This window comes from Schistocerca piceifrons, chromosome 1 (assembly GCF_021461385.2).
Source record: "Schistocerca piceifrons isolate TAMUIC-IGC-003096 chromosome 1, iqSchPice1.1, whole genome shotgun sequence".
Taxonomy (NCBI): domain Eukaryota; kingdom Metazoa; phylum Arthropoda; class Insecta; order Orthoptera; family Acrididae; genus Schistocerca; species Schistocerca piceifrons.
In genome coordinates, this window is record NC_060138.1 from 962,003,537 (window position 1) to 962,075,625 (window position 72,089).

A 72,089-nucleotide genomic window follows, 5' to 3' on the forward strand; every position below is an offset into this window, starting at 1 on the left:
ATTAAAACAATCTTTTACAATGTCAGAGGCTACTTCCAATTCCGTAGTAATACCCGGGGACGTGTTTTGCGACGTCAGGTTTATTCTAAGGGCAAATAAAGTACAGATACCAGTGGCGGATAAGAATAAAGTTCGCAGTGAGGGTGGGCTGCATAGCTAAGGGATTAGCTTACACGTTAGGCCGATTTGAGGTGTGGTGAGGGAAGACATGACAGAGGAAAGGCTGACTTATTCCACAATCGGCGTTGCCAACACACCTTGCAACGCTTAGCTTTACCGCACACTTATTATACAGCAACTGCTAATTTGTTGGTGTTGGCAATATAATACTAAAAACAGAACAATCGATTCTAAGTGTTCCAAACCGAACCGATAAGTATCGAAATCAAACTATAGGGACCCAGCCGCCACCTATTGTGTTACACATTCATTTTGCTTGTAGAAACTGCATATCATCACGACTTCTCCATAGTTGACTCCAAATCTCGTTAGCAACAGCAGCTGGCGTAGTTTAAATTTTGTCACAACGGTACATGTTAACATACCAGGTGATAATTTTTATGTTGCACCACAACTATAAATATGAATTTCTCGGGGGGGAGGGGGATTTCCCATTTCCTGAGAGGTGGGGGGACTCCCCCCCCCCCCGCCCGGGCCACCCCTGAATCCATCACTGCTCTGCACAAATGGTCCATAAGGAAACTTAAACTCAACGATATGAAGCCGACTCTCACACATCGACATCACATAGAAATGGCATAACAAACACAAAAAAACGCAGTTGAAAATGGGAGTCATTTCCCGAAACGCTTCGGGTGAAAAATAAAATAAAGAAAATCGTGACTGGTAGCAGATGAGTTATTTATAAACAATCCTATTGTTTTCACAGTCGCAGCCCTTCAGAACCATTTATAATGGATCAAATCAGATTAAAGAATTCTGCTACCTAGGCGGTAAAATAACCCATGGTGGACGTAGCAAGTAGGACATGAAAAGCAGAAAGCACTGGCAAAAAGAGATTTTCTGGCCAAGAGAAGTACACTAGTATCAAACATATGCCTCAGTTTGAGGAGGAAATTTCTGAGAATTTGGAGTACAGCATTGTGTGGTAGTGCCACATGGAGAGTGGTAAAACCGGAAAAGCAGAGAATCAAAGCGTTTGGAGTGATAAAGTAAGGAATGAGGAGGTGTTCCGGAGAATCGGCGAGGAAAGGAATATATGGAAAACACTGACAGGAAGAGGGTACGTGGTGGTGGGACATCTATTAAGACATTAGGGAATAACTTTCATAGTGCTAGAGGGAACGGTAGAGGGTAAAAACCTTAGGGGAAAACAGAGACTGGAATACATTCAGCAAATAATTGAGGACGTAGGTTGAAGTGCTACCCTGGCGTGAAGAGGTTGGCGCAGGAGAGGAAATCGTGGCGGGTCGCATCAAACCAGTCAGAAGACTAATGACTCAAAGAAAAAAATGCTACTAGCGTTTTTCGCATCAGCTCCAGTTGAAGCATTTTTTTTTTCATTTCAGTTCATGTTTGCATTCCAAACAGTGTATACACTTTTCTAGATCGAGGGCACTTTGTGATTAGTAAGTTTATCAAAGAACTAACTGAAAGTTGTGTATTCAATTAAATTCTCAGAAATATTGCGTCGTTATTCCAAGTGCGAAAGACAGCTGTTGCTTCGCTTCGAATGGATTCAGAACTATCTCACAAAACGTTCTTAAAAATCTTTCACAGCACTGCGGTTTTCCGCTATTCTTTCCGTTTCCGTTATCTTACAGCATATTTTTTAAAACACTCCGTAATGTCGAATAAACTAAAAGATAATGCTTGAAACTGTGTTGTGTAATTCTCTTATCTTTTTCTACGGTCTTCTGTATGAATGTTTCATTCCTGTCAATTTACTTCTTTTACTAAGTTTGGTTTTTTAGAATACCTACCTGAAAGTTTAATTGAATAGTGTGAAATATGCTGCAAATTGTATTGTTCAGGGAAATTAAGTGAAAATCCTGACACTTCTTGGAACTGGGGATTTATGGGTGACGAGGAGGGGTGAGAGTAACAGATAGTTTTTAACTGTTCCAAGATACATAATAAAATTTTCATACCTCGCCCCGTCCCTTCTACCGCCTACCCCAAACATCTTGAATTGCAGTGGAGAACGACGTATCTCATCTGTTCGCAGAGAAGCTCAGTATCCCAGCAATATACGGAAGCAATGCATGTATTTGTGCTGCTCGATGGTGCTAAGTCACGGCACTTTTTCAATTTTCGTATCGACTAGGCTCACGTGACATCTTAAATTCCTCTTCAGTCTTCGTTGTTTGCTGTTTCTCCTGTACTCGTTCATCTTAATTTCGTTCGCCATAATCGATGTTTTAGGAAAGCTTGCAACTGTGTCATTCATGATTTAAATAATGAAAAACTGTACCAGTTACTTATTTTTTCATGCTTAGCATGACGCGTTTCGAGTATTTATTCTCATTTTCAAGTGAATTTTTTGACTCAAATATTTTTGACGATTTTGCATGTGTTATTTTCTGCCTCTCTTGCGTTGTAAATTTCTTTTTGAGGTTTACTGCAATAGTACAATCGGTCAAAACGAATCTTGGAGTGTTTTTACACGCTAGTGTTAGAAATTTTATTTGTCTGCTTACATATAGTGTGCCTCCTCTGTTATACAGAGGGTCACATACACGCAAATCATCACTTACACTGTTTGTTTTTGTAATAAAAACATGATACAAAGATATGACGACACTATGGTTTCACAAAGAGTTTTTAATCAGTCAAAGGTGTTAAGTGTTTTTGGATTACATCATATATATAAAGTTGTCAGTTATAAAATTTATTTTTACCACTATTAACTCTTGAATTATTGATTAAATTTTTGTTATATTACAAAATGAACATATTTTTGAGAATTACTACATTTTTAAGAAAATTACTAGATTTTTATGAAAATTACTACACTTATCATATTCAGGAAACACATCTGGAAAAGTTAACTGCTTCACTATCTAGTTTGTCATTGTGAAACTTCTTCTTCTTGGTTTTTGTGGCGTACAAAAATATCAAGCTGCTCTATTAAATTCATTATGTGTGATTCTTGGATGTGATGGAGTATTGTAAGATCTTCTTCTATGTTTTCGAGTGAGTGTCCAGCGTTTATTGTACGTGCAGCTATTGCTGATTTTGTAGATTCGTTATGTGTGTGTCACACAGATGTACATAAGGAAGCTGCGTATAAAACGATGGTTCACAGAGCAAACAAAATGCCGATGAACAAAGAGGACAGGGAAAAAGAATTAGACATCATTAAGCAAATTGCAGTGGTCAGTGACTTCCCCAGCTCAGCGATAGACAATGCGCAGAAACAAATAACAAAAAAGGAGGTATCTATAATACAATCACCTGTGAATGGCCAGCACACCTTACGTATTTCTAGAATAATAGCAAACGTAGTTAGGTCACATAAAGTGAAGGTACTTCTCTCCACAAATAAGAAACTGCAACAGAAATTAGTCCACACATTAAACAATGGAGAAAAGGTAAATTCTCAGACTGAGGAGTGTACAAAATCGCATGAAAAACTTGCTCAAGCAACTACATAGGACAAATTGGCAGGAAATTTTCAACTCAGATACACTGATTACATCAACTGTCAAACAAATAACCAGTTTACAAAATCAGCGATAGCAATACACAAAAAAAAAAAGAATGGACGTCCATACGAAAACATAGAAGTGAGTCTTAAGATTTTCCACCGCATCCAAAAATCACGTATAATGGATGTAATAGTGGAACTTGAAATTTTTGTACAACACAAAAACCAGTGGCCTAGCCACGGTGGTAACTCCGGTTCCCGTCAGATCACCGAAGTTATGCGCTGTTGGGTTTGGCTTGCACTTGGGTGGGTGCGCGCCCAGTCTGCCGAGCGTTGTTGGCAAGCGGCGTGCACTCAGCCCTTGTGAGGCAAATTGAAGAGCTACTTGATTGAGAAGTAGCAACTCTGGTCAGGAAAAACTGGAAACGACCGGGAGAGCCGTGTGCTGACCATACGCCTCTCCTAATCTGTATCCAGCAACGCCTAAAGGCTGAGGATGACGTGGCGGTCGGTCAGTGCCCATAAAACTGTAGTAAGTCCCACGAATATCTACATTTTGCCATATAAAAAGATGTAATCAACAATTGAAGAGTCAATAATGGCAAAAATAAATTTTATAACTGACAACCATCGCCTTTGACTGATAAGAAACTCTTTGTGAAACCATAGTGTCATATTATCTTTGTAGCACGTTTTGATTACAAAAACATACAGTGCAAGTGATTATTTGCGTGTGTGAGACATTCTATGTAATGGCGGGGGCACAATACCTATAAATAGACAAACAAAAATATCACCTCTGTCGCTAGCACATAAAACACTCCGAGATTTTTTTTCGACTTTCCTATTGCAGTATAACCTCAAAAAGACATCCACAGTGTCCACAGTGCAAGAGAGGCAGAGAATCACTCATAAAAACATCACCAAACACATTCATGTAAACAAATGCACTTTAAAACGAGAACAGATTCTCGAAAATCGTTGTGCTAAGCATGAATAAATAGTAACTTGTGCAGTTTTTCATTAGTTAAATCATTCATTCATCTTCTCCGCGTGGTACCTTTTTCTTTCTTCCGTCCCTGTTGTATCTGATTTTTTATCTTTTCTATAATGAAGATCTTGTAAGTTTGGTATTTTATTCTTAAAAAGGCTTCTTTATGTTATTTGCGGCTGTTTTATGTTTCTTTTTTAATTCTTTTCTTATTTCTATTCTCCATGCAATAGTTGATTTCTTTCTCAAAAAATACAGTAATATTTGCTTCATTAGCCCTTTCTCTTTCATTCGTGCGAGATGTCCAAAAAAGATTCATTTTCGCTCTGCCATTACCTCTGATATTTTCTATACATTTTCGTAGATCTCCTCATTAGTTCTCATTTTCTAACCATCTATTTTGCGTTGCACCTATTGTCTTTTTGATAATCTGCCTTTCAAGTACCTCGATTTTCTCCGTTCATCGTTGAGCATTCACATGTATATAAAAATTATGGTCTTACAACTGTGGTGCAATGTTTTAGTTTTCTTTTTCTACATATGCATATTCAGAGTTTTTAGTCAAATCGGATACGGCATCCATTTTATTAATTCTTACATCTATCGCAGTTTTATGTATACAGGGTGCGTAAAAAAAATGTATAAACACTTTCAACTGTCATAGACAATTTATTTCTCTGATCTACAAGGTTAAATATCTGTGAGAAAGTAATGTTATGTTTCTTCAACAGGTGGTAGCAGTGGCAAGGAAGTAACTGCAACATGGCGGACGTGCGTTTGAGCTTTGATGCGCGGAAGTGGTTCTGGAAGTTTGAGAATGTAGCTGCGTTTCGAAGACAGTGGAGAAGTAAGTTTGGTACAGAACCAACTTCAAGGTTAACAATTACACGTCCACGAGACAAATTCGAAATTCATGGAACAGTGTGTGATGTGCATAAAGGTCGATCAGGGCGACCTCGTACAGCTACAAGTGATGATTCCACAACTGCGGTCTTGGAACTGTTTCAGCATTCGCCTCAAAAATCTTCAAGGCAAGCGGCACGTGAGAGTAATGTAAGTGCTAGTAGTGTGCTACGCATTCTGAAGAAAGGCAAGTTTCGTGTGTACATTCCAAGGCTGGTGCAACAGCTAAGTGACAACGATCCAGATCGAAGGTTAGAATTTTGTGAATGGGTTTAGGAGATGGTGAGACGTAAACCGGGATTTGTGGGTAGCATAATTTGGTCGGATGAAGCCCAATTCAAACTCAATGGAACTGTCAATAGGCACAATTGTGTGTACTGGGCCGAAGATAATCCTCACATTGCAGTTGAAAAGGCTGTGAATTTGCCTGGTGTAAATGTGTGGTGTGGTTTGTCTGCAAGGGGACTCATTGGGCCTTTCCGCTTTGAAGGTACTGTTACTGGAGAAACGTACCTAACAGTGCTTGCTGACTATATATTCCCTGCCATTCGTGCATTATACGGTAATGATGAGTTGTATTTCCAACAAGATGGCGCCCAGCCGCACTATCGTAGAGACATACGAGCATACTGGATCACAATGTGCCAGCCAGTGGATAGGACGCAGGGGACCAATCGAGTTTCCTGCACGCTCTCCAGACCTCATGCCGCTGGATTTCTTCTTATGTAGCACAGTAAAAGATGAGGTGTACAAACGTAAACCACGTAATCTGGACACACTTTGGAATGAGATTCAGGCGGTGTGCGCAGAAATCTCTTTGGACACTTTGGTACGATGTACGGAATCAGTGGTGACTCATACTCAGAAATGTATTGATGCTGAAGGCCACCAGTTTGAACATTAATCACATTTGCAAAGTACATTTATTTTTCCAATTGGACTTTAAGCTTTCCATTTCCAGAAATTTAACATTGTACAGGGTGTCCGAAAAGTCTTTCCCTGATTACATAAATTGATAACTCAGGCTAGAAGTAAGATACAAATATGAAACTGCTGTCTAATTGTTTACAAACTATCAAAGTTTTTTTCACACATCAGTAAACGTCCACATAAGCACCCTTGGTAGCACGTAACACATCTAGGCAATATTCAATTTCTGTCCACACATTAGCCAATATCACTGGAGTGATCGATTCAACGACTGTGGTTATGCGTTGGCGCAGTGTTTGAAGATCTGGTACACGTGTTCGGTAGACCCCGTCCTTGACATAACCCCATAAAAAGAAGTCTAATGGGGTTATGTCAGGAGAGCGTGGAGACCAATCCATTGCCCAGGAAAGGTCATATCGAGACAGGTACAGACGTCCAAACCCCAATGAGGCAGTGCACCGTCTTGCTGAAACAAGCCATCTGAGTGATACTGAAGCAGCTGAGGAACAGAATACAGTTGCAACATGTCCAGATACACTGCAGATGTGATGGTAGCCTCAGCGAAGAAGAATGGCCCGATAATTCGATCGTGCAATAGCGCGCACCAAACATTCACTTTTGGACTGCTTCTGGTGCACTCCATGACCTCGCCAGGGGGTTGTGAACCCCAAATGCGCACATTATGGCGATTCACTACTCCACTGACAAAACAGATCGCTTCGTCGGAAAAGGCAATTCGTCTGAGATAACCGTCATCGTCCTCAATACGTGATAGCATTTCGACCGCAAAGCCATATCGACGTGTACTGTCATTGGGCAACAATGGAAGTGGAAGTTAACTGATGTGTGAAAAAAAACTTTGATAGTTTGTAAACAATTAGACACCAGTTTCATATCAGTATCTTACTTCCAGCCTGAGATATCAATTTATGTTATCAGGGAAAGACTTTTCGGACACCCTGTAGAACGGGAAATAAATTTTCTATGACGCTTCAAAGTGTGTATACATTTTTTGACGCACGCTGTATAGTTTCTCCACCATATGTAAATTTTCTGACTCACTCTGTTTTGGATATTGTGTTTCTATGTTTTTGGTGCTTTTTTATATATCTCTCTTCCGTCCAAATCACAGATCCTTACAGTTTTTTTTGAAAACGCAACTAAACATTCCCTTGTCTAACATCAGTTTTTATTTCTTATAGCTGAGATGCATCAGTCAGAAATTTCAGTTTAGGTATTGCATTTGTTGGGGTTTGACAAATTATGTTTGCTGATTTAGCTTTAACATCAAATTCTCTAATAATTTTACTATCTGGTCTTCTGTCTACTTTCTTGAAATCAATAAATGATACTAGTACATTTTTGCTGGTTAACATCCTGTAGCGAATTATTGATGTTAAGTTAAAAATCCGTTCATCTCTTCTGTGCAGGCCTTTGTTATGTTATTTTCTTATACAGAAAAATAGTTACTTCTAACAAAATGTACACAAACACCAAGAACGCTACATTTGTCATAAAGTGGATAGTAAATTTGCAGAACAATAGAAAATGAAGTAATGGGCAAAAGTTAAAATATAAGGCCGATATTATTACAAAATGAGTGCTAAACTAATTAGAGGAAAATCTAGGAAGAAATTCAGTGTTAAACATTATCTTTCAGTGATTTCAGGAAGCACCTGTGGGCGATGAGATTCTTGGGTTAATAGCAATAAGGACTAAAATGCAGACTGCTTTTGTCTGATGAACCGGAAAAAGGGTCATCTGTGATGATCCAGGGATATTGAAACATCATAAACGATTTCATAAACCGGAATTACGTTGCTGCATATTAAAACTCCACTACGTACTCCAGTGGCTAAGTATTTGTTTAGCACACGAATTCTGAAAAAGGGAGAAGAAATTAACATAGCAGGAATGATGTGCTACTAGGCTTTTGGCAGATTAATTGCAAGACCCTGAAGTCGACATGCAGCAAACATTCTATTGACACGAAGTGTACTACATGCTTGAATGTGCAAATGATTAGCATTTTAGTGCCTCCGCACAAAGTAGGCACGAGTAGCAGTATTTCATTTGTCTCTGTGTGTGTGTGTGTGTGTGTGTGTGTGTGTGTGTGTGAAGCTCCATCACTTCCTCTTAACCTACACTTCATTTTGGCAAGCAAGAAATTTAGCTTCTTTGTTTATTTCACTGTGGTGAAATCTGTGAGGGCCATACTGGTGTCCATAATAATATTGTAGCATAGGATTTAGGCGTAATGGGAAGGAAGGGAGATTCGGGTTTAACGTCCCGCCAACATCGAGGCCATTAGAGACGGAGCACAAGCTCGGATTGTTTCAAGGAAGAGGAAGGAAATCGGCCGTTCCCTCTCAAAGGAACCATCCCGACATCTCCTTGGAGCGATAAGATGGGAAACCTGAATCAGGATGGCCGAACGCGGACTTGAACCATTGTCCTCCCGAATACGAGTTCAGTATGCTAACCACTCCGCCGCTTCGACTCGATCGGTGGGGGTGGAATGGGGTTCGGGCTGGGGCTTTCAGGTGTGGGCTTACTTTGACAAACAGTATTTACAAAACAAAAATATGTATCCTTACAACAAACAAACTAACAGTTAAGCAAACTGAATTCAGTTATATGGCCCAATTACACTTCCTGAAGAATTAGGATTTAGAACGATCCAATAAACGAATTAAAATTTATTTAGCACAGTAATGAAACAATTTGAAATTAACACCGCACCAGCAACACTAAAATTGGAAACAATAAAAAGAACACAAACGTTTCTCAATATCCGGCCTCTTGGATCGTAAATACAACAAGCAGAAAATGAAAATAATCTTCAGTCCGAACCAACTTAATACAAACAATAAGAGCAGACTTCATATTTTGGCATTCATACGAAGACAACAAAACCAAGTAGTACATCTGTGGTGTAAATCCGTTATTCAGGAGTATCTGTTTCCTCCTAAGATCCACCGTAGCCTTTTTTTTTTTTTTTTTTTTGTGCCACGACACGGTTTGCTTCTATGCCCCAAAGCAGGTTCCGTAGAGTATATTTGAAAGACCTGTACACTTATATAGACTTAGTTTTGTAGCCTTGTTTAATTAGCTGCTAATAAAGAAAGGGACAAGTTTCTTCGCCTTTTCCCAGCTTTTTATCCGTAAATCCTACACACGCTTGAAAAATAACATTTACACTACTGGCCATTAAAATTGCTACACCAAGAACAAATGCAGATGATAAACGGGCATTCATTGGACAAATGTATTATACTATAACTGACATGTGATTACATTTTCACGCAATTTGGGTGCATAGATCCTGAGAAATCAGTACCCAGAACAACCACCTCAGGCCGTAATAACGGCCTTGATATGCCTGGGCATTGATTCAAACAGAGCTTGGATGGCATGTACAGGTACAGCTGCCCATGCAGCTTCGACACGATACCGCAGTTCATCAAGAGTAGTGACTGGCGTATTGTGACGAGCCAGTTGCTCGGCCACCATTGACCAGACGTTTCCAATTGGTGAGCGATCTGGAGAATGTGCTGGCCAGGGCAGCAATCGGACATTTTCTGTATCCACAAAGGCCGTACAGGACCTGCAACATGCGGTCGTGCATTATCCTGCTGAAATGCAGGGCTTGGCAGGGATCGAATGGAGGGTAGAGCCACGGGTCGTAACACATCTGAAATGTAACATCCACTGTTCAAAGTGCCATCAATGCGAACAAGAGGCGACCGAGACGTGTAACCAATGACACCCCATACCATCACGCCGGGTGATACGCCAGTATGGCGAGGACGAATACACGCCTCCAATGTGCGTTAACCGCGATGTCGCCAAACATGGATGCAACCATCATGAGGCTGTAAACAGAACCTGGATTCATCCGAAAAAATGACGTTCTGCCATTCGTGCAACCAGGTTCGTCGTTGAGTACACCATCGCAGGCGCTCCTGTCTGTGATGCAAAAATGCTTCAAATGGCTCTGAGCACTATGGGACTTAACATCTGTGGTCATCAGTCCCCTAGAACTTAGAACTACTTAAACCTAACTAACCTGAGGACATCACACACATCCATGCCCGAGGCAGGATTCGAACCTGCGACCGTAGCGGTCACGCGGTTCCAGGCTGAAACGCCTAGAACGGTACGGCCACACCGGCCGGCGTCTGTGATGCAGCGTCAAGGGTAACCGCAGCCATAGTCTCCGAGCTGATAGTCTATGCTGCTGCAAACGTCGTCGCACTGTTCGTGCAGATGGTTGTTGTCTTGCAAACGTCCCCATCTGTTTACTCAGGGATCGAGACGTGGCTGCACGATCCGTTACAGCCATGCGGATAAGATGCCTGTCATCTCGACTGCTAGTGATACGAGGCCGTTGGGATCCAGCACGGCGTTCCATATTACCCTCCTGAACCTACCGATTCCATATTCTGCTAACATTCATTGAATCTCGACCAACGCGAGCAGTAATGTCGCGATACGATAAACCGCAATCGCGATAGGCTGCAATCCCACCTTTACCAAAGTCGAAAATGTGATGGTACGCATTTCTCCTCGTTACACGAGGTATCACAACAACGTTTCACCAGGCAACGTCGGTCAACTGCTGTTTGTGTATGAGAATTCGGTTTGAAACTTTTCTCATGTAAGCACGTTGTAGGTGTCGCCACCGACGCCAGCCTTGTGTGAATGCTCTGAAAAGCTAATCATTTGCATATCACAGCATCTCTTTTTCTGTCGGTTAAATTTCGCGTCTGCAGCACGTCATCTTCGTGGTGTACCAATTTTAATGGCCAGTAGTGTATATATCAACAGTCACTTCTAAATACCGGACTGTTGTACAGAAAGGTAAATATCTACCATGTAGTTGAAGTGTCTGGCGCAAAGCTGGTATTTTTCTGATGAAATAGATTGCTGTGGGGATTCTACTTGACCTTTATTTTCCCTACACCAATGGTCAAAGCAGTCAAATGATTAGCTTCTTCTCGAATACTCCCAATGGGACTGTATCCTACCATCTTCTCCATCGGATGTCGAAATCACAGCCATTACAATCTCTTCAACCATATCAGTTCGAACTAAACACCACTCTAGCCTGCGTTAGTGCCTTCACTTGCGGAGACGAGTGCTTCAGATATAAAATTAATACAAACTACGATAATGAAAAAAATTTTGACGGCTGAGTTGGTGTAAAGAGCGATGCCACTGGGCAGTGGCAGACTGTAAGCATGCGGTTTGGAATTATGAACTGCGCTTAGAGTTACGCGCTACCAAAACAACGTGGTAGTGGGAAGGTCTTATGGGACCAAACAGCTGAGGTCATCGGGCCCTAAGCTTACACACTACTTAATCTAACATAAACTAACTTACGCTGAGGACAACACACACACCAATGCACGAGGGCGGACTCGAACCTCCGACGGGGAGAGCCGCGCGGACCGTGCAAGACGCCCGAGACCGCTCGGCTACCCCGCGCGGCCCCAAAACCACGATTCGGTGCACTACGTAAATGACGTAATAAATGGTAGGACTGTAGCACTGGTAAGGGAAGAAAGGTAAATGAATGTGTGAGAGAAACTGGAAGCCGACGACTTCTCTTTCTTGTGTCTTTGTTTTTGCACATATTCGGAAGGTAAGGTCCTATCGGGCGCGAAATGGAAACCACAATGGAAATCCGATGAAGCGTTGCTCAGACCTGTTGAGCACTGTCTCTAGTATACCCGTCATCGCGTCAAGTCGCTCTTTTCAGTTCTGACCACACAGTGAGCACATAAAGACGACTAGAGCAATAGGGTCTCCCACCAAGTTTGAGGGCCTAGTGAGAGATTACGCCTGATGTCATGCAGCCCACATAATATAACTGCCATGCATTTCCTTCTTCATGAAAATTCTCGGCCGCACTCTGCAGGGGCAATGAAGATGCTCCTGCAACGTTTTCGAAGGGATGTGTTTGATCACCCACAATACAGCTCGTAATTGCCTCTCCTTGATAGTCATCTCTGCCCACACGAACCACTGACTATGAAAAGAAAATTTTGGCACAGATAACGAGATGTGGACTAGCGTAGAGAATTAACGGAAAGCACAGGCGACTGCCTTCTATAATGAGGTTACTGGAAAGCTGGTAAAAAGGTACCACGAATGTCTAAGTCGGAGCGGTGACTGTGTAGAGAAGCTACTGAAAGATGTAGCTATTTCAAATAAAATATTTTTGATTTTCATAGTTGTTTCCATTTCACTACCAACCGGACCTTACTTTCCGAATAGCCCTCGTAATTAGAGCCACAAATCGTTCACTGTTAGTCCAATGTGTATTTTATAACTTTAAAAAATATAAGTCTACATCTACATCTACATGACTACTCCGCAATTCACATTCAAATGCTTGGCAGAGGGTTCATCGAACCACAATCATACTATCTCTCTAACATTCCACTCCCGAACAGCGCGCGGGAAAAACGAACACCTAAACCTTTCTGTTCGAGCTGTGGTTTCTCTTATTTTATTTTGATGATCATTCCTACCTATGAAGGTTGGGCTCAACAAAATATTTCGCATTCGGAAGAGAAAGGTGGTGACTGAAATTCCGTAAATAGATCTCGCCGCGACGAAAAACGTCTCTGCTTTAATGACTTCCATCCCAACTCGCGTATCATATCTGCCACACTCTCTCCCCTATTACGTGATAATACAAAACGAGCTGCCCTTTTTTGCACCCTTTCGATGTCCTCCGTCAATCCCACCTGGTAAGGATCCCACACCGCGGAGCAATATTCTAATAGACGACGAAGCTGTCTCTTTAGTGGACTTGTTGCATCTTCTAAGTGTCCTGCCAATGAAACGCAACCTTTGGCTCGCCTTCCCCACAATATTATCTATGTGGTCTTTCCAACTGAAGTTGTTCGTGGTTTTAACACCCAGGTACTTAGTTGAATTGACAGGCTTGAGAATTGTACTATTTATCGAGTAATCGAATTCCAACGGATTTCTTTCGGAACTCATGTGGATCACCTCACACTTTTCGTTATTTAGCGTCAACTGCCACCTGCCACACCATGCAGCAATCTTTTCTAAATCGCTTTGCAACTGATACTGGTCTTCGGATGACCTTACTAGACGGTAAATTACAGCACCATCTGCGAACAACCTAAGAGAACTGCTCAGATTGTCACCCAGGTCATGTATATAGATCAGGAACAGTAGAGGTCCTAGGACGCTTCCCTGGGGAACACCTGATATCACTTCAGTTTTACTCGATGATTTGCCGTCTATTACTACGAACTGCGACCTGCGACCTTCCTGACAGGAAATCACGAATCCAGTCGCACAACTGAGACGATACCTCATAGGCCCGCAGCTTGATTAGAAGTCGCTTGTGAGGAACGGTGTCAAAAGCTTTCCGGAAATCCAGAAATACGGAATGAACCTGAGATCCCCTGTCGATAGCGGCCATTACTTCGTGCGAATAAAGAGCTAGCTGCGTTGCACAAGAACGATGTTTTCTGAATCCATGCTGATTACGTATCAATAGATCGTTCCCTTCGAGGTGATTCATAATATTTGAATACAGTATATGCTCCAAAACCCTACTGCAAACCGATGTCAATGATATAGGTCTGTAGTTCGATGGATTACTCCTACTACCCTTCTTAAACACTGGTGCGACCTGCGCAATTTTCCAATCTGTAGGTACAGATCTATCGGTGAGCGAGCGGTTGTATATGATTGCTAAGTAGGGAGCTATTGTATCAGCGCAATCTGAAAGGAACCTAATCGGTATACAATCTGGACCTGAAGACTTGCCCGTATCAAGCGATTTGAGTTGCTTCGCAACCCCTAAGGTATCTACTTCTAAGAAACTCATGCTAGCAGCTGTTCGTGTTTCAAATTCTGGAATATTCCATTTGTCTTCCCTGGTGAAGGAATTTCGGGAAACTGCGTTCAAGAACTCCGCTTTAAGGGCACAGTCGTCGGTAACAGTACCAACGGCACTGTGCAGCAAAGGTATTGACTGCGTCTTGCCGCTTGTGTACTTTACATACGACCAGAATTTCTTCTGATTTTCTACCAAATTTCGAGACAATGTTTCGTTGTGGAACCTATTAAAGCCATCTCGCATTGAAGTCCGTGCCAAATTCCGCGCGTCTGTAAATTTTAGCCAATCTTCGGGATTTCGCGTTCTTCTGAACTTCGCATGCTTTTTCCGTTGCCTCTGCAACAGCGTTCGGACCTGTTTTGTATACCACGGGGGATCAGTTCCATCTCTTACCAATTTATGAGGTATGAATCTCTCAATTGCTGTTGCTAATATACACTCCTGGAAATGGAAAAAAGAACACCGTGAATTCATTGTCCCAGGAAGGGGAAACTTTATTGACACATTCCTGGGGTCAGATACATCACATGATCAAACTGACAGAACCACAGGCACATAGACACAGGCAACAGAGCATGCACAATGTCGGCACTAGTACAGTGTATATCCACCTTTCGCAGCAATGCAGGCTGCTATTCTCCCATGGAGACGATCGTAGAGATGCTGGATGTAGTCCTGTGGAACGGCTTGCCATGCCATTTCCACCTGGCGCCTCAGTTGGACCAGCGTTCGTGCTGGACGTGCAGACCGCGTGAGACGACGCTTCATCCAGTCCCAAACATGCTCAATGGGGGACAGATCCGGAGATCTTGCTGGCCAGGGTAGTTGACTTACACCTTCTAGAGCACGTTGGGTGGCACGGGATACATGCGGACGTGCATTGTCCTGTTGGAACAGCAAGTTCCCTTGCCGGTCTAGGAATGGTAGAACGATGGGTTCGATGACGGTTTGGATGTACCGTGCACTATTCAGTGTCCCCTCGACGATCACCAGTGGTGTACGGCCAGTGTAGGAGATCGCTCCCCACACCATGATGCCGGGTGTTGGCCCTGTGTGCCTCGGTCGTATGCAGTCCTGATTGTGGCGCTCACCTGCACGGCGCCAAACACGCATACGACCATCATTGGCACCAAGGCAGAAGCGACTCTCATCGCTGAAGACGACACATCTCCATTCGTCCCTCCATTCACGCCTGTCGCGACACCACTGGAGGCGGGCTGCACGATGTTGGGGCGTGAGCGGAAGACGGCCTAACGGTGTGCGGGACCGTAGCCCAGCTTCATGGAGACGGTTGCGAATGGTCCTCGCCGATACCCCAGGAGCAACAGTGTCCCTAATTTGCTGGGAAGTGGCGGTGCGGTCCCCTACGGCACTGCGTAGGATCCTACGGTCTTGGCGTGCATCCGTGCGTCGCTGCGGTCCGGTCCCAGGTCGACGGGCACGTACACCTTCCGCCGAACACTGGCGACAACATCGATGTACTGTGGAGACCTCACGCCCCACGTGTTGAGCAATTCGGCGGTACGTCCACCCGGCCTCCCGCATGCCCACTATACGCCCTCGCTCAAAGTCCGTCAACTGCACATGCGGTTCACGTCCACGCTGTCGCGGCATGCTACCAGTGTTAAAGACTGCGACGGAGCTCCGTATGCCACGGCAAACTGGCTGACACTGACGGCGGCGGTGCACAAATGCTGCGCAGCTAGCGCCATTTGACGGCCAACACCGCGGTTCCTGGTGTGTCCGCTGTGCCGTGCGTGTGATCATTGCTTGTACAGCCCTCTCGCAGTGTCCGGAGCAAGTATGGTGGGTCTGACACACCGGTGTCAATGTGTTCTTTTTTCCATTTCCAGGAGTGTATCTTTGAATTTGAGCCACATCTCGTCTACATTTGCATAGTTAGTTCGGAAGGAATGGAGATTGTCTCTTAGGAAGGCTTCTAGTGACACTTTACCCGCTTTTTTAAATAAAATTATTTTACGTTTGTTTCTGGTGGATTTGGAAGAAACGGTATTGAGCCTAGCTACAATGACCTTGCGATCACTAGTCCCTGTACCAGTCATGATGCTCTATATTAGCTCTGGATTGTTTGTGGCTAAGAGGTCAAGTGTGTTTTCGCAACCATTTACAATTCGCGTGGGTTCGTGGACTAACTGCTCGAAATAATTTTCGGAGAAAGCATTTAGGACAATCTCGGAAGATGTTTTTCTGCCTACCACCGGTTTCGAACAAGTATTTTTGCCAACATATCGAGGGAAGGTTGAAGTCCCCACCAACTATAACCGTATGAGTGGGGTATTTATTTGTTACGAAACTCAAATTTTCTCTGAACTGTTCAGCAACTGTATCATCGGAGTCTGGAGGTCGGTAGAAGGAGCCACTTATTAACTTAGTTCGGCTGTTAAGTATAACCTCCACCCATACCAATTCGCACTGAGTGTCTACTTCGACTTCACTACATGATAAACCACTGCTGACAGACACAAACACTCCACCACCAATTCTGCCTAATCTATCTTTCCTGAACACCGTCTGAGACTTCGTAAAAATTTCTGCAGAACTTATTTCAGGCTTTATCCAGCTTTCTGTACCTATAACGATTTCAGCTTCTGTGTTTCCTATTAGCGCTTGTAGCTCAGGGACTTTCCCAGCACAACTACAACAATTTACAACTACAATTCCGACTGTTCCTTGATCCAAGCACGTCCTGTATTTGCCATGCACCCTTTGAGATTGCAGCCCACCCCGTACTTTCCCGAGGCCTTCTAACCTAAAAAAACCGCCCAGTCCACGCCACACAGCCTGCACTACCCGTATAGCCGCCAGCTGAGTGAAGTGAACTCCTGACCTATTCAGCGGAACCCGAAACCCCACCACCCTATGGCGCAAGTCAAGGAATCTGCAGCCAACACGGTCGCAAAACCGTCTGAGCCTCTGATTCAGACCCTCCACCCAGCTCTGCACCAAAGGTCCGCAGTCGGTTCTGTCAACGATGCTGCAGATGGTGAGCTCTGCCTTCATCTCGTAAGCAAGACCGGCAGCCTTCACCAAATCCGATAGCCGCTGGAATCCAGAGAGAATTTCCTCAGATCCAAAGCGACACACGTCATTAGTGCCGACATGTGCCACCACCTGCAGCTGGCTGCACGCTGTGCTCTTCGTGGCATCCGGAAGGACCCTTTCCACATCAGGAATGACTCCATCCGGAATGCACACGGAGTGCACACTGGATTTCTTCCCCTCCTTAGTCGCCATATCTCTAAGAGGCCCCATTACGCGCCTAACATTGGAGCTCCCAACTACCAATAAGCCCACCCTCTGCGATTGCCCGGACCTTGAAGGCTGAGAATGATCCTCTGAAATAGGGAAGGCACCTGCATCTGGCTCAGCCAGAGACAGTGCCTGAAACCTGTTTGTCAGATGCACCGGGGAGGCTTTCTGATCAGCCTCCGGGGACGTCTTTCGCTGCCTGCCACACCTTGGAACGACCCCCCCAATCAACCACAGGCGAGAGCTCAGCCCCACTGCGGGCAGCAACCGGGGCAACCACAGCGGCAGACCGATCTCGGGACAGACGGGACGAGGTTGCCATCCCCGTGATACCCAAGTCCGGCTCCCCACAGTGGTGCCCATTGGCAACAGCCTCAAGCTGCACGACCGAAGTCAGCGCCGCTTGCAGCTGTAAGCGAAGGGATGCCAACTCAGCCCTCATCCGAACACAGCAATCACAGTCCCTGTCAATTCTAATCGATGTTGAACAACAGTTACTGAAACACGAGTCGGTGCCTAGAAAACGCAAGGGAAACACGCAAAGAATGTAACAACTAACCTGTACAAATGCCTAACGACTGCGCTACAATCTGCCTGAATTTACGATTACAGTAACTAAAACTCGAAATTACACCTCCTATACTAAACTCACACGCAATTTAAGTTAGAAGTAAACACTAAAGCGCGATGCTACAACTCTCAAATACTATAATACGCCCGAAATTTATGAATTAAACAATGCAAGTATCCAAAAACACGCAAAGAAATTAAGAATTAAACTATGTAACAAATAAGTGAGCTAGGAGTATACGACTTGCTGCTGGCAGCTGCTTATCCAACGGCGGCAGGGGAGTTGTATTTTATAAGTGATAAAAACAGTCGATCACGTAACTTTTGTAACCAAGACAATTACTTTTGATGCGAGCACAGTTTAAATGCAAAAACATAAAAGAATCTATATAATTATTGTAGTTATCTTTTATTCAATAGAACGTTCTTCATCACGATCAAATGCAAGAGATTCCTGTTATTATTGATATGCGCTAAAGTTGTTTATGAATAACAGAAACACGTTTCATATAAGCTCCATGAAGTATTGACGTGTTGTTTGATATGATTTGTTTCGCAGTTTTTTTTACTTTTACCTTTTTTTAGGAAAATGTGTTGGTTGGTTGGTTGGTTGGTTGGGGAAGGAGACCAGACAGCGAGGTCATCGGTCTATTCGAATTAGGGAAGGACGGGGAAGGAAGTCGGCCGTGCCCTTTGAAAGGAACCATCCCGACATTTGCCTGGAGCGATTTAGGGAAATCACGGAAAACCTAAATCAGGATGGCCGGACGCGGGATTGAACCGTCGTCCTCCCGAAGAAAATGTGTTTTCTAACGCTCTACTGTAGATCTGTATCTTTTTTATTTTTTGTTTTTACTTCAACATCCCTCTATCTCTTGTTACAAATCAACAATCTTCGAATAAAACTTGAATTAAACGTTGAAAATTTTAATTTTGATGTAAATACTATTACCTTTTCGCTAACAGACAGGTGGAGAACTATGTAGAACACCAATGTTCTGTAGGTTATGCAGTCCTTTATATAACCTCATTCAGTTTCTAGATGTTTCCCCAATTCCGTTTTCTAGGGGGATCTAGTAAGCTACTTATCGCATACGCAAACGAAGTGATCAAAATGAGGTAACGTCCGGTAAATACGCCAGCCGGTGTGGCCGAGCAGTTCTAGGCGCTTCAGTCTGGAAGCGCGCAACCGCTACGGTCGCAGGTTCGAATCCTGCCTCTAGCATGGATGTGTGTCATGTCCTTAGGTTAGTTAGATTTAAGTAATTCTAAGTTCTAGGGAACTGATGACCTCAGATGTTGAGTCCCATAGTGCTCAGAACCATTTTGAACAGATAAGTGTGCAATACACCTAACGTGCAGATAATGCGGTTAGATCTTAACTGAGCAAAGCTCCTTGGAAAACTATCGTAGCTTACGCTTACTTACGTATGACTGTTTACGGTAGCCTACGGTATCCTGTGGCAATCCGATGGAAGGGTTTGGGTTTGGAGAATGTTTCCTGCCATTATGCTTAGTGCCAACAGTAAAATACAGAGGAGGTGATGTTATGGTATGGGCGTGTTTTTTGTGCCTATAGTGTGGTCTCCCTATTGCGTTAAGCAAAGCGCTAAATGCGGAAGGATATCGACACATTTTACAGCATTATGTACTGCATACACTACAGGAGCAGTTCAGAGGAATGACTATTTCAGCATCACAATGCACGCTGTTACAAAGCAGCATCTGTGAGGCAATGGTTTGCGGACAATAACATTCCTGAAATTGAGTGGCGTGTCCGTAGCCCCAAATTGAACCACGTGGCAACCACGGTGAATGTTTTAGAGCGTTGGCTTCGCCCCAGACCAGCTCTCAATTTCACTACCTTCTGACAATCATTTAAAGTATCCCCAATAGAGTTCAAACCATCATAAAGACAAAGGCCGGAGCACCCGATCTTATTGTCCACTAATAGGAGTTCGAATACTTTTGATGAGATAATGGAGGCAGTAGGAAATAGAATGTTGCCATGCTCTTCCCGGGTACTGTCACGGACCATCAGAAGTAAATATCTTCGTGACGCACAACGCCTTGCTTATAGCGCCTGCCACTGGAGATTTTTTGAGCATCTCGTAATGCTCTCGCGCAGACTAAACGCAATGCGCCACTCTTCTTTGGATCTTGGGTACGTTTTCTATTAATCCAACATGGTAATATTCCCAGGCCGATAAAAAATATTCGGTAATCGGTCAAACAAGTGTTTTGTAAGCCACTTCTTCTGAGGATAAATTACACTACTGGCCATTAAAATTGCTACACGCCGAAGATGACGTGCTACAGATGCGAAAGTTAACCGACAGAAAAAGAGATGCTATGATATGCAAATGATTAGATTTTCAGAGCATTCACACAATGTGGGCGCCGGTGGCGACACCTATAACGTACTGACATGAGGAAAGTTTCCAACCGATTTCTCATACACAAACAGCAGTTGACCGGCGTTGCCTGGTGAAACGTTGTTGTGATACCTCGTGTAACGAGGAGAAATGCGTACCATCACGTTTCCGACTTTGATAAAGGTCGGATTGTAGCCTATCGCGATTGCGGTTTATCGTATCGCGACATTACTGCTCGCGTTGGTCGAGATTCAATGAATGTTAGCAGAATATGGAATCGGTAGGTTCAGGAGGGTAATACGGAACGCCGTGTTGGATCCCAATGGCCTCGTATCACTAGCAGTCGAGATGACAGGCATCTTATCCGCATGGCTGTAACGGATCGTGCAGACACGTCTCGATCCCTGAGTCAACAGATGGGGACATTTGCAAGACAACAACCATCTGCACGAACAGTTCGACGACGTTTGCAGCAGCGTGGACTATCAGCTCGGAGACCATGGCTGCGTTTACCCTTGACGGTGCATCACAGACAGGAGCGCCTGCGATGGTGCACTCAGCGACGAACCTGGGTGCACGAATGGCAAAACGTCATTTTTTCGGATGAATCCAGGTTCTGTTTACAGCATCATGATGGTCGCATCCGTGTTTAGCGACACCGTTGTTCTACCCTTCATTCGATCCCTGCGAAACCCTACATTTCAGCAGCATAATGCACGACCGCATGTTGCAGGTCCTGTACGGGCCTTTCTGGATACAGAAAATGTTCGACTGCTGCCCTGGCCTGTACATTCTCCAGATCTCTCACCAACTGAAAACGTGTGGTCAATGGTGGCCGAGCAACTGCCTCGTCACGATACACCAGGCACTACTCTTGATGAACTGTGGTATCGTGTTGAAGCTGCATGGTGCAGCTGTACCTGTACACGTCATTCAAGCTCTGAACCAATGCCCAGGCGTATCAAGGGCGTTATTACGGCCAGAGGTGGTTGTTCTGGGTACTTATTTCTCAGGATCCATGCACCCAAATTGTGTGAAAATGTAATCACATGTCAGTTCTAGTATAATATATTTGTTTAATGAATACCCGTTAATCATCTGCATTTCTTCTTGGTGTAGCAATTTTAATGGCCATTACGGTACATTTTCTTGAGATTTTGCCAATGATTCTCAGCTTGTCATCTGCTTTTCCTACTGTTTGTCTTATGTGATCATTTTATTTCAGGTCGCTCCAGATGGTTACTTCAAGGCCTTTTACAACATTCACTATTTGATTTGTCGGCAATATTGTAATTGTACAGTTGTGAATTTCTTCGCCTTTGTATGTGCAGTAGCTACATTTACTTATGTTCCGTGTCGACTGTTTTCCCTGCAGGTATCACGGATCCTCTGCAGGTCTTCCAGCAATTCTCGGCCGCCTTCTTGCGCTGCCACCTTTTTATAGACAACTGCATCATCTGCGGACGGCGTCATCGAGCTTCAGACGTTACCCATAGATCATTCATATACGAGGGTTATTCCAAAAGTAAGGTCCGATTGATTGCCAAATTGAAACCACAGTGAACATCAGAAATGTTTTACTTGTAACAATTAGCTACACCTTTCAGCTACTTCTCTACGTAGTCGCCGTTCTGACTTAGACTTTTGTCATAGCGTTGTACCAACTTTTCAATAGCCTCATCATAGAAGGCAGCCGCCAGTGCTTTCCGCCAATTCTCCACGCTGGCCTACACCTCGTTGTCTGTGTCAAAATGTTGTCTTCAAAGACAGCGGTTCACGTGACCAGAGATGAAACTCAGGGGGAGACAATTGCGGACTGTATTGTGGGTAATCTAACATTTCCATTTGAAAACGATGCAGGAGCATCTTCATTGCCCCTGCAGAATGCGGCTGAGAATTGTCGTGAAGACGAAACAGCACGACAGTTATGTAATGTTGGCTGCATAGCTTCAGGCGAAATTTCTCACCAGGCCCTCGTACTTGGCGGCAGACACTATTTTCTAGACATCTTTACGCACTCACTGCGAGCTCAGAAATGAGAAGAGCGACGTGATGCTAACTGGGGTTATACTAGAGACACTACCCAACACATCTGTGCAAAGCTTTATCGGATTTTCATAGTCGTTTCCATTTCGCGACCGATCGGACCTTACTTTTGGAATAACCCTCGTATATTGTAAACATCAGCGGTTCTATCACACTTCATTGGGATTCTCTTGATACTATCTTTACATTTTCCAATTTTGTTCCATTAAGAGGAAGCTCTGAATCAATACACAGATCTCGACAGGGAACACAGTATTAATCTCGAGGTCGTCTACGGCGCTCTGGCTCTCATTGACGAATAGAGGCCGGCTAGTGTGGCCGAGCGGTTCTAGGCGCTTCAGTCTGGAATCGCGCAACCGCTACGGTCGCAGGTTCGAATCCTGCGTTGGGCATGGATGTGTGTGATGTCCTTAGGTTAATTAGGTTTAAATAGTTCTAAGTTCTAGGGGACTGAAGACCTCAAATGTTAAGTTCCATAGTGCTCAGATCCATTTGAACCATTTTGACGAATAGAGCACGCTGAGTTTTGCAAGATCTTCGCAGAAACCGTGTTGATTTTTGAAGAGGAGATTTTCTGCCTATTAAAACTTCTTTATACGTTAGCATAAAACATGTTCTACAATCCTATAACAGACTGACTACAGCGATATAATTATTGGCATCTTTCCTACAACCTTTCTTGAAAAAAAGAATATTCCACTTTTTTTCCAGTCGTTACGTCCCTTGCCTGTTCCAGTGAGCTGCAGTATCCTATTGCTAGAAGTGGAGCAAGTGCTTCCGCATAATCGCTGCAGAATCGCACACGTGCCTCATCTGGTCCAGGTGCCTTTCCACTGTTGTTCGATTGCAGTTGCTTTTCTATTTCGTGATCATTTATCCCAATATAAATATTGTCATTTTCGTTTTAGGTCTCTTTTCCGCAGTCGCAGTTGTGCATGTATTGTCTTTTGCGACTGCAATATCTGCCACATCGACATTTGTACGATAACTGAAAGGAGGAACAGTATTATGACCTTCCGCAATGAAGCTGTTTCTGAAGACCGAATTTAGTATATTTAGGAACAACATTTCTTAGAGTTTTCAGTCAGATCGGCTGGTAAAGCCTTGCATTCAAATTTACGGAACGCTTCTCTCACTGTTCTAAAAAAAATGGTTCAAATGGCTCTGAGCACAACGGGAGTTCACATCGAAGGTTATCAGTCCCCTAGAACTTTGAACTACTTAAACCTAACTAACCTGAGGACATCACACACATCCATGCCCGAGGCAGAATTCGAACCTGCGACCGTAGCGGTCGCGCGGTTCCAGCCTGAAGCGCCTAGAACCGCCCGGCCACAACCGGCCGTCGCTCTCACTGTTCTCTTTAACTTCAGATTTTGATGTCAGCTAAGCTTTAAGTTCTTTTAACTCTATGGTGAAGCTATCTTTGCTGTCATAGCAACTTTCTAACACGGCTGTTAAACCATGGTGGGTCTTTACCAGTCCACAAAACGTTGTTCGGTACAGTCGTGCTGAAAAGTATCCGAACAAACTGAATTGCATTTCGCCTGATTTGCATGCAACCAGCCGAACGCAGCTGTCTAACAGGTCCTCTATTCGCTCCCTGGTACAGTCGTTTGACTATTGAAAATGGTTCCAACAAGTCACCACTAGAAAACACTGCTCTGTATCGCAATAACTCAAGATGTTAAGTAATACCACGATACTACAAATATCAGGGAACACCTTATCACAGATAAGACTGTCCTTAAGGCTTGTAAGATCTCATTTATTATAATAAATGACATACCTGAAATGTTACCACTCTCATTATTACGTCACATAGGTAACGCACGTAGTAAGTTCGTCACATTCATGATTTCCTCTTCAAAGTAACATACTGTACTTGTTATTTAACACAAAATGACATTTAAGTTATTCACGAGCAACTAGTTCAGAATATGTATGAACTTCAAATGACACGACGAACCGTCTCGTTCCGTATATGGATTCAAATCCAGGCCATGCAGACTAAAATTTCGTGACTGACGAAAACCAACAGTCATTCCTGGCTAGGCATACACAGAATGATATACCTCGATTTTAGACAGTATCAGTTAGCAAATGTCAACTTTAAATTACATAACGTAAACATTTTTAACGGACGCGAATTTCTACCCAACATCTATTGTTCTTGTTAACGAACTACGAGAGATGTTAAATATTGCTTCTTCGTAAGTAACTTACTTGAAATGCCGTGAGGTAAAGCTTTGTGTTGGACAGGGATTCGAACCCAGAACCTAATCGGATTGTTATCGAAGAACAATCAAATGTGACATATCGGATTTTCTCGGCAGTAGCTAGATGTTTTAACTGAAATGACGAGACGAAACATTAATTTTTTCCTTCCCAGGACTCCAACCCGGCACCTATCGCTGTTATATTCTAGAGAAAACTAACGTTAAATGTGGGTTTGTTACACCAGCAGCGACATGTGAGCATGTTTGAACTAGAAATAATATGACCAAGAGTTCAGTGTTGACTGGGAATCGAACCCCACACATATCGATTCTTCACACAAACAGACGTCAGCTACCGGATTTTTCTCCACCAGCAGCTCGGAGTAATATCCTTGAACTTACAGTGATCTCGCAAATAGTTATATGTCTCACTGGGAGCCAAAAAGTCAGATATCGTTAGTGCTGACAACGAGTGAAAATGCATTAAAAATCAAAATTATTGTCCACCAGCAGATAGGTGTCCTCATGCTAGAGCTTGATAATTCATTATGAAAACCTTAGTGCCGGGCCAGGATTCGAACCCATTCACGCGCAATATGTGGAGATGTTGAGGAATCTGCAGTTTTGAACAAACAACAAATTGTAGTCGAGCTGTACTGTCACGAAGGGATCAAATTCCACATTAAGGGCGGTCTGAGTTGCATTCCCAGTTCAGAACCAATTTTATCGATATACAGAAGATCAAATAAAAGGTGGAATAAGTGTCCTGTGACCCTACATAGCGTTTGTTTCGTCACTAGAAATAAATAACTAGTATAAGAAAAGTTACTGGTGATAGAGTTTCTACATGTCGCCACTCCTGACTTTATTGTGGTTCAACCTAACGTCTGCTTGGTAGAGAAGGAATATCATGTTTAATGTGAATCTCAGACCACAATGCAATTATACCTTCTTCACTTGGATATAATCTGTCACTCCCTATCAAAAGCAGCAGCAGCAATTAGACTCGAACGTAGATCGTCAATATATGAACCTATCATCAATCCAACAGACCTCTAAATCATCTTCTCTGTGACTTATTTTTCTATCATAGCACTCATGCGGCACACTCGATGAGCATTCTGAGACACAGGCTCCCTGTAGTGGTTTGTAGCATGTTCAGTACATTCATTTACTTGGTTGACCGAATCGCCATGAACTAGCTGCCTCGGCTACCCACCCAATGCATACATTCGACTGTATTTTGTAATCAATGAAATAAAATCACGTAACTGCCACCTAAACAGAACCGCCAACAGTGTAGGATGCAGAAATTTAAATAGGAAGTGTTCCTTTCCACTTGAGCTACTCTATTGCCCTATCTGTTTGTTGAAAACGTCGTGCAGTGCAAAGAAAAGCTGTAACTGTCTGTCTCTCAGAAGTCTAGATCCGGCCGTATGCGTTACCTCACAGCAATGTGGAAAGCGGAAGTTCTAGAGGAATTGTTGTTGATTTCTGGAGGTGCTGTAACTATGTGTTAGCTCGTAGCTTGATGGGAAGCGTTGTGCACTGTAGACAAGATGTCGTGAGTTCCTGTACATTCACTGCTACATTTTTTGAAATGCAATTCTGCTGCCTGCTAAAGTTATCAATCTAATGGAACTTTGAACATAATATCCTTCACTTCTCAACCTAAAATAGTCACATGTGGAAAAAGGCTAACTTCTGCGATATTTTGTTCTTTTCAGGTTTAATAGACGGCCAGGCAGCAGATGTATCTTGAAGCTTTTGTATTATGTATAGGCAGAGCGCATCTTCCCAAAATAGACTGAAAAGAACTTTCTACATTAGCTGTCGTGTGGTAGTGGCATTTTATTCTTCTTCAAATCTTGTTTGACAGCTTTAACTCAGAACAAGTTTTCTACAAGCATGTAATCAATAAACTGCATGTACATTGTCAGACAGTTATAGATAACATCAGAGAATTCGCATATATCGTTGATGATTAATTTCTGTCTCATGTTTAGTATTGTGTGAGTCTTAAGTGAAGAACAATATTGAATTTCGTATCGTTGACGGTCGATTCGAATTTCTTCAGAGACGCTTGTATTGTGAAGCAGCTTGGCAGTCAGAAAGCCGAGATCTATTACCATTAACACAACTTCTGAGTCGAGCTGCCAAGAGGATCTGATGTGTGAAGTTCTTCTTCTGATTTCGTTACAGAATTTTTTCTGGAAATTCGCAGCTTCATAAAATAAACCACAAAAAAAAGATCTCGCACACGCTGGTCCCTAGAACTGACGACTCGTTGAACCGTTGCAACACGAGACACGGGCGGTACCACGGGGCTACGGACACACTGCTTCCTGTACACCACTCTCTTCATGGTATTGGTCGCTCAGCCTCATAACGCATCGTGAAAGATAATAAAAGTTGTCACTTATGTGAAGAATAGCATTTCTGTAGCTAAAAAATTGAATTTTCTGTCTCAGTGTCTTAGTTTACATGAGGATTATATAGCACGAGTCATTCAAATGGAAAGGGAATATCAAGTGAATTTAGAGAGTCAATTCAGTACCATACGCGTAAGTGATTGCACTATCACAATGTTGCCAAATATTTGTGACGATGTTGCCAATTCTCAGCTGTGCTAGGAACAGCTCTGTAGCGTTATAGGAGGAGAATCCCGTGCTCGTGTCATAGGAGGATACGGGCAGGAGGCGCGGGGTTTGGTTAATATGCAGCGTTTTCTCCTACCAGTTGTGTCAGACATTCAGGTGTGTAATCTTCCATCACGATTACAGTTTCCCACAAAATATGTACGAATACACCACTTACCTTGTTACTTTGTGACAAAAGATTATTTCAGTACGATAAAAAGTCTTTGGAAATCAACTTTGCCCACCTGTCACGAAAAGTAAGATAACAAACACTTTGCACCTCGAAATCGATTGCATCTATGTGCAGTCTTGTGATCATACAAGTAGAATTTCATGAACTGCACGAGAATGTAGAAAAATTTTGGTGCGAATGGAAGCTGTAAGAAACACAGTCAACTAATTATTCTGTACCACGTAATAATCAATTCATTTCAAAATTCAGAAGAGAAGAAACTAAAAATTATGCCCATTAAGACAGAAACTAAAGTGTAGATGTGGGCACTGTGCAGATCTGCGCTTTTTCATCTACACACATAATGTATACTAACCAGTGTATTCATTGCTTTCGTAATGTTTCCCTCTTGTTTAGTCTTCTAATGATGAACTGCATCCATACCCATGAGTTTGATTGTCTCTTTGTATCCTTCCATCTACTATCTTTGTGTGTTATTATTCGGTGTTCAAAAAGCAAAATATTATGCTTGCTCCCACGAGGTATTAAAACGAGGTCACAAGAAGGCTAACGAATTATAATCAAAATACAGTGAGACGCCAATTTGTCTGTCGTCATGATGTTAAGTCGACAGAAATAGCTGGGTGTTATTGCCTGCGTCACCGGCATCCCGTTGTCGTCTCCTCTTATCGAGATTTTCGTATTACCCTGAACAGAAGAATCCGAGATATATGTGTCTATTCTCCGTGACGAGACATCCCACATTCCATTCATCCCGATCCATTCGTTACGTGCATCGGCGGCAATGAGTGATAGGAAAGCTATTGTGATGTGACGAATAACAATAACAATGGTAGTAATAACAAATCAATAATCAAGGATGTATACTGCATTACAGACGATTAAGAAAATAACCAAGAAAGGCTGAGTGTTTAATTGGGGCACTGCATAGGTGTTCTTACCACTTCGTTACTGAATTCTGTTTTGGTTGTTTGCAGAGAGAAAGGAAAGATCCCTGTAGCCATACATATCGCTAGTACAACGAGATATTACCTATCAACTATCCTATCAAAGCTAACACTTGGTTCAAGAATCATAAAAGAAGGTTGTATACATGGAAGAATCCCGGAGATACTAAAAAGTATTAGATAGATTATATAATGGTAAGACACAGATTTAGGAACCATGTTTTAAATTGTAAGACATTTCCAGGGGCAGATGTGGACTCTGACCACAATCTATTGGTTATGAACTGTAGATTAAAACTGAAGAAACTGCAAAAAGGGTGGAATTTAAGGAGATGGGACCTGGATAAACTGACTAAACCAGAGGTTGTACAGAGTTTCAGGGAGAGCATAAGGGAACAATTGGCAGCAATGGGGGAAAGATATACAGTAGAAGAAGAATGGATAGCTCTGAGGGATGAAGTAGTGAAGGCAGCAGAAGATCAAGTAGGTAAAAAGACGAGGGCTAGTAGAAATCCTTGGGTAACAGAAGAAATATTGAATTTAATTGATGAAAGGAGACAATATAAAAATGCAGTAAATGAAGCAGGCAAAAAGGAATACAAACGTCTCAAAATTTAGATCGACAGGAAGCGCAAAATGGCTAAGCAGGGATGGCTAGAGGACAAATGTAAGGATGTAGAGGCTTATCTCTCTAGGGGTAAGATAGATACTGCCTACAGGAAAATTAAAGAGACCTTTGGAGAAAAGAGAACCACTTGTATGAATATCAAGAGCTCAGATGGAAACCTAGTTTTAAGCAAAGAAGGGAAAGCAGAAAGGTGGAAGTAGTATACTGTATAGAGGGTCTATACAAGGGCGATGTACTTGAGGACAATATTATGGAAATGGAAGAGAATGTAGATGAAGATGAAATGGGAGATACGATACTGCATGAAGAGTTTGACAGAGCACTAAAAGACCTGAGCCGAAACAAGGCCTCGGGAGTAGACAACACTCCATTAGAAGTACTGACGGCCTTGAGAGAGCCAGTCCTGACAAAACTCTACCATCTGGTGAGCAAGATGTATGAAACAGGCGAAATACCCTCAGACTTCAAGAAGAATATAATAATTCCAATCCCAAAGAGAGCAGGTGTTGATAGATGTGAAAATTACCGAACTATCAGTTTAATAAGACACAGCTGCAAAATACTAACACGAATTCTTTCTGGACGAATGGAAGAACTGGTAGAAGCCGGCCTCTGGGAAGATCAGTTTGGATTCCGTAGAAATATCTTAGAAGAAAGATTAAGGGAAGGCAAACCTACATTTCTAGCAATTGTAGACTTAGAGAAAGCTTTTGACAATGTTGATTGGAATACTCTCTTTCAAATTCTAAAGGTTGTTGTTGTTGTTGTTGTCTTCAGTCCTGAGACTGGTTTGATGCAGCTCTCCATGCTACTCTATCCTGTGCAAGCTCCTTCATCTCCCAGTACTTACTGCAGCCTACATCCTTCTGAATCTGCTTAGTGTATTCATCTCTTGGTCTCCGTCTACGATTTTTACCCTCCACGCTGCCCTCCAATGCTAAATTTGTGATCCCTTGATGCCTCAGAATATGTCCTACCAACCGGTCACTTCTTCTTGTCAAGTTGTGCCACAAACTCCTCTTCTCCCCAATTCTATTCAATACCTCCTCGTTAGTTATGTGATCTACCCATCTAATTTTCAGCATTCTTCTGTAGCACCACATTTCGAAAGCTTCTTGTCCAAACTATTTATCGTCCACGTTTCACTTCCATACATGGCTACACTCCATACAAATACTTTCAGAAACGACTTCCTCACACTTAAATCTATACCCGATGTTAACAAATTTCTCTTCTTCAGAAACGCTTTCCTTGTCATTGCCAGTCTACGTTTTATATCCTCGCTACTTCGACCATCGTCAGTTACTTTGCTCCCCAAATAGCAAAGCTCCTTTACTACTTTAAGTGTCTCATTTCCTAATTTAATTCCCTCAGCATCACCAGTCTTAATTCGACTACATTCCATTATCCTCGTTTTGCTTTTGTTGATGATCATCTTATATCCTCCTTTCAAGACACTGTCCATTCCATTCAACTGCTCTTCCAAGTCCTTTGCTGTCTCTGACAGAATTACAATGTCATCGGCGAAACTCAACATTTTTATTTCTTCTCCATGGACTTTAATACCTACTCCTTTCTTTTGTTTCCTTTACTGCTTGCTCAATTCTAAAGGTGGCAGGGATAAAATAACTGCCATCTGGTTTCTGTACAAACTGTAAATAGCCTTTCGCTCCCTGTATTTTACCCCTATTCTAAAGGTGGCAGGGGTAAAATACAGGGAGCGAAAGGCTATTTACAATTTGTACAGTAACCAGATGGCAATTATAAGAGTCGAGGGGCATGAAAGGGAAGCAGTGGTTGGGAGGGGAGTGAGACAGGGTTGTAGCCTCTCCCCGATGTTATTCAATCTGTATATTGAGCAAGCAGTAAAGGAAACAAAAGAAAAATTCGGAGTAGGTACTAAAATCCATAAGCGATGACATCTCGGTCGGCGAATGATTCCAATCCAGGTAGAGAGGTGTTCTCACATCGGACGATAGCGAGGGTAAACGTACATCTGGTGAACGGAGAAGAAATAAAAATGTTGAGGTTCATCGATGACATTGTAATTCTATCAGAGACAGCAAAGGACTTGGAAGAGCAGTTAAACGGAATGGACAGTGTCTTGAAAGGAGGATATAAGATGAACATCAACAAAAGAAAACGAGGATAATGGAATGTAGTCGAATTAAGTCGGGTGATGCTGAGGGAATTAAATTAGGAAATGAGACACTTAAAGTAGTAAAGGAGTTTTGCTATTTGGGGAGCAAAATAAGTGATGATGGTCGAAGTAGAGAGGATATAAAACGTCGACTGGCAATGACAAGGAAAGCGTTTCTGAAGAAGAGAAATTTGTTAACATCGGGTAGAAATTTAAGTGTGAGGAAGTCGTTTCTGAAGGTATTTGTATGGAGTGTAGCTATGTACGGAAGTGAAACATGGACGATAAATAGTTTGGACAGGAAGAGAATAGAAGCTTTCGAAATATGGTGCTACTGAAGAATGCTGAAGATTAGATGGGTAGATCACATAACTAATGATGGGGTATTGAATAGAAATGGGGAGAAGAGGAGTTTGTGGCACCACTTAACGGGAAGAAGGGACCGGTTGGTAGGACATGTTCTGGGGCATCAAGGGATCACAAATTTAGCATTGGAGGGCAGTGTGGAGGGTAAAAATCGTAGAGGGAGACCAAGAGATGAATACACTAAGCAGATTCAGAAGTATGTAGGTTTCAGTAAGTACTGGGAGATGAAGAAACTTGCACAGGATAGGGTAGCATGGAGAGCTGCATCAAACCAGTCTCAGGACTGTAGACCACAACAACAACAACATCCTTGCTTTACATCACGAGACGAACATGGCGTCACTGAGCTGATAAATTTAAATATCTCTCTCTCTGTCTCTCTCATTTTATTTTTTGAGGAAAGCATCGAGAAGCGTGAATAATAAGCAAGTAGGCATATTACCTGTTTACAGTTATTTTTATTGGGATACGTAATGCAAAAATACAACTTTTAAGTGTATTAATGCGTAATTCCAGTTGTTGACAGTCTATTCGTGAGCATCCTCGCATTCAGTGGAGTGAAAACTATCATAAAAGCGAACAAAACACAAATATTTCTTGCGCCATGTGCAACACACAAACGAAATCTCGCTGCACTGACGTGTTGTCCGATATATATTGCACGGAAAACATATGTGATTCATGTTGCTAAATACAGCTCTATCAGATATCAATTTGGATGCGTACCAAGTGTTTAAAAGTATATCTTGAAATAAGCAGAAAGGGACATAGAGGTATTCGACTGAAACACAGCCATGACCAATATTGTAACTGGGGTCGACAGTATCGTCGTCTACCACCTTGACAACTCGAACGGTGACAGTAATCGGCCGGTTACTTACGTTTACTGGTATCAAAGCTACAGCATGAAAACACAAAAATGTTAACAATCGGATGATCATCAATTTTGGAACCCATAGAAAGTAAAGCAGTCATCAGTTGGAAGAGTGGTTTTAACACCACAGTGATTTAATAGGCACGGTCTTGTTGGAGGTGGTATGCCATTGCTTTCCTCCGACCTTTGAGTTGACTTACCTAGCCAGTTAATAGAGGAACGTACAGTTTAACGTGGCTTTCGGACCACAGTGCAACTCGGCATTTTTCACATCAAAAAACTCTGCCCGAGGGGAAATGAGTGTAAAATGGCACATAAAAATCGTGAAACTGTTGAGGGATCGAACCTGAGACCGTCATATCCATAGTATTGCTGTTCATCACCTCGCCACCATGCAGACAACACTGTGGTTTCTGCTTGGCATTAAAATTAGGAGCTCTCGTTTGTGCCTGCGTTGGCACTTGCGTGTCCCTTTGGAGACCTTACCCTTGGGATTATCCTCGTATACGTGTGTGTAAACGCCTTCCAATGCCCACTCACGGAAAACAAGGATACACAGTCTAGCTCCAATATTACAATTACGCCTCAGTTTGTGGATGAACGCAGACTTAGGCTGTTAATCATTTTGAATATTTAGCAGTACTGTACACATTGGTGTTAAACTCGTTTTCAACCGATGATTCCCACAGCTACAGGAACACTATTTGTGATACCTCTTAGACAGAAAACTTACGCAGTGCTGGCAGACGAAAAGATCAACCTGACACAAACTGTGGGAAGTTTGTTTTACAACCTTCGTACCTGGATAAAGAGCTTTTCCTATTTGAGATATCTGCGAGCGTTGCTGCATAAGATGATTTAAGAAGAAACTAAATTCCTTCAGCTACGCCAATGTTTAAAGAAATCGTCTTAACGGCACTAAATCGTGGTTTGTGAATTGTTTACCGGCCGTACTCTGCCTCGTTTCGCTGGATGGAAAGCAAAGAGCTTACTGACAAATTTCGCAGAAGGAAAAGGGGGACGCAATGTCTCCCACTGGAAGGTCATGTTGTTTTATTTAAATGATTACTGAATCAGGTAAAACGAACAGTGAGGTTGTCAGTATAAGCACATTACTGTTGTCAATATGAAGTTGAACCTTTCAGGGCCTGTAATGATAAAGGGCCCGTTTAGGTCAGGCATATTGTATACAGAAGTGGAAGAGAAAGCACCACTAAATTCTACGATCCGTATGCATTGCATACACACAGAAATTACTGTTACAGTGTACTTATGGAGCCCAATGAGTGAATTACATATTTTCCGGCGAGAAAGAGCACTGGCAAACACTCTTCGCTACATTAGGTTACTTAAACTGATGTCACTCTGAGCTAGAATTTATGGTCAGCGGCTAAGTGTAAGGACAATGAGTCGGATGCGGGTTTTGCAACTGTGAAATACTTTCCTACATTATAGAAGCGAATATTAAATTTGAACTAATATTGCAAAAATTATGTACTTGGATAGCTTGGAATGAAAATCTTTCTGCTTATTGCAAAGGAAAACAATTGATTTTCTAAAACATTCTCTGTCATACACAACTTGAAACAGGTCACGTCGACCAAATCATATGGAAGAACTGACAGCGACCTATATCGGAAGGCAGTAAGATACATTGGCATTTGGTCTGGCAGTATTCGACTGCCATTTCTAGGCGCAAGTAAATGAAGAAAGGCAGCACGTTTTTGTTATCAAGTAACGTCTTCATCAATTATTTAGTTTTAATGTAATGTACGAGTAATTGCTGATGTTTGATATTAACATGAAAAGGATTTCCTAGACAGAGAAAGAACCTGTTCTTGGGCAACTACTTCTATAATGACCATAAGGCATTAAATGATTTTCAAGCACATGTGTTCCAGCAACGGTATGAAGAAAATGATAGTAATAATAACGGTAATAATCGAATTATCCGGTAACTTTACACTTCACAGTGGATTTTCTCGAACTAAGAAATTTGCTGAATTATTGAAAACTTCAAAATGTCTTCACATCGAGGCTATGATACCTATAAGAGTCTTTACACCCTGCTGAGATAAGAATAGGATAATCTCCGCGTCAGAAGCTTGCTTCTACTTAACCATTTAATAGACTCGTATTTTTTTCCACCGTGACTAATTTTGTAAGCTAAGCACACTAACCGTTACAGCACACTCCTGGGGCTGGGAAATGTGGCCACAACGGTCTGGTGGAACGAACTATCACAGGTGCAATGCATGAGATCAGGCATTAACTTTTAAGAGACACAAACAGATTTACTTTACCTCTGGTAACCTCAAGAGAAAGAGGTTATAATCCAGAATCCGCATTAAACAACACGTTCCTTGATTACCAACTGGGCAGAGCCAGTTTACGTTGGGAAATGACATAGGCAGAAGTCATGGTAAACAGAAATACTGTCGCCAGTAAACTTACCTACATTAGAAAATTTTATTTTATTTGATGAACCGATAGCCATTTAAAGGAACAGGGCTCATATTTTGCTTGTACTTGATTGAACTACAGACGTTGAAAAATTTGGTGCTGGACTGTGATTCGAATTCGTATCTCCTCTTTTGAGTATCTGAATCTCTCGGAACAGTATCGTTCAAACATTACGTTCCTTTTCCCAAGACTGCAATCTTCTCTAGGTCTCCTACAAAGGTAAGTATGTGGGTCCGAATACTGATCCAGTACAAAAATAATCATAATTTCATTTCAAGCCCTATCACCTGCACGCCGGCCTACTAATGAAAATTAACATGTATTTTTAATACCCGTTCATGCATTGCCAACAATCGCAATAGGTGTCGTTATTTCTTGCCAAACACGCACACATCTTACTGTTGGTGAGTAAGCAATTGACAATTAACCTTTATTCGTGGATGGTAAAGAAGGACGTTAAGCATGCGGTTCGATTGTCGCTCAGGCGCAAAAATTTGTATCCTTATTTTAGATTCAAACACCTAGCAGCTGGTAAGAAAAATCGGTACGTAACACTCGATTTTATTTAGTTAACAATCCGATTACATGTGGGGTTGGTATCTCCGTCATAGAACTTCACATCATCCGCTTCGTCTTTAAATGCATACACACTTTGTTACTTCTGAATGGAGGTATATCAGACAACTTTCGTGGTTAGTTAATAAGGACGAAAGGCTGTTGATAAGAGTCCCAGTTTAATGCAAAAACTGTCGTCTTTTGTTTTCAAGTTTATATTTGGTTACTGATACTGGCGAAAATTTCGGTAATTCATGACTCTTCATGGCTAGTCAACAATATGATATGATTAGATTAGATTTGATTTGATTAGATTAATACTTGTTCCACACATCATGAATACGACATTTCGTAACGACGTGGAAAGTGTCAGTTTAATGAAAGATTTCCATATATACCATGATTCAATTTCTTTACAACAATTTTTTACTCTTTCTCTCATTCTTTTTTATTTCTCTCTCTCTCTCTCTCTCTCTCTCTCTCTCTCTCTCTCTCTCTCTCTCTCTCTCTCTCTCTCTCTCTCTCTCTATCACACACACACACACACCGAGCGAGGTGGCGCAGTGGTTAGACACTGGACTCGCATTCGGGAGGACGACGGTTCAATTCCGCGTCCGGCCATCCTGATTTAGGTTTTCCGTGATTCCCCTTAATCACTCCAGGCAAATGCCGGGATGGTTCCTCTGAAAGGGCACGGCCGACTTCCTTCCCCATCCCTCCCTAATCCGATGAGACCGATGACCACGCTGTCTGGTCTCCTTCCCCAAAAACAACCAACCAACAACAACACACACACACACGCGCGCATTCTGTTTTTATTTTTATTTGTTTGTTGTGCTCGACAATCGGCGAGGCACAAAAACGTCCATGAATGAGTTTCTTAGTTTTGATTACACTTACGACAGAAATATAAAAGCAACTACGAGAGTTACTGCTTTATGATGCTTAGTTTGCAGGCAGTTCTGAGTATTATTAGTAACTACGCTCCAGTCCCTAAACCTAGTTACAGAAATGCGAATCAGACGCATTACATATTCCACGACATAGCAGCTGCGTCTTTGAGACGCCAGCTATGGTCACTTCCCAACCCTTTGTAGGCTCACATCGGTTCGTCTTCTTCCTGCTGGTACTGTAACTAAGATTTGGCAACAAGGCAAGGTATGTGTGGCAACTCTGTGATCAACGAGTTACTTCCTGGTGTGCACGGAATTAAGCCTCAAAGTTCACTTGATTTTTCCTGTCATTTCCATTGAATAATCTGAGGTATTATCGCTTGAGGTGTAACAAAAGGTTGTAAATTTACGGTTTTCAGCCCAGGAAAGTCGTTGTACGTGGAAATCGCAACTAATCTCGTCCTTTAAATCGCGGATTACGAGTTCTAGGCACTATTGGCCTTGTAAGAGGAAGCCAAAACCCATACCTCTTCGCGAGCTCTGTGGTAACGTGTTGACCTGTGAAAAAGCGTCTGTTGTGGTTAGCGGCTCCAGTATCGCTGACTGCAACGTTTTTATCCCTTCTGTGAAAGAGCTACAAGCAGTCAGATCAAACATCGGTAAGGAAATCGCAAGAAAATACTTTCGGCTCGTAGTGTAATGGTGAAAATCTTACAACGTTGCGCAACAGGTAACGCCTCTTTCCGCTGCTGACAAGCAAATTTTGGATTTCTAGGAAAACATAACTTTATTTATGAAATGCCTCATTTGCATATCTCTTGAGCATGACACAGCATACCAATTAAACACAGGCCCAATCGAAATCTAAGTGAGTAGTATTTTACTAATTCGTGCCGATAGAGGCACGCTTGTATACAGATACTCAGTTTTATTAAAACAGACTTTCCTCGTAAGGTTATCGTGGGTAGTTTTATTTCATTTCTTATAATACAATGCACAATTTTCGTAAGGTTTCTTTTAGTGTTGGTAAAACAATAGTAAACATGAGAGAGAAATTAATCGTCAACGAAATATGCGAATTCTCTGTCGTTATCAGTAACAGTCTGACAATGCACATGCAGTTCATTGATTACATTCATGTAGAAAACTTGTTCTGAGTTAAAGCTGTCAAACAAGGTTTGAAGAAGAATAAAATGCCACTACCACACGACAGGTAACGTGGAAAATACTTTTCTGACGTATTTTGGCACGAAGCGCTCTCTCCATACATAATATAAAAGTTTCGAGATGCAACTGCTGCCTGGCCGTCAATTAAACCTCAAAAGAACAAAATGTCACAGAAATTAGCCCTTTTTCCATATGCGACTATTTTGGGTTGAGAAGTGAAGGGAGTAATGTTCAAAGTTCCATTAGATTGATAACATCAGCAGACAGTAGAATTGCGTTTTAAAAAATGTAGCAGTACATGTATTACAAGTCGCGATTTCTTGGGGTACGCGACACGTACCATTAGGCTACCAGCTGACATGTAGCTGCCACAGCTCCAGAAGTCAACAACAATTCCTTCAGAACTTCCGGCATGGATATGTGTGATGTCCTTATGTTAGTTAGGTTTAAGTAGTTCTAAGTTCTAGGGGACTGATGACCTCAGAAGTTTAGTCCCATAGTGCTCAGAGTCATTTTGAACCAGGACTTCCGCATTCCACAGTGCTGTGAGAGAATGTATATGTCCATATCTGGACTTCTGAGAAACAGACAGTTACAGCTTTTCTTTAGCACTGCACGACCTTTTCAACAAACAAGTAGCGCAATAGAGTAGCTCAAGTGGAAAGGAACACTTCCTATTTAAATTTCTGCATCCTACACTGTTGGCAGTTCTGTGTAGGTAGCAGTTATTTGATTTTATTTCAGTGATTACAAAATAGTGTCGAATGTATGCACTGGGTAGCCGAGGCAGCTAGTTCATGGCGATTCGGTCAAGCAAGTAAATAAATGCACTGAACATGCTGCAAACCACTACAGGAAGCCTGTGTGTCAGAATTCTCATCCAGTGTGGCGCAACGGCGTTACGAAAGAAAAATCAATGACAGCAAAGAGTAGTTGGTGGTCTGTAGGATTGATGATATGTTCGTACACTTATGGTCTGCGTTCAATTCCAACTTCTGCTGATTATTTTTAATAGGGAGAGATAGATTCTATTCTCTTCTGGCTACGCCAAGTGAAGAACGTATAATGGCATTGTGTTCTGAAATCCACATTAAACATGATATTCCTTCTCTACCAAGTAGACGTTAGGGTGAACCACAATAAAGTCAAGAGTGGCAACACGTAGAAACTCTAGCACCAGTAACCTTTCTTATACTAGTTACTTATTTCTAGTGACGAAACAAACGCTATGTAGTGAAACGTCCCCTTTGAACAATTTATACAAGACTGTGCTTATACTGACACACAATGTTTTTAGCGCAACGCAATCTGACTTTCAAAATTCCCTACTAAAGAATGGCCCTGACTAACATTAAACTATACCTTTCACAAATCACTTACCTCACAAAAATCTTCGCTGCTCAAGCTACTGCAATACAGCGAGCGCCACTATTGCCAGCTAAATAAAAGATTCAAACTATGGAAGGCACTAACTACTGATAGGGATAGTTAGCAAATGAAAGATATTAGTAGAGAACAAACAATGTATTTACCTTGATATCATCATATATAAATATAGCAGTTCATGACAAATTTCAAAACTCCGCCATCTCTCTCCCCACACCCACCACTGCTGGCGGCTCACCTCCAACTACGCAACGCTACGCGCTGTTCACAGCCAGCTGCCTAACACTACAATGGCGAGTATTACAACAATGCAAAGCAGCCACAGACTGCACACAGAACAGCCAGTGATTTTCATACAGAGGTGGCGTTACCAATAAAAAAACCTAAACAGCCTACTTACATAGCCCCCATGCTACCCAAAAAAAATTTTACAAATTTTTTTGGGCACTGGCCAGTACACATTTGTTAAAATTTTTTTCACAATTACAATAACAAAGAAGTCAAAGGCACACACTTATTGATACAATGTTGGTCAAAAGCTAAAATTTTCTCACAGTCCATAAAGATAGTCCTGATCATTCATCATAATAGTAATTACAGTTTCTCATTAGTAAAAGAAATTGCACACAGAAGTAGTGGATTTCCAAACAGTCTTGAAGAAGTAGTGTTGTCCTTCCAACGGAAAGACAGTGCTGACTCTTGACATGCTGACAGGTAATGGGCCACAATGGAGCAAACCCACAGCAGAGTCATTCGAAGTTTTGAAGAATATTGGTAGGTAGGTCATCACAGAGCAGGCCCACTGGAGTCCTGGTAGAGATTGTGGTATTGGTGGGCCACCAGAGGTGTAGACCCACTGCAGTCCTTGTAGAAATAATGGCGTTGGTGGGTCATCATAGATGCAGACCCACTGTAGTCCTTGTAGAGAAGGCCAGCAGCCATCTGTTGCGATTGTGCAGATGCACATTCACCATCGAAGAGTCTTGCAGAGAATATAGCAAGTCCATAAACCACCACTTGTGCACTCACAAAGTTTTTGGAATTGTCCTTAGAACCAGCAATGCTGTTATCCAGTCTCTTGCTGAATCAGTAACACACGTGCAAACACTAACAGTCCCTACTTCTCACGTATTGTCCATATACTATGACCAACAGAAACGTGTGCAGTGAAATGTAACTAACAAGTTAATAATATCATGAACTGGTGACAATTACAATTTTATAACATAAGAATACAATTACAAAGGTACAAAATACATCATTAAAAACATAATAATATAGATAACATTTGTAGTACAGGCTTTACAAAAGAATAGAAATAAACATATACATCAATGTTACAGGAATTATGACATGAGTACATACATAAAAGATCAGAGTAACTTTCGAAACATCAACTTCACACATGAGCATTAAAACAAAACAGAATAAATAATGTGTAAGCATATTTATAAGGTAAATAACATATTATTAATGCCAATTATATTCGAGGATAACAGTATTCCTCATCATAGTGAATGTAGCTTAATATTAAAAGAAGAAAAAATTCTATGAAACTACACAGAGACAGGAAGAAAACAAATACACAAAGGTACACAAACATATAGTGGGATAATACAAAAGGAAAGGACAGGGTTTGTTGTACTGCAGTATTTTGCAAACAAAACTTTCTTTACTTCTTGGAGATCTCCCTTCATTCAACATTATTCCCAAAAAGTCCTATCTATACCTGCTTTCTGTATTCTATTCATATTTTTTTCAATATAATTATTTCTCAGTGCACAATACTCATTTTGGCCCAAGTCTGTTTCATATAACTTCGCAACGCATTCTTTACCTACTCTCCATAGTCAGTTTCTTATATAGTCTACCCCTCTTAAGCTAACTTAAATCTGCTGAGCTCAGATGCTAAACTAAGGGACGAGGCAATGCAGCAGCACATAAAACAATTAATATAAACAGCAATGAAAAAAAAATGGAAAATCGCAAAGCAAGCTACAGTAAATCTAAATTACCAAGCAATTCAACATTACAACTAATATGAGGCAATGCGCAGCAAACAAAAAAATAAATCTGGCTTAGCAGAGTAACACAAATTAAAGTTCAGTAGCACTATGCCTGGCAAACAGCAGCTTATATCTAAACATGACATAGCTCAAGCAGAAAAAATATTACAGTAAAGATAACAATGCAGATAAGGGAAATGTATAATCACATCTTAATGTCTAAGTAATTAAAGTGGTGCACCACAACAACTTATTGTAAAAGAAATATTACCATGTACTTGAAAAGAATATTATGTATGCAGTTACTGTTACTAGTCCCTTCTTATTGTTCTTTCCTTTCCAAGTGCACCTTTTTTGAAGAATGTGGATCACAAAATTATTATTTAATAGATCTGTTGACAGAAAGTGTTCACATTAGCAAATGCATTTAATTTTATTTTATGAAACCAATGCTGCAACACAGCTGGAAAACAGATGTCAAATGAAATAAGCAATTACACAAACCAAAGCATACAAATATCATTCAATAGTCATGTGGCATTTCGTAAGTCAGTAGCTCTCAACTCTCGTAGAAAGACACTTGTCATTATCAGGTTTGCAGATGTAAGAATATTTCCCATCAATTCATAAGCATTTCAGTAAATATCATAAATTACGAGCTCCACAGTATGCTTTCGACAAGGAAATGTCAATAGCGAGTATAATGGCCCCCCTTCTTTTTTTTTTTACCTGTGCTGCTGAAAGGCTAATGGCTTTTTTTCGGGTGGCTGTCGCCCAGGTGGGTGCCCGCGACACATTACGTGCAGGTGGTCACTTAACTTTCTTACGGAAATCTTTACGACAGCAGTTTCCGCTACAGTGACAGTCTCATATAAAATGTTTCACAGGTCAAGAATTTGCGTTGCAAATGTATAGAAACAAAATGCTATTGATATAACAGTGTCCAAAAAATTTTCGCCAGCATTGTGATACATTCACACATGATTCACACATGTACACACATTTCATAATTCTAAAGTATGATTCTTGGTTTCCAACATCCTTTTCCATAAGTCAGAGTCCCTAATCACTATTCATTACTCCTTACCTTATTACACATATATATATTCGTCGACACGTCAATCTTGCGACGACACTTCAATATTTCATCATAATAAATACATAGCATAACCAAATTCCTCATATAGCACTAGCTTATTAATCATAAACATACCTCAGCAGCATAATACACATCGTCGTCGTAAAAAATAACATCATAACACCTCAGTCAAATCTCAAAAACGTCGTAGCTTTCTGCAATAATGTCAAAACCTAAAAAAATTCTCTGCTCATGTCAAAAGTGTCATCTGCCTCAAACGTACTTTAAAAATCATGATCCCATACCAAATACATCATTCAAAGCTCTCATAGTATCACAATGGGTCCGAAAAAATATGAACAGTTCACACAGTACAGACAAAATACAATTTCATAAGTGTGAAGTTATCCAACTGTGTAATTGCGTAAACATCTGTCACTGATGTAATAAAAAAATGTTTATCTCTCAGTTAAATGATCAGATAGCTGTGTAATTCTGTGTTAGAGAAATATGGTACTGATGTGTAAAGTTGTATAAGCAAATACCATATTAGCTAGGGTTCCTTGTGGTTGCCACACACATGGTACACAAAGTAGGCGTATACCCCCCTGAGGATTAATGTAATTATACCCTCAGGTGTTACAGATTACAGCAATGAAATGAAATGTATCACTGAAAACCTTTGTATCATTGTACTTCAAATATCTTTAAAAATAAATGTTTTAAGTACAAAAGTAATCACTCAAATGCGTGTCCTGTAGCGCTAAATGTGCGTCTTGCTGTAAGATAATTCTGTGGAAGTGTCGTACTTATCGTCCTCCGAAAGCTAAGTTCTGCAGAAGTCAATGTACTTACCTCATGATAAACAAAAGTGAAATGCTTTATGTATAGATATCTTAGTTATTACGCTTATTGCCATGATGAAGAACGTACTGTGCTGTAACGTATTGTTGTGCTACGGAAAAGGCAATCTCATTGTAGCTATACCACAAAAGTTACTACTAAAACATGTTTTACTTTGCAGAATAAAACAGAAAAACTGTCCAGAAATAAAACAGAAACACTACAAAAGCAACATTGTAAATTGTCACTCATTAGAAGCGTCGTGATAAAACTGTGTAGTTGTCACTTAAACTAACCACTGTGTCGTCTGGTATCTCACAGAAAGTACATTAAACCCAGAATGTATTTTCAAGTAAACCAAAATGTTGCATTAAAATCTCATTAGCAGTACCAGTATGTGTCCTAAGTATGTAAGCCTGATAGTCGTTACGTAATCGTGCAACTAACAAGCAAGAATGTACAAATACAACACTGTGTCGTCTGTTCACTATAACAATGCATTCGTAATTTCTGTTTAAAAATGTTCCCTAGGTTCTAGACTGGATATTTAACTTCAAACATTGTTGCATGTTAACAGTTTCTTAAGTCTGACAAAGCATACTAGAAATGTGAAGTGAAAAGTTTTATGGCAAAGACAAAGTTAAAAAGCAGATTATCTTTCAATAAATGGTTTTACATGTGAAATGTGGTGTAAACCTTTACTCTTCCTAGTACGCAGAGTTTCAACTTCAACGCATTATCATGTGGTATACGTCGGATTCTGTATGGTCCATTGTAAACTAGAAAGAATTTGTGACTCAAGTGTTTCTTCTTATGTGACAATGAATGAGCTTTAATGAGAACTTTCTGACCAATATACAATTTCTTTGCATTTGCTTTACCGTGTAGTTTTCTCCTTTTGTCTGCTGCAGATTTTATATTTTTGAGAGCCAAATCAATTATGTCTTTGTGTCGAAGTTTACGTGTATTCGGGAAAGGTATATGAAACGTCCCCTTTGAACAATTTATACAAGACTGTGCTTATACTGACACACAATGTTTTTAGCGCAACGCAATCTGACTTTCAAAATTCCCTACTAAAGAATGGCCCTGACCAACATTAAACTATACCTTTCACAAATCACTTACCTCACAAAAATCTTCGCTGCTCAAGCTACTGCAATACAGCGAGCGCCACTACTGCCAGCTAAATAAAAGATTCAAACTATGGAAGGCACTAACTACTGATAGGGATAGTTAGCAAATGAAAGATATTAGTAGAGAACAAACAATGTATTTACCTTGATATCATCATATATAAATATAGCAGTTCATAACAAATTTCAAAACTCCGCCATCTCTCTCCCCACATTCACCACTGCTGGCGGCTCACCTCCAACTGCCAACGCTACGCGCTGTTCACAGCCAGCTGCCTAACACTACAATGGCGAGTATTACAACACTGCAAAGCAGCCACAGACTGCACACAGCACAGCCAGTGATTTTCATACAGAGGTGGCGTTACCAATAAAAAAACCTAAACAGCCTACTTACAGTAGGGTCACAGGACACTTATTCCATCTTTTATTTGAGCTTCTGTATGTCGGTAAAACTGGTTCTGAACTGGGAATGTAAATCAGGCCGCCCTTATTTGATCTCATCGTGACAATAAAGCTCGATTACAATTTGTCGTTTGTTCAAAACTGCAGATTCCTCAACATCTCCACATATTGCGAGTGAATGGATTCGAATCCTGGCCCGACACTAAAGTTTTCAATATGTATTATCAAGGTTTAGCATGAGAACACATATATGCTGGTAGATAATAATATTGAGTTTTAATGTATTTTCATTCGTTGTCAACGCAAACGATATCTGACTTTTTAACTCTCAGTGAGACACAAAACTATTTGCGAGATCACTGTAAGTTCAAGGATATTATTCCGAGCTGCTGGTGGAGAAAACTTCATTAGCTGACGTATCTTTGAGTGCAGTCAACAACTACACTCCTGGAAATGGAAAAAAGAACACATTGACACCGGTGTGTCAGACCCACCATACTTGCTCCGGACACTGCGAGAGGGCTGTACAAGCAATGATCACACGCACGGCACAGCGGACACACCAGGAACCGAGGTGTTGGCCGTCGAATGGCGCTAGCTGCGCAGCATTTGTGCACCGCCGCCGTCAGTGTCAGCCAGTTTGCCGTGGCATACGGAGCTCCATCGCAGTCTTTAACACTGGTAGCATGCCGCGACAGCGTGGACGTGAACCGTATGTGCAGTTGACGGACTTTGAGCGAGGGCGTATAGTGGGCATGCGGGAGGCCGGATGGACGTACCGCCGAATTGCTCAACACGTGGGGCGTGAGGTCTCCACAGTACATCGATGTTGTCGCCAGTGGTCGGCGGAAGGTGCACGTGGCCGTCGACCTGGGACCGGACCGCAGCGACGCACGGATGCACGCCAAGACCGTAGGATCCTACGCAGTGTCGTAGGGGACCGCACCGCCACTTCCCAGCAAATTAGGGACACTGTTGCTCCTGGGGTATCGGCGAGGACCATTCGCAACCGTCTCCATGAAGCTGGGCTACGGTCCCGCACACCGTTAGGCCGTCTTCCGCTCACGCCCCAACATCGTGCAGCCCGCCTCCAGTGGTGTCGCGACAGGCGTGAATGGAGGGACGAATGGAGACGTGTCGTCTTCAGCGATGAGAGTCGCTTCTGCCTTGGTGCCAATGACGGTCGTATGCGTGTTTGGCGCCGTGCAGGTGAGCGCCACAATCAGGACTGCATACGACCAAGGCACACAGGGCCAACACCCGGCATCATGGTGTGGGGAGCGATCTCCTACACTGGCCGTACACCACTGGTGATCGTCGAGGGGACACTGAATAGTGCACGGTACATCCAAACCGTCATCGAACCCATCGTTCTACCATTCCTAGACCGGCAAGGGAACTTGCTGTTCCAACAGGACAATGCACGTCCGCATGTATCCCGTGCCACCCAACGTGCTCTAGAAGGTGTAAGTCAACTACCCTGGCCAGCAAGATCTCCGGATCTGTCCCCCATTGAGCATGTATGGGACTGGATGAAGCGTCGTCTCACGCGGTCTGCACGTCCAGCACGAACGCTGGTCCAACTGAGGCGCCAGGTGGAAATGGCATGGCAAGCCGTTCCACAGGACTACATCCAGCGTCTCTACGATCGTCTCCATGGGAGAATAGCAGCCTGCATTGCTGCGAAAGGTGGATATACACTGTACTAGTGCCGACATTGTGCATGCTCTGTTGCCTGTGTCTATGTGCCTGTGGTTCTGTCAGTGTGATCATGTGATGTATCTGACCCCAGGAATGTGTCAATAAAGTTTCCCCTTCCTGGGACAATGAATTCACGGTGTTCTTATTTCAATTTCCAGGAGTGTATATGTGTGGGATTCGATTCCGAGTGAGCACTGAACTCTTCGTCATATTATTTCTAGTTCAAACATGCTCACATATCACTGCTGGTATAACAAACATATATTTAACGTTCGTTTTCTCTAGAATATAACAGCGATAGGTGCCGGGATGAACTCCTGGGAAGGAAAAAAAATTAATGTTTCGTCATTTCAGTTAGATATCTAGCTGCTGCCGAGAAAATCCGATATGTCACATTTGATTGTGCTTCGATAATAATCCGATTAGATTCTGGGTTCTAATCCCTGTCTAACACCAAGTTTTACCTCACGACATTATTTATGAAGAAGCGATGTTTAACATTTCTCGTAGTTCGTTAACAGGGACAATAGGTACTGGGAAGGAATTCGCGTCCGTAAAAATGTTTACGTTATGTAATTTAAAGTTGATATTTGATAATTGATACTGTGTAAAATCGAGGTATATCACTCTCTGTATGCCTCATCAAGAATGACTGTTAATTTCCGTCAGTCAGGAAATCTTTGCTTAGTCTGCATGACCTGGGTTTGAATCCATATGCAGAACGAGACGGTTCGTCGTGTCATTTGAAGTTCATACATATTCTGAACTAGCTACTCTTGAATAACTTAAATTTTTAATGTCATTTTGTGTTAAATAACAAGTACGGTATGTTACTTTGAAGAGGAAATCATGAATGTGACGAACTTACTACGTGCATTACCTATGTGACGTAATAATGAGAGTGGTAACATTTCAGGTATGTCATTTATTACAATAAATGTGAGCTTACAAGCCTTAAGGACAGTCTTATCTGTGATAAGGTGTTCCCTGATATTTGCAGTATAGTGGTATTACTTTACATCTTGAGTTATTGCAATACAGAGCAATATTTTCTAGTGGTGACTTGTTGGAACTATTTTCAATAGTCAAACGACTGTACCAAGAAGCGATTAGAGGACCTGCTAGACAGCTGCGTTATGCGGGTTGCATGCGAATCAAGCGAAATGCAGTTCAGGTCGTTCGAATACTTTTGAGCACAACTGTACATATAATCTGCGGCCGCGAGATCGGCTCCAGTTCACCACCGGCAATGGAGGGTGAAGCTTTGACAATGCCAGCCACTCGTGCTGGCGAAACGTCAGTAACTCATCAGACGAACGTCGGCCGAAGAACCCGAGACAGAAGCAAACAGGTAGTTTGTCAACGTCAGTAACGTTGTTCCTCATTGGTTTTTGCGGCCAGATTGGCACACACAATTGCCGAGTCGCGAGCTGGTGGAAGAAAAAGGGGCACGCTTGACTGGATGTGGATGGAGACAGGTCGCTGGTTCGAGGGGACGTGGCGCTTGGAGGATTCCGAGTCCTGACGAGCGAGATTCTGATTCTCCACTACGACCACGTCCTCCGACAGCAAATTGATGAGAGTACACAGCGGCAGGGCTCACTTGTTGGGGTTAATGTTTATATAGGAAAGCGTACCGTTGCCAGAGCTCCACTAAACCTGATTCATGTCTTAATATCGTATGGTGTGATATTCAATCGACCACAAGAGTTTCTAAATTAATCGCTGGGTTGTAATGGATTAATGATTTAATGTGCAGCTAAGATACGGTAGCCATCCTTCCGCTTGCCTATCTCGTTAGCTGTCGTCAGCAATTAACTTTGTTTTCTCGTTGAGTGTTGAGGCAAATAGTTTGTAATTGGTTAATATAATAAATAATCGGTTTATGTTTCATTTGCATTTTTTATTTGAGGGTGCGTGTAGTCCCTTCAAGTCAGTGATTTATCCTATTGATTGAATGGATAGATACAATAGATTACTGCAATTTCCTATCTTATGATTCTGTGTTGGGGCGTTTCAATATAGCAATTCCATTGCGTTATTAACGGTTAACATGGAGTCTTAAGGAGAATGTGACGAAGTCTGATAGGTTTCAAAATCTCACATACCGCAGGGTATTGCAAAACGATCATTCTTTTTCCTAAATAAAAGGACCTTTCCATTTTCTACACAGTTTACTGTCAAGAAATTTTGGTTAAGTCATATGTCAACACCATTTCCATTTATGTCGGCAGTGCTTGATTCCTAAAGGAATCCAGTGGTTACGTTAGTTCCCTTGTGTCTGCAGGCAATACTTTACAGTTGAGAACAACAGCGTCAACGAAAAACATTTTTAAAACTTTTATGGATATCGATAACCCTAGCCAGTGTTTTATACTTACTAGAGACATATCCCATTTACTTTTATTTAGATTGAACATTCGATATCCTGCATCATGTTACTAGTTTAGTACCGTATCTAATGCCTTTCAGATATGCTCATTAACATCTGTGTCATATTTGCGCATTTCACTCAAGCAATGTCTCCTGATTATGCACCTTTTGTTTTATACCCCGTACATGCAGTATTGGCCAGTGCTCTTTTCAGTTACAAGAAATGATCACTACACGTGAAATTTGTGGTTAATATGATATTGTATGACACGTTATGGACAGGTATCTGTGGTGTAGTTTACAAATACTTAGAGCAAAATTCGTGGTTGGTTGGTTGATTCGGGGGACGGGTCCAAACAGCGAGGTCATCGGTCCCATCGGATTAGGGGTGGATGGGGAAGGAAGTCGGCAGTGCCCTTCACAGAAACCATTGCGGTATTTATCTGAAGTGATTTAGAAAATCACTGAAAACCTAGCTCAGGACGACCGGACGCGGGTTTGAACCGTCGTCCTCTCGAATGCAACTCCAGTGCGCTAACCACTGTGCCTCCTCGTTCGGTCGAAATTCGTGTCGGAATTCAGTACGCATCTGATGGTTCGTGTGTGTTTCCGTGTACGTGTGTGTGTGTTTCCATAAAATACGCACTGACACAACATGGCTTTTATGCTCGTATAAATGTCCAACTATTAAAAAATCACACTAGCACGACAATAATATAAAAAAAGCAATCATGGTTCCAGCCGATTGCCAGTTTGAGAGCGTTCAAAGTTAATGTCTGTAAATAAATTCTCGTGTGCGTAGCTATTACATATATTTGAGACGCATGAAATATCAATATAGACCTTTTATCCCACTGGATGTTAGGAAATAATACGTTTTCTAACGAGATTTTCGTTTACTATAGAGCGCTATTACAAACGAAGGAGGGACGTGTCCTAACGTTCATAAAATACCGTATTTTTAACCATGTGTTGATATATGCGCTAGATACCGATATACACTACTGGCCATTAAAATTGCTACACCACGAAGATGACGTGGTACAGACGCAAAATTTAACCGACAGGAAGAAGATACTGTGATATGCAAATGATTAGCTTTTCAGAGCATTCACACAAGGTTGACGCCGGTGGCGACACCTACAACGTGCTGACATGAGAAAATTTTCCAACCGATTTCTCATTCACAAACAGCAGTTGGCCGGCGTTGCCTGGTGAAACGTTGTTGTGATGCCTCGTGTAAGGAGGAGGAATGTGTACCATCACGTTTCCGACTTTGATAAACGTCGGATTGTAGCCTATCGCGATTGCGGTTTATCGTATCGCGACATTTCTGCTCGCGTTGGTCGAGGTCCAATGACTGTTGGCAGAATATGGAATCGGTGGGTTCAGGAGGGTAATACGGAACGCCGTGATGGATCCCAACGGCCTCGTATCACTAGCAGTCGAGATGACAGGCATCTTATCCGCATGGCTGTAACGGATCGTGCAGCCACGTTTCGATCCCTGAGTCAACAGGTGAAGACGTTTGCAAGACAACAACCATCTGCACGAACAGTTCGACGACGTTTGCAGCAGCATGGACTATCAGCTCGGAGACCATGGCTGCGGTTACCCTTGACGCTGCATCACAAACAGGAGCGCCTGCGATGGTGTACTCAACGACGAACCGGGGTGCACGAATCGCAAAAGGCCATTTTTTCGGATAAATCCAGGTTCTGTTTAGAGCTTCATGGTGGTCTCATCCGTGTTTGGCGAAATCGCGGTGGACGCACATTGGAAGCGTGTATTCGTCATCGCCAAACTGGCGTATCACCTGGCGTGATGGTATGGGGTGCCACTGATTACACGTCTCGGTCACCTCTTGTTCGCATTGACGGCACTTTGAACAGTGGACGTTACATTTCAGATGTGTTACGATCCGTGGCTCTACCCTTCATTCGATTCCTACGAAACCCTACATTTCAGTAGGATAATGCACGACCGCATGTTGCAGGTCCTGTACGGGCCTTTCTGCATACAGAAAATGTTGGACTGCTGCACTGGCCAGCACATTCTTCAGATCTCTCACCAATTGAAAACGTCTGATCAATGGTGGCCGAGCAACTGGCTCGTCACAATGCGCGAGTCACTACTGTTGATGAACTGTGGTATCGTGTTGAAGCTGCTTGGAGGGATGTAAGAATTAAGGACGGGTCTCTCATGATACCTGGTCATGACACCTGGTAGCTAACTTCCAGTAATGTGAAAAGTTTGGTGCCATGTACGCACGGTTGTTATCCCTCCAAGCGCTCCTCATGTGACACGTGCTGTGTTGCTACAACCTGGCGCGGGTTACCGCCCAAGGGTGTCCGCGTTGGAGGCTCATTCGGACAACGCCGGAGAGGCACTAGGTATCCAGCCAGCGCAGACGCGTCTCCTCATCTTTTTATGCGATACGTATTAATTAGGTGTGAGGAGAGGGGAATATGAGGTCGAAGAGACGTGTTGTCGACGTGAGAAGTCATCGAGAGCCGTCGTTTTGGACTCGAGTGATTTAGTAAAATGCGTTGAAATTACGGAAGAACCTGATAAAATCGAGAAAATTGATGGAAAGTACGTAAAATTGAGGAAAACACAATGAAATTGTGAAAATTGATGGGAAATCCGTAAAATCGAGGAAATTACGATAAACATGTGGATGAAGGAGGATAATTACGTGTTCGTTTGGGTATATTAAAATCATTCTGTCCCAATCCTCTCTCTGTTCTGGTGGCTCTGAGTCACGGAAGTGCACCTAGAGTTTCAAACAGCACGATGCAGGTCAGTACTGGACTCCAGCGTACACACCATCAATAGAACCGCGGATCGTTCCAGGGATACCGCAAGGACAAAGTACAGATGAGAATATAGCAATAGCCACTATCTATCACATCAATGTACACTCCTGGAAATTGAAATGAGAACACCGAGAATTCATTGTCCCAGGAAGGGGAAACTTTATTGACACATTCCTGGGGTCAGATACATCACATGATCACACTGACAGAACCACAGGCACATAGACACAGGCAACAGAGCATGCACAATGTCGGCACTAGTACAGTGTATATCCACCTTTCGCAGCAATGCAGGCTGCTGTTCTCCCATGGAGACGATCGTAGAGGTGCTGGATGTAGTCCTGTGGAACGACTTGCCATGCCATTTCCACCTGGCGCCTCAGTTGGACCAGCGTTCGTGCTGGACGTGAAGACCGCGTGAGACGACGCTTCATCCAGTCCCAAACATGCTCAATGGGGGACAGATCCGGAGATCTTGCTGGCCAGGGTCGTTGACTTACACCTTCTAGAGCACGTTGGATGGCACGGGATACATGCGGACGTGCATTGTCCTGTTGGAACAGCAAGTTCCCTTGCCGGTCTAGGAATGGTAGAACGATGGGTTCGATGACGGTTTGGATGTACCGTGCACTATTCAGTGTCCCCTCGACGATCACCAGTGGTGTATGGCCAGTGTAGGAGATCGCTCCCCACACCATGATGCCGGGTGTTGGCCCTGTGTGCCTCGGTCGTATGCAGTCCTGATTGTGGCGCTCACCTGCACGGTGCCAAACACGCATACGACCATCATTGGCACCAAGGCAGAAGCGACTCTCATCGCTGAAGACGACACGTCTCCATTCGTCCCTCCATTCACGCCTGTCGCGACACCACTGGAGGCGGGCTGCACGATGTTGGGGCGTGAGCGGAAGACGGCCTAACGGTGTGCGGGACCGTAGCCCAGCTTCATGGAGACGGTTGCGAATGGTCCTCGCCGATACCCCAGGAGCAACAGTGTCCCTAATTTGCTGGGAAGTGGCGGTGCGGTCCCCTACGGCACTGCGTAGGATCCTACGGTCTTGGCGTGCATCCGTGCGTCGCTGCGGTCCGGTCCCAGGTCGACGGGCACGTGCACCTTCCGCCGACCACTGGCGACAACATCGATGTACTGTGGAGACCTCACGCCCCACGTGTTGAGCAATTCGGCGGTACGTCCACCCGGCCTCCCGCATGCCCACTATACACCCTCGCTCAAAGTCCGTCAACTGCACATACGGTTCACGTCCACGCTGTCGCGGCATGCTACCAGTGTTAAAGACTGCGATGGAGCTCCGTATGCCACGGCAAACTGGCTGACACTGACGGCGGCGGTGCACAAATGCTGCGCAGCTAGCGCCATTCGACGGCCAACACCGCGGTTCCTGGTGTGTCCGCTGTGCCGTGCGTGTGATCATTGCTTGTACAGCCCTCTCGCAGTGTCTGGAGCAAGTATGGTGTGTCTGACACACCGGTGTCAATGTGTTCTTTTTTCCATTTCCAGGAGTGTATGATGGTGCAGCACTCATCGTGAACTCTGGAGACTGATCCATTTATTTCTGACATCCTAAGAGCAGCTGGCTCGTGACCATTGGCTGCGGTGGATTACCGACTTCGCAGGGGATATCTGCTTCTGCGACTATATACGGTGCATGTGCTTGTTTTTGAGATCTGTATGCGCAGATGGTATATGCATGAGTGTCTGACGGTCGACAGCTACATGCAGGATGTTGAAGTGATGATTTTGTGTGGTGCAGGATACGAATTGTGTGTTTACTACAGGATATGGTATGGTGGTACAACTGTTTGTGGTGATATAGCCTGGATGGAAATCTGTTTCACGCCGAAAAATTCAAGCTTTCCTCGACAGTAGCAGAACAGTGCTATTGTCTAAGTTTCTTGGGCGATATTTTCTATATTTTTTGACCTGTAGACTAGTTTTGTTAACTGTCAGTGTAATATGACAGTCGTATATTTTTCGATCTGCACAAGACAATTTTCCGCTGAAATTCTTGTAATTCGTCCGTCTATAGACAGTGGCGGACAATGCTCCCACACCAACAGCAGCATTTAGGTGGGTAAATTCAATAAGAACCAATCAGTATGCCCCATTCACGGGACGTTCCATGACATTAGAGAGTCACAGGTCAACACTTTGTGGGGGACATAGGAGTCTCTACAGACTGGTTCGAACAAGACAGGGGCAGAACAAGGCATCTATGGCAAGTTCCACAATGTAAGAGAGTCAAGTGATGTCGTCTATGTTCGAGTGTTCAGAGACACGTCCACGTAGACCAGTCTCCTCTGTTTCGGACAGGTGTGACAATGCCCCCACCCACCGTTGTGGCTTTACAGTATCTCCAGACCAGAATTTGTAGGACTTCGAAAATTCCAGCAATTTTTCTCATTTGTAGGACAGTGCTTCGAATTCTAGAAGAATTTTTTAGGCATCCAATGTGCTGTATGTCTACGCTTTTTTCACGACCTGTTGTGGGTTTCGAAATATGTCATGAACTTTTAGATATGTAATTGTTCTGATTTTCCCGTTTGTGCTTAGATACCAGTGTGGACTTTTTGTGGCGGTGTTCGTAGCGACAAACACTTGGCTGTAGAAATGGCTTACGAAGTCACCGCCACACTTTTAATAGCGGGCCGACCGGTCCGCTGGAACAATAAACAGAAAGATGAAAGCCCAAACACTCATATTAAATAAAAGTCGGTACTTATCTTTTATTAATGAAGATACAGTAAAACAGTAGTGAACTCGGTGTCTACAGAAATCTGTCTAGTTCGAGTCGGAGCGGCTAGGTCAGCATCGGCTGACGACAAACAACAACTCTGCTGCGATGAACACCCAACTGACTAGCAAGTACACACTTCGGTGGCGAGTATACAACTGAGCGGCGAATACAGAACTCTCCTAGCGCTCGCGACTCCAGCGCTTAAGAAGCCAGAAGCCAGCGGTGGCGCGCGCAGACTTGCGGCGATTTCCTGTCTCGCTGGCGCTGCTTATGCGGACGGCGTCCGTACTTTGATGCTGCCAACCTTTTGGCAGCGGGCTCGGTTGGCATTACTGGCTAGGATACAACAGGACTTAGTGTGAATTTCTCATTGTAGAACTATGCTTCGAAAAGTAAGGGAAGTAAAAAACAGTTTCCTTGACAACACTGATTCCAGCAGCAAATGTAAACTAAGCCCTCTCAGTGTTCCATTTATTTCGACTCGTAGATGAGATGAGCAACCTGGTTAGAGTTACAGATATATTTATTTATTTATTTCGTGTTGTAGGTGAAGGGAGCGCTCTATGTAGAATTACTGTTTATTTCGAGTGCGCCTGCTACTAGTTTCGAGTTTTGCAGCAGAATAACGCCAGGTTTGTGTGACATCTTCATATTTGAGCAGATTTCAGGTGGTGATAGTGTAGCACTATATACAGGGTGATTCAAAAAGAATACCACAACTTTAGGAATTTAAAACTCTGCAACGACAAAAGGCAGAGCTAAGCACTATCTGTCAGCGAATTAAGGGAGCTATAAAGTTTCCTTTAGTTGTACATTTGTTCGCTTGAGGCGCTGTTGACTAGGCGTCAGCGTCGGTTGATGCTAAGATGGCGACCGCTCAACAGAAAGCTTTTTGTGTTATTGAGTACGGCAGAAGTGAATCGACGACAGTTGTTCAGCGTGCATTTCGAACGAAGTATGGTGTTAAACCTCCTGATAGGTGGTGTGTTAAACGTTGGTATAAACAGTTTACAGAGAATGGGTGTTTGTGCAAAGGGAAAAGTTCTGGACTGCCGAGAACGAGTGATGAAAATGTAGCACGCATCCAGCAAGCATTTGTTCGCAGCCCAGGAAAATCGACTCGCAGAGTTAGCAGAGAGCTGCAAATTCCACAGTCAACTGTATGGAGAGTCCTACGAAAAAGGTTAGTTATGAAACCTTATTGCCTGAAATTGGTTCAAGCACTGTCTGCAGCTGATAAGATTAAAAGAATCGATTTCTGTGATTTTATCCTTGCTCAAATGGAAACAGATGAATCTTTCGTTTCAAAGATTGTGTTTAGTGATGAAGCAACTTTCCACACTAACGGGAAAGTCAACTGTCACAATGTCTGTATATGGGGCACTGAGAATCCGCGGGAAACAACTCAGTATGAACGTGACTCGCCTAAGGTGAACGTTTTCTTTGCCATTTCAGCCAATAAAGTTTTTGGTCCATTTTTCTTCGAAGGTGCTACTGTAACTGGACTACAGTATCTGGAGATGTTAGAGAATTGGCTGTTCCCTCAGCTCGAACAAGAAGCACAACAATTCATATTTCAGCAGGATGGAGCGCCACCACGTTGGAACTTATCTGTCCGTAACAACCTGAACGTCAACTACCCGAGGCGATGGATCGGCCGCCAGGCAGCCCGTGACAGAGCACTTCATCACTGGCCTCCAAGAAGCCCTGATCTTACCCCCTGCGATTTTTTCTTATGAGGGTATGTTAAGGATATGGTGTTTCGGCCACCTCTCCCAGCCACCATTGATGATTTGAAACGAGAAATAACAGCAGCTATCCAAACTGTTACGCCTGATATGCTACAGAGAGTGTGGAACGAGTTGGAGTATCGGGTTGATATTGCTCGAGTGTCTGTAGGGGGCCACATTGAACATATCTGAACTTGTTTTTGAGTGAAAAAAAACCTTTTTAAATACTCTTTGTAATGATGTATAACAGATGGTTATATTATGTTTCTTTCATTAAATACACATTTTTAAAGTTGTGGTATTCTTTTTGAATCACCCTGTATATTGATGTGTTCAAAAATGTTCAAATGTGTGTGAAATCTTATGAGACTTAACTGCTAAGGTCATCAGTCCCAATGCTTACACACTACTTAACCTAAATTATCCTAAGGACAAGCACACACACCCATGCCCGAGAGAGGACTCGAACCTTTGCCGGGACCAGCCTCACAGTCCATTACTACAACGCCTTAGACCGCTCGGCTAATCCCGCGCGGCTATTGATGTGTAATTAGGACTGATCTTTATGATTAGTTATTAATTTGGATCAATCTATACTTCAGTTTCCCACCAAAAATAAATTAAGTAGACTAACCTACCCTTCCTCTCCTGCAGTTTGACAGAGACTGAGCATTTCCCATCATTTCCCGGGGTTGGTGGTGGTGGGAAGTGGGTGACGTCATATGAACGAGGGGAGGGGGGAGTTAGGTTAATGGAAGTAGCCCAATGCGCCTATTTTCACGCCAGAATCTGAATTTCTCACCCTTTTTTGTGGGTGAGGGAGGGGAGGGGCAGGGTAGGGATTTCTCAGAGGTCTGGTGGGCTGGGAAAAACCTGTGACATCACCATGGGGGGGGGGGGGGATTATTTGACCGGTTAATTAATTTGCATAATTAATTTGATACCAGTTCGTCCACTTTTATGTAGCGCACGCCTGGCTTCTTGAGCGGGGCTCTACAGTTGATGGATGTCGAGAAATTCGCAACCGATATCACAGCAGAATCGTCTGATCTCTAATTTAGGCCTCCTGCTCGTCTCCAAACCAGAGGATCGCGACCGACTCTGGGTACGATGCTACAAAGAGCGAGCTGAGCTTGCACCTGTGTGAGATGGTAGGTGCCCTCACCAGTTCTGCCAAACGCCTAATGGAAGCGCGGATGGCCTAAGAACCCAAGCAGCAAACGCCATTCGTGCCGACTTGAGCTACGATTTGCAGACGATTGCACACAGTGTGTTCAATAACCGCCGGCAGAGCCTTTTCCACATCCCAGACGAGACACACCAGCGCGGGAAGCCTTATTTTCCGATGTGTCTGACATTTCTCTGAGCTGGAGCTCCCAATGACCAGCATAGGCACTGTCTGCACCTCATCATACTTAGAGGGAAATCGACAACCAGTTCAAGAGACGAAGCATGCACAGAGATCACAGCGTAAAGAAATGAGAAGGTTTCAGATTGATTTGGAAGTGGCTGCAGTGATTCTACATCACAAAACGCGGAAGTCAATATAATTTTCTCCGTCAATTCAGGTCGCGAACTGCATATTCAGAACCGATAAACGAATATATGCTATAATTAAATGTAGGCAGTCTCAGTACTATTGATTGGACGTTCGCTTTTTGGAGAACAATAGACACATTTACTGCAAAATGGTTACTTTCATCAAGCATCATGTTCCTTAAGGTAGCTGATGTACTGTTAATATTGGTTTTTAGTAGAAGCTTCATCACTAGTGATTCTCTATAGTGAACGTATACCACATCATCATGCACACCGTTAGTCTAGCATGATCCTCTAATTCCCGTACGTGAACATAGCGGACACGCAAAACATAATTTGGAAGAAAGGGATGGAAACGTTAATAGCGATGAAAAGTTTAGTCCGGCCTGGTGGTAGTTATACTGGTTGAGACAACTGCTTGCGATTACATGAGACGCAGTTTCGAACTCTTCTACTCCCCCTCCCTTCCCCCCAGTCTAGTAGAAGTTTTCATTTGTTACGATGCACTCATAGTATTGCGGGTTCAAGATTTATGAACGGATTTCACTTATGCCATTCCACGTCGTTGAATGCCATCCACATTAATTTTATTATTTCCATTTCAATAAATTTAATTCAATTGGAATATACATGACAACATACTGCAGTCATGGGGAAACAACTGATAGGTTAGTTATTCGTAACTAAATTTACACAGCAATAGAAATAATCAGTTCTATTCGTAACGATAAGAATCAGTGAACTCAGTACATCTTTCTGCTCGCTTCACAACAATGAATGTGTTCCTGTGAGAATTCTTGGTGTACTTTTATGAGAATAGCGTTGTCCATTGACTGAGCGACTTAACTGTGCCTTGTAGACTTGGTTTCCAACCCATCCCCACAGAGGGTCTTCAGTTATCGGTTTTCATCACAGATGTTGCCACAGAAATTACTTAATATGTACCTCCAGCAACACTGCCACACTTCTGAGGAGCGAGTTGGAGCGATACCGAAGTGCCAGAGACTGATTGATTGGTAACTGGGCAAAGAACCAGTTCTCGACATCCTGGTTTAGGACATCCGTGGTTCCCGAGCCGCTTCAGGCAAATATATTACTTACTTCCTAAACGGAGTATTACTCCCTTTGTCCTGCTCGAATCAAGGCAATGCGCAGATCTTACCAACCATACTATCGAAGGAAAATTAAACAGTAACAAAAAAATCAAACAAAGCTTTTAAAATGCGATAAGAATGGACTGGATAAATTGAGGTCATCTATGTCAGAAATGTGTTTACATAAGAAAACAAAATGCTTTCGACAAAAGTTCCTGAACGAACTGAGATTTCCGACAAATTCATTGAACCACTTGCGCTACGATCTTTGTAAAAAAAAGTGACAGCTTTTTTATTACATACTGTACAAAGAAGCGAAAGGCTCGCTATCAAATCTAAACAATATTACGCAAAACAGTCATCCCAGATGGCTGGGCTTAAGACAGCTGAATAAACAGCAGAGTAATAGTAATCTGTGTAAAATAGCAACAGATAATACAATGAAGATAATTTTTTCCCAGTTAAGCGCTTACGTAACAAACGCTGAAAGGAGATCGCGTTCAAAAAATGATTTTCACTGCTGTTTAAAATTTCTTTACATTAAAATAATGAAAAATGAAATTGTTGCTATGGCAATCTGATGGCCAAGAAATTGCTAATATGATGAATTATTGAGAAATTTATGCAAAAGGGGTTTTTTGTTATCAAATATTTAACACTTTTCAACGAGATGTAACAGTTGTACTTACGAACAACTTCTCAAAATTTGTTTTGAATCAGATTTTTCGTTACAGTCCTAGCATAAACAATAATATCGAGCCTACAGTTTATACCATCGTTTCAACTGAGTCTGTAAATAATCCACGATCATTTCTGTTCCGTGCGTCGCTGAGAGATAATTGTAATGATTATTGCTTATAAATACACTATATGATCAAAAATACCCGGACACCAGGCTGAAAATGACAAGTTCGTGGCGCCCTCCATCGGTAATGCTGGAATTCAATATGGTGTTGGCCCACCCATAGCCTTGATGAGGACTTCCACTCTCACAGCCATACGTTCAACCAGGTGCTGGAAGGTTTCTTGGAGAATGGCAGCCAATTCTTCACGGAGTGCTGCACCGAGGAGAAGTATCGATGTCGGTCGGTGAGGCCTGGCACGAAGATGGCGTTCCAAAACATCCCAAAGGCGTTCTACAGGATTCAGGTCAGTCCATTGCAGGGATGTTATTGTCGTGTAACCACCCCGCCACAGGCTGTGCACTATGAACAGGTGCTCGATCGTGTTGAAGGTGCAATCGCCATCCCCGAATTGCTCTTCAGCAGTGGGAAGCAAGAAAGTGCTTAAAGCATCAATGTAGGCATGCGCTGTGATAGTGCCATGCAAAACAACAAGGGGTGCAAGCCCCCTCCATGAAAAACATGACCACACCATAACACACCGACTCCGAATTTTACTGTAGGCACTACATTCCCTGGCAGATGACGTTCACTGGGAATTCGCCATACCCATACCCTGTCATCGGACCGCCACATTGTGTACCGTGATTCGTCACTCCACACAACGATTTTCCACTGTTCGATCGACCATTGTTTTGGCTCCTTAAACCAAGCGAGGCGTCGTTTGGCATTTACCGGCGTGATGTGTGGCTTATGAGCAGCTGCTCGACCATGAAATACAAGTTTTATCACCTCCTGCCTAACTGTCATAGTACTTGCAGTGGATCCTGATGCAGTTTGGAATTGCTGTGTGATGGTCTGGATAGATGTCTGCCTATTACACATTATGACCCTCTTCATCTGTCGGCGGTCTCTGTCAGTCAACAGACGAGGTCGGCCTGTACGCTTTTGTGCTGTACGTGTCCCTTCACGTTTTCACTTCACTATCACATCGGAACAGTGGACCTACGGATGTTTAGGAGTGTCGAAATCTCGCGTACAGATGTATGAAACAATTGACACCCGATCACCTGAGCTCGTTCGAAGCCCGTGCGTCCGCGGAGCGCCCCATTCTGCTCTCTCACGATGTCTAATGACCACTGAGGTCGCTGATACGGAGTACTTGGCAGAAGGTGACAACGCAATGTACCTAATATGTTTTTGATGGTGTCCGGATACGTTTCATCACATAGTGTATGTATGTGTTTTTTGAGGGGGGGGGAGGGGGGAGGGAGTGAGTGATCCGTGTAATAACAGTACCGTTTCTGATCTGTGAAACACAATAGTTGGAGCTATTATAAGTTCATGCGCATGTAATGTAATGGTCTCCAGCAAGCAAATAAAACGAGTGGCGCCAAACACACAACTTTACAAACCGATAGCCAAACTATCATTCTCTTTCTGAAAATGAAATCAAGTAAAGGTGAAAGGTTGTCGAAATCAACTCACATTAAGAGAAAACAACTTGAATACTGAGTCATCTGACCCTTCGTAGACATAACCTTTTTTCACTAGTCTTTTGACTGTTTTGAATGGTTCAAATGGCTCTGAGCACTATGGGACTTAACATCTTAGGTCATCAATCCCCTAGAACTTAGAACTACTTAAACCTAACTAACCTAAGGACATCACACACATCCATGCCCGAGGCAGGATTCGAACCTGCGACCGTAGCGGTCGCGCGGTTCCGGACTGAAGCGCCTAGAACCGCTCGGCCACAGCGGCAGGTGACTGTTTTGACGCACCCGAGACGAACTCGCTTGCTTTGCCATTCTCTTCATCTCAGAGTAGTAGTTGCAGCGAAAGTCTCCAGTTATTTCTTGGATATAATCCAGTCGCTGTCCCCCCTACAGCTTTTCCCTCCAAAGTTCCTTCACCACGGATGTTATTCCTTTTTTTAACATGTCCGATCATCCTGTCCGTTATTTATGTTTCTCTCGTGTTTCTCTCCTCGATGATTCTCCAGAGAAATCCCCATTTTTTATCTTATCTAAATTTCAACACCCTTATACGTTCATTCTCTTCTTTTTCGATTTACTCACAGTCCATACATCACTTCCAACCATACATTCTCAGAAATTTCTTGCTCTATTAAGGGCCGATATTTGATACTAGCAGACTTCCTTTTGCTAAGAACGCTCTATTTTCGTTTGCTAGTCTGTTTTTATGACCTCCTTGGTTCCTTCGTGATGTGTTGTTTTGCTTCCAATGTAGCAGAATTACTTAACTTCGTTGTCCCCAATTATGATGTTAAGTTTATCGTTAATCTCATTTCTGCTTCTTCGGTTTACTCTCAAGCCGCACTGTGTATTCATATCACTGTTCATTCCATTCAGCAGATCCAGCAATTCTTCTTCGTTTTCACCGAGAATAGCAATGTCATCAGCGAATCTTATCACTGATATCTTTTCTCCCTGGCTTTAAACCTCAATCCTGTATCTTCAATTTATTTTCGTCATTGCTTCTTCGATGTGTAGGTTAAACAGTATGAGCGAAAGACTACATCCCTGTCTTACACTATTTCTAATCCAAACACTTCGTTCTTGGTCTTCCATTTCTTCCCCTCTTATCGTCTTTCGCTACAGCTGACACTCATTTCCCAGATACTTTCGAACATCTTGCGTCATTTTTCATCGTCACCGCTTTTTTTAGGTCAACAAAAGCTATGAACGCGTCTTGATTTTTCTTAAGTCCTACTTCCACAATCAAGTGCAAGGTCATAACTGCCTCTCTAGTTACTTTATCAGCCAAATATATCACTTAACAGTCTATTTTTTCCGATTCTTTTATATATCGTTCATGTCAGCAACAAGGATGCATGAGCTGTTAATGTGATTGCAGCATAGTTCTACCGTTTCGGGATTTTCTGTAAGATAATTTTTCGAATTTATCATGGTGTTTCGCAAGATTCTAGAAATCATCTTGAATAGTCGTTTGGTTGACATATCCCTCGATGATCTTAGGTATTCCTAAGGAATTTGATCTCAGGTCTCACAAAGCTCGATTAAACACTGAGTCTAGAAATGGATCCATTGAGACTTCCAGATTGATTCCCATTTCTTCTTCTATCAAGCCAAGAGACAGTTCCTCCTCTTCATAGAGGCCTTCAATGTACTTTTGCAGCTTACTCGCTCCCTTCTCTGCGTTCAACAGTGAAATTTCTTTTCCGCTCTTAATGTTGACGCGTTTACTTTTAATTTCAAAAACGTTGTTTTGGTTTTGTTTGCATTTTTCCAACAGCTGTTTGGACTCGACTTTCCTACACTTCCTGTTTATTTCATTCCTAAGTGAGTTATAATGCTGTATTCCGGTACTTTCCTGAACATTTTTGTATTTCCTTCTTTCGTCGATCAACTGAAGTATTTCTTCTGTTAACCAACGTATCTTCGCTGTTACCTTCCTTTTATGTATGTTTGTCTCTGCAAATTCTGCGATTGCCCTTTTTAGAGATTTAGACTCCTCTTCAACTGAACTGGATATTGCAGTAGTCATTATCACAATATCTACAGACTAAGGAACTTTATAAGCACTCTATCATTCCATAGTACTTCAAATAACCCACTTTTTTCACAGAGTTTCTTCCGGACGACTCTCTTAAGCTTCCATTTACTCTTCATCGTTTCCAAATAGTGATCTGAACCTACAACTTCTTACAGTCTCATACCTGATTTAGGAATCTCCTTTTGCCAACAACGTAATTCAGCTGGAATCTTCCTGTGTCTCTTGGATTTTACCACTTATACGTCCTCTTGCTGTGCTGGTACTTCGAACGACTGAAAGCAAGGGGAAACTAGAGCCGTAATTTTTCACGAGGGCATTCAACTGTACTATATGGTTAAGTGATGAAGGATTCTTCTTGGGAAAATATTCTGGAGGTAAAATAGTGCCCCATTTGGATCCCCGGGTGAGGACTACATAAGAGGTTGTCGTTATCAGGAGAAACAAAACTGGCATTCTATAGAACTGAGTGTGGAAAGTTAGATCCCTTAATCGGGATGGTAGATTAAAAAATTTAAAAAGGGAAATGGATAGGCAGAAGTTGGATATAGTGGAAATTAGAGAAGTTCGGTGGCAGGAGGAATAAACCTTCTGTCAGGTGAATACAGAGTTAAAATTACAAAGTCAAATAGGGGCAGTGCTGGAGTAAGTTTAATAATGAATAAGAAAGTAGGAATACGGGTAATTCACTTAGAACAGCATAGTGAACGAATTATCGCAACCAAGATAGACATGAAGCCAACACCTAGTACAGTAGTACAAGTTTACGTGCCAACTAGCTCTGCAGATGATGAAGAAACTGAAGAAATTCATGAAGAGATAAAATCATTCAGACAGTTAATGTAGATGAAAATTCAGTTGTGATGGGGTACTGGAATTCGATAGAAGGAAAAGGAAGAGAAGGAAAAATAGTAAGTGAATATGGATTGGGGGAAAGAAATGAAAGAGGAAGTCGCCTGATAGAATTTTGGACAGAGCATTTGGTTTACGAATCATGGAAGAAGGCTCTATACGTAGAAGACTTCAGATTGATTATATAATGGCAAGACAGGTATTTCTGGACCATATTTTAAATTATAAGACATTTCCAGGGGCAGATGTGGCCTCTGACCACAATCTGTTAGTTACGAACTTTATTAAAACTGAACTAACTGCAAAAAGATAGGAATTAAGGCGCTGAGACCTGGATAAACTGAAAGAACCAGAGATTGTAGAGTACTTCATAGGGAGAGTTAGGTGACAATTAACCAGAACAGGGGAAAGGAATGCAGTAGAAGACGAATGGGTAGCTTAAGAGACGAAATAGTGAAGACAGCAGAGGATCAAAGAGGTAAAAAGAAAAACCATTGTAGAAATCCTTGGATAACAAAGAAGATATTGAATTTAAGTGATGAAATGAGAAAATTTAAAAATGCAGCAAATGAAGCGGGCCAAAGTGAATAAAAGCGTTTAAAAATAAGAGTGACAGAAAGTGCAAAATGGCTAAGCAGGAGGAGAAATGTAACGATTTAGAAGCACATTTCACTAGGAGAAAGATAGATACCGCCTACAGGAAAATTAAAGAGGCCTTTGGAGAAAAGAGAAGCAGCCGTATGAATATCAACAGCTCAGATGGAAAATCAGTTCTAAGCAAAGAAGGGAAAACTGAATCGTAGATGGAGTACATAGAGGATCTACAGGGTGAGTCACTAACTATTGCCACCTAGAATAACTCCAAATGTTCAAATGTGTGTGAATTCCTATAGGACCAAACTGCTGAGGCCATTGGTCCCTAGTCTTACACACTACTTACACTAACTTATGCTAAGAACATCACATACACCCATGCCCGAGAGAGGACTCGAACCTCCGGCGGGAGGGGCCGCGCAGTCCGTGACATGGCGCCTTAAACCGCGCGGCCACTCCGCATGGCAGAATAATTCCGAAAGTATGATAGTGGCTGAAACGTTTGTGGGACAAATGTTTTATGGGACAACGGGGGCCATAATATGACGTTGATTTTTTTGTTGCTAGGTGGGCTCATGTCAGAGATATGAATGTCAACTTGTTTTTTTTTTTACGGGATGCTATAGTTTGGTACTTATTTTCTGATAGCGGCTATCAAGACGAATCCAATGATGTGTAACAGTAAGGTCTTTGAAGGTCAACGAAGGTCAAAAAGATGGCATGAACGTCCATTTACAGAAGGTGTTCGAAGTGATGACCATTGGTGTCAGTGCTGCAATCTTCTTATCGTGGACTGAGTGGTATTCCTTATCACTTCGGCACTTATCGAAGCACATGCTCTGATAGCCGGCCGCTGTGGCTGAACGGTTCTAGGTGCTTCAGTCCGGCACCGCACGATTGCTACGGCCGCAGGTTCGAATCCTGCCTCGGGCATGGATGTGTGTGATGTCCTTAGGTTTGTTAGGTTTAAGTAGTTCTAAGTTCTAGGGGACTGATGACCTCAGATGTTAAGTCCCATAGTGCTCGGAGCCATTTGAACCACATGCTCCTATAATTCTCTCTCGTATATCGTGGAAATAGTAAATATTCGCCGAATACGGCGTTTCCATCTAACGTGCCATTGACACGTAAACAGCATTTGACGATTTCGATATACAACAGTAATAGGACCGCTAAGACTAATATCGTGAAAATAAGGGATCGTGAATGATGTATTCCTTCGAAGGACAAGTCGATATGCTTCTCATTTACGGAGATTGCCAACGAAATTCATTGAGATCTAGAGGCCTATACGCTGAAAGATATCATCAACGTACTCACCCTACACGTCGTACATTTAAATATGTGTAAGTTAAATTGAGAACAACTGGACCGTTAACGCATCGGGAACATATCCACCAAAGGAAAGTTACTAATGAGTAAACGGAAATTGGTACTCTTGTCACTGTGATTCGAGATCCTTGTGTTAGTTCGCGTCAAATCGCAAGAGAATCTGGCATGAGCCAGAGTAATATTGTTCGAGTTCTGCATCGCCATAAATATCATCCTTAACATATCAGTCTCCACCAAGAATTGACTGGTACGGATTGTATGCACCGCAACTTCAGATTCAGAGGGATGACACATCTATTAATTTGATTTTATTTACTGACGAGGCTACATTCACGAACCATGGAAATGTTAATTTACATAAAATTCATTATTGGGCAACTGAAAATCCATGTTGGCTGCGACAAATTCCACACCAAAAACCATGGGCGGGTAATGTACGGTGTGGGGTTACGGACCCTATTTAATCGAAGGAAATCTAAATGGTAGGAAGTACACCACATTCAAGCAATAAAGATTAGGTCTGTTATTGGAAGAAATACCTTTAGGAACAAGGAACAAATGTGTTATCAACACGATGGGTGTCCGGCACTTTTTTCGCTGATGGGTAGAAATGAGTTGCAGAGACAATTCCCAGATATTTGGATTGGACGCGAAGGAGATGTGTCGTGACTGGTTCGTTCGCCAGTCTTGACGCCTCTGGATTTTTTCTTCTGGGGATTCGCAAAAGACATTCTTTATAAAGACGTTCCAACTACACTTGAAGATATACAAGAGAGAATTGTCAGAGCCTGTGCTTCGATAAGTGCCGATGTGACAAGGGATACCACTCAATACATGATAAGAAGATTGAAACACTGCATTGATACCAATGGTCATCGCTTCGAACACCTTCTGTAAATGGATGTTCATGCCACCTTTGTGACTTTCGTTGACCTTCAAAGACTTTACTGTTACACATAATTGGATTCGTCTCTATATCCGCTATCAGAAAATAAGTACCAAACTATAGCATCCCGTTTAGAAAAACAAAGTTGACCTTCATATCTCTGAAGCAACCCCACCTAGAAACAAAAATACATTGTCACATTATGGCCCCCGTTGTCCCATGCAACTTTTGTCCCACAAACTTTTCAGCTACTATCATACTTTTGGAGTTATTCTTGGTTGCAATAGTTAGTGACTCACCCTGTATATAAGGGGGATGAACTTGAGGGCTATGTTATAGAAAGGGAAGTGGACGTAGATGATGATGAGATGGGAAATATGATACTGAGAGAAGAATTTGACAGATCTCTGAAAGACCTAAGTCGAAACAAGGTCACAAGTGTTGGCGACATTCTTTCAGAACTGCTAATAACCTTGGGAGAGCCAGACATGATAAAACTCTTCCACCTGATATGCAAGATGTATTAGACAGGCAACATGCCCAAGGACTTCAAGATGAATGTGGTAATTCCAATTCCAAAGGAATCAGTTGCTGGCTGGTGAGAAAATTACCGAATTGCCAATTTAATAAGTCGTGGCTGCAAAATACTAACACGAATTCTATACAGAAGAATGGAAAATCTGGTAGAAGCAAACCTCGGGGGAGATCAGTTTCGATTTCGGAGAAATGTAGGTATACGTGAGGCAATGCTGACACTACGACGTATCTTACAAGATGGGTTAAGAAGAGGCAAACCTACATTTGTAGCATTTTTAGACTTAGAGAAAGCTTTTGACAGTGTTGACTGGAATATTCTCTTTGAAATTCTGAAGGTAGCAGGAGTAAAATACCGGGAGCGAAAGGCTATTTACAACTTGTACAGAAACCAGAAGGAAGTTGTAAGAGTCGAGAGGTATGAAAGGGAAGCAGTGGTTGAGAAAGGAGTGAGACTGGGCTCTAGCCTATCCCAGATGTTATTCAGTATGTACATTGAATTTGGAGTAGGAATTAAAGCTAAGGGTGTAGAAATATAAACTTTGAGGTTTGCCGATGACATTGTTATTCTGTCAGAGACAGCAAAGGACTTGGAAGAGCAGTCGAACGGAATGGACAGTGTCTTGAAAGGAGGATGTAAAATGAACACCAACAAAAACAAAACAAGGACGATAAGGTGATGCTAAGGGAATCAGATTAGAAAACTAGACACTTAAAGTAGTAGATCAGTTTTGCTATTTGAGCAGAGAAATAAATGATGATGGGCGAAGTAGAGAGGCTATGAAATGTAGGCTGGCAATGGCAAGAAAAGCATTTTTGAAAAAGAGACATTTGTTAACATCGAATACAGATTTAAGTATTAGGAAGACTTTCTGAAAGTATTGATCTGGAGTGTAGCAATGTATGGAAGAGAGGCATGGACGATAAGCAGTTTAGGCAAAAAAAGGATAGAAGCTTTCGAAATGTGGTGATAAAGAAGAATATTGAAGTTTAGATGGGTCGATCACGTAACTAATGAGGACGTACTGAATAGAATTGGGGAGACAAGAAATTTGCGGCACAACTTGATCAAAAGGAAGGATCGATTGATTGAACACATCCTGAGACATCAAAGGATCACCAGTTTAGTATTGGAGGGACGTTTGGGGGCAAAAATCGTAGAGGGAGACCAAGTGAAGAATACAGTAAGCAGATTCAGAAAAATGTAGGTTGCAATAGTTATTCAGAGATGAAGAGGTTTGCACAGGATAGAGTAGCATGGAGGGCTGCATCAAACCTGTCTTTGGACTGAAGACAACAACAACAACAACAATAACAACCTCCCCCTCTTTGTTTTTTGAACAGTATATTCGCTATTACTAGATTTAACTGATAGCAGAACTTAATTAGACTTTCTCACCTGTCATTATTGCTATCGAAATCACGTTCTCCCGTAATTCTTTATTCTGCTCCTTCCCCTGCTTCAACATTCCATTCCCACGTAATTATCAGATTTTCATTTCTCATGCGTTCAGTATCCTCATATACTTTCTCTGTCTCCGTATTCTGCTTGTGACGTCGGAATGCGTACCTGAACTATTTTTGTCGGTATTGGTTTACTATCAATTCTGATGAGACTAAATCTACCTCTGAACTGTTGGCAGTAACTCACTATCTGCCACACTTTCTTACTCTTGACGAATCCAACTCCCATTACAACATTTCTGCTGCTGTTCATATTACCCTGTACTACTCTGACCAGAAATCCTTGCCTTCTTACCATTTCACTTCACTGATCCCCAAAATACCTAGATTGAGCCTTAGCATTTCGCTTTTCAGATTTTCTAGCTTTCCTACCACGTTCAAACTTCTGATATTCCGAACGTTACCTTTTATTGATTATTCAATCTTTTTGTCATATTCACCCCTCCCTTGGTGGTCCTCTTCCGGAGATCCGAATGGGTGACTAGTCCGGAATCATTTGCAGACGTACAGATCATCATGACGCTTTTTCAGTTATTGGTCTCATGTCCTATGTCTTTAATGCAGTGATTTCCGTTGCTTACTGCAGCCTCATGCCTTTGATCATTGCTGATTTTTCCGCCTATACGGGGTAGTATCCCACCCCGAGAATAGGAGGGTGCCCTAAACCACTGTCCACCCCTCCGCTCATTTTTACAAGGGTGTCATTCGTGTGATTCAAAATTTAACAGTGACTGTTTTGGAACCTTGGACCCAGAACGTTTTTATTAATACTTGAAGGCGCTACCCTAGTCTCTGGTTAGTGTGCGCACTGAATACGCTGCATAAACAGCTTCTTTACTAACATAATCGAGAAAATCATGCACAGCGAACAGTCGGGTGTGACCGGAAAAGAGTGCAGATCATTCCAGTTCACGGTAAAAGATAGGATACCCCACGGAATCAGTGAAATATCGCAGATAATCTGTTACAGAATCCCATAGAATGTTCTACGCTCAAACATTATGATGGTCATAGAGAAAACCGAGCTTCTCTGAAAGAATCGGTGCTGACGTAGGGAAAACGACTCGTGTGAAACACAGCTTGCGCTTATCACACGTAATATTTTGCAAACAATGGAGGAGGGTGACATATATATTCCGTCTTCATAGCATTCCAAAAGGCGTTCAACAGTGTGCCACACCATCAACTACTAATCAAGATAATATCGTACGAAATATCTTCGCAAATACATGATTTGATCGAGGAATAGTGGCAAAGATAAGGAATCAGACAGTATCAGATAATAAGATTAGTGGGAAACAGCTTGAGCATGTCATATCATATGAATATTTAAGTTTGATACTAAGAAACGGCATGAAATGGGATGATCGAGTAAAAAATTAGTTTTATGAAAGGCAAATGGAAGACTTCGACTTATTAGAAGGATTCTTGGTAGATGCAATGCACCTGTAAAGGAAATCGCAGTGAAGACACTTGTGTCACCAATTCTAGTGTATTGATCCAATGTTTGACGTCCTTAATTTGGTTCGCTTGATAATAGAGATCGAACTAATTCAGAGGCACACTGATAGGTGTGATATAACAGACGACAAGTGGTCTGTTGCATGCGCCACCTATCGCCCCTGGCGTAGCACAGCTTCTAATTAAATGATAAAATTGAGTTGCGGGTTAGGATTTGTTAGTTACGTGCATAAATACTGTGGAAGTATTTGGTTTTTATATGTGCAGTTAATTCAAACACCGAGCCAGCAACCGGTGCGGACTTTCGTTGACGCGGCAGGTAGCGGGCCGCCATGGAGCAAACGCAGTGAGGCTGATGACGTCGCTCCATGGAGGTCCAGAGTCGCGGCGGCAGGATACTCCGAGGCGGTTGTTGGACTTCGGAGGAAAAAAAACGAAGAATGTATAATGAGGAACTTTGTGCATAACAGCGAAAGTAGGAAGACGCAATTTAATGCCCGGTAACGCAGTAGGTGGTACCTCAAGAGCCGACTGTACATAGGTATCAGAAATAAATCGCTGTAACTACTGTAAAAAAGGAGTTCTGAATAAGAGTTATTACGAGAAGCAGTCATACAGCGTCAGTTACTGGTGAATTTTCTTCACCAGCTGCGCCGTCCCCTCTTTCACTCGACGAATTTAGTCAACATTAAAACAGAGCCGAACTACGCAAATAATAAAACTCATCAGTGGAGCGGGGACAGCGCATAGGGTCGTAAACCGGTCGATATAGCCCATACATAAGTGTAAGAAAAAATTTGGGTAAATTAAATGGGAGTCCTGGGAAGAAAGATAAGGTACTTCTTGCGAAACTCTATTGTGTAAATTTAGAGAGCCTGTATAGGATAAAGCCTGTGCGATCGTTACGCTGCCACAATAGTATATATCGTATATGGATCATGAGAAGAGGATAAGAGAGACTGGGGTATTTAATGAAGCATATTGAGAGTAATTTTTTCCCTCACTTTGTACGCAAATAGAATAGGAAGGAAAATCGATAGTATTGTTGTGATGTACTCTCCGACATGCACTTTACACCTTGATAAGGTCTCGGCCACGGGTACTAGAGCACACGGTACGGATCCCGAGGTGTATGCGCAGTAGCATGCCGCTCTGCTGACGTCAAAGTGAACCCAACTAGAGCTCAGTAGCTCACAATTGCAATACCATAGTGTGTTGTAATTATGTTTAAGAGCGTAAACCAGGTTGTTTACGGCAGTGTGAATTTTTATTCGTGACTGGTGATTGAGTACAGAGCTACACCATAACTACCAATGTGTTGACGAATTTCTAGAGTAAGTTTTTAAGTAAAAAATAACGGTTTTCAGGACGATCGCCACTTGTACTAACCACAGCAGACATGTAAGTAAGTTAGGGATTAAGTTTCAAATATTTACTAAATACAATGAGACGAAACGAAAATAGATGAATGCCTGTAAATGGGCAAATTCGTTTTCAGTAGAAAATGCTCGTGTCTGTTGAATACATTCTACTGATTCAGATTATGAAAGGGATTTGAAAAGTGACCTGTTGAACAGTCCTTCGAAACGCAAGTTGAAGACTGATGCTGTTCCAACTCTCAATCTACGAATTAGTGCAAAGTAATGAGCCTAATAATGAGAGAAGTTTTCGGGCCAGATAAGAAGCTACTGTAAAGAAGAATAAGAAATTTGACAGGTAAACATACTATGAACTAATGAAGAAATTATTACTAGACAAAACGTTAACTGTGAAAACAACCACTGTTGTGAAAGCGAGCGACGGCCTATCATGAAGTACATGCAAGAATAAATAATTTGATACTTTAAATGTTAATGCTCGTAGATTGGCGGAAACTCGACATACGACTGTAGAACCGTCACCGTCTGAGAAGCAAGACATATCATCAACGAGACGGTGAATGCAATAACAAGGAACTTGAAGAGACTGTTTCAGAGGTGGGAGAATTTTTTGAGAATTGCACCGAATGCGAAGAGGAAAATGTTCCAGATTTGAAGGAAAATGTTGCGCTC